The sequence below is a fragment of the Bufo bufo genome, chromosome 6, assembly GCF_905171765.1.
Source record: "Bufo bufo chromosome 6, aBufBuf1.1, whole genome shotgun sequence".
Lineage (NCBI taxonomy): Eukaryota > Metazoa > Chordata > Amphibia > Anura > Bufonidae > Bufo > Bufo bufo.
This window is the reverse complement of record NC_053394.1, coordinates 431,795,148-431,856,111: the sequence shown is the minus strand read 5'-3', so window position 1 is coordinate 431,856,111 and position 60,964 is coordinate 431,795,148. Positions and strand designations below refer to the sequence as shown.

At 48.6% G+C, this 60,964-nt stretch overlaps 4 protein-coding genes across 5 annotated transcripts in view; 3 read left to right on the top strand and 1 right to left on the bottom strand.

The window, feature by feature from the left end:
* The first annotated feature begins 7,269 nt into the window (after positions 1-7,269).
* On the top strand, positions 7,270-37,768 carry MAP2K4 (mitogen-activated protein kinase kinase 4). Of its 2 annotated transcripts, XM_040437177.1 has the most exons (13): positions 7,270-7,435; positions 12,474-12,506; positions 17,386-17,479; positions 17,992-18,105; positions 19,082-19,256; positions 21,206-21,325; positions 21,645-21,764; positions 21,850-21,901; positions 26,459-26,586; positions 30,107-30,184; positions 34,668-34,816; positions 36,801-36,846; positions 36,988-37,768. In XM_040437177.1, exons 1-13 carry the CDS (start codon positions 7,330-7,332, stop codon positions 37,099-37,101), a joined length of 1,329 nt encoding a protein of 442 aa, XP_040293111.1. In that variant the 5' UTR covers positions 7,270-7,329; the 3' UTR covers positions 37,102-37,768. The 2 variants fall into 2 exon arrangements, with proteins under 2 accessions (XP_040293111.1, XP_040293112.1); XM_040437178.1 differs by lacking the exon at positions 12,474-12,506 and having other exon boundaries at positions 36,988-37,767.
* Positions 37,769-39,390: 1,622 nt separating this feature from the next.
* Positions 39,391-41,414, top strand: LOC121005238 (E3 ubiquitin/ISG15 ligase TRIM25-like). Its single transcript, XM_040437855.1, is given in 2 exon segments — positions 39,391-40,932; positions 40,934-41,414. Coding segments are annotated over 2 exon segments (1,569 nt in total). The 5' UTR covers positions 39,391-39,582; the 3' UTR covers positions 41,153-41,414.
* Positions 41,415-50,968: 9,554 nt separating this feature from the next.
* Positions 50,969-53,002, top strand: LOC121004044 (E3 ubiquitin/ISG15 ligase TRIM25-like). The gene is given in 5 exon segments (XM_040436083.1): positions 50,969-51,461; positions 51,463-51,564; positions 51,566-52,043; positions 52,046-52,066; positions 52,069-53,002. Coding segments are annotated over 5 exon segments (1,563 nt in total). The 5' UTR covers positions 50,969-50,981; the 3' UTR covers positions 52,551-53,002.
* A 5,199-nt stretch (positions 53,003-58,201) lies between these two features.
* The window catches only part of LOC121005818 (E3 ubiquitin/ISG15 ligase TRIM25-like), a 2,920-nt gene continuing 157 nt past the window's right edge, over positions 58,202-60,964 (bottom strand). Inside the window, exon 2 of the mRNA XM_040438579.1 lies at positions 58,202-60,959. Within this exon, the coding sequence (XP_040294513.1) occupies positions 59,354-60,959 (1,606 nt within the window). The 3' untranslated portion in view covers positions 58,202-59,353. The remainder of the gene's footprint in view (positions 60,960-60,964) is intronic.

Genomic DNA, 60,964 nt, shown 5'->3' with positions numbered 1-60,964 from the left:
TCTTGTACATATGGTTTCCCATTGGAGAGAAGTAGACGGATACGCCTTTACATTATCTTCCAGGTGATGTGACTTGCAGAACAGTTTTTCTATCACTGATGTGTCATCGTCACCGTATCTTGATGACTTTCTCCCAGCAGATGTACACTGGATGTATAGTGCGGTTGTCACTCAGTTCCCATGGCTGCTTTGTAACTAAGGATGACTGTTCCTTCCACATGAATCTGTCAGAATGGAGGCAGAGAGATTTCAAGGTCACATTCATTGATTGGGGACAATATCTAGATGATAATCAGAGTGAGATCTCGGGTCTGTGCTGAGTATAGGTATTCAGGGTGACTGCAGCGATCCCCGGCGGCTCTCATGTCAGGCTGCGGACAGATGGACACCGCTCCTTCTCAATTCCTTTCCTTTCTTCTTCTATACAGATGACCTATAGAAATAAAGCCGAAGAATGGAATGGTGGGGATGACCTTATCATAGGTGGAGCTGTCAGTGGCCCCATTCTGAGTTGTGCTATGGGGCCCTATGATTTATTTGCATGCCCCTGGTTTTCTGTACAGTAATCATACATACAGATGTCCAGCAGGGGGAGACGAGCATTTTCTATATAGTATACAGTAGATTCATGGATTTGCAGTTGACTTGCAGATTTCTTTCCTACCAGTAGAGGGCAGGAGACGCTGCTGTCAGACAGACTGAGCATGACAACCTCCGCCACACTGGATCCCAGCGCTTCACCCCATTTACCTTTACAATGGACTCCCCAAGTTTTACAAGATATGGACTATACCCCGTGACACCTCAAAAGAACCTCTCCTGAAATCCTCTGTGCTGCTGGGAGGACCAAGCTCCTTCTTCTATGTAACCCTCAGTCTGTAACCTCCACAAGATCAGCACACTGCTCTCCTGAAATCCTCTGTGCTGCTGGGAGGACCCTGGTCCTTCCACTAAGTAATTTTCAGCCTGTGACCTCCACAAGATCAGCACACTCCTCTCCTGAAATCCTCTGTGCTGCTGGGAGGACCCTGCTCCTTCCTCTATGTAACTCTCATCCTGTGACCTCCACAAGATCAGCACACTCCTCTCCTGAAATCCTCTGTGCTGCTGGGAGGACCCTGCTCCTTCCACTATGTAACTCTCAGCCTGTGACCTGCGCAAGATCAGCACACTCCTCTCCTGAAATCCTCTGTGCTGCTGGGAGAACCCTGCTCCTTCCACTATGTATCTCTCATTCTGTGACCTGCGCAAGATCAGCACACTCCTCTCCTGAAATCCTCTGTGCTGCTGGGAGGACCCTGCTCCTTCCACTATGTAACTCTCAGCCTGTGACCTCCACAAGATCAGCACACTCCTCTCCTGAAATCCTCTGTGCTGCTGGGAGGACCCTGCTCCTTCCACTATGTAACTCTCATCCTGTGACCTCCACAAGATCAGCGCACTCCTGTCCTGAAATCCTCTGTGCTGCTGGGAGGACCCTGCTCCTTCCACTATGTAACTCTCATCCTGTGACCTCCACAAGATCAGCGCACTCCTGTCCTGAAATCCTCTGTGCTGCTGGGAGGACCCTGCTCCTTCCTCTATGTAACTCTCAGCCTGTGACCTCCACAAGATCAGCGCACTCCTCTCCTGAAATCCTCTGTGCTGCTGGGAGGACCCTGCTCCTTCCACTATGTAACTCATCCTGTGACCTCCACAAGATCAGCACACTCCTCTCCTGAAATCATCTGTGCTGCTGGGAGGACCCTGCTCCTTCCACTATGTAACTCATCCTGTGACCTCCACAAGATCAGCACACTCCTCTCCTGACATCCTCTGTGCTGCTGGGAGGACCCTGCTCCTTCCACTATGTAACTCTCAGTCTGTGACCTCCACAAGATCAGCACACTCCTCTCCTGAAATCCTCTGTGCTGCTGGGAGGACCCTGCTCCTTCCACTATGTAACTCTCAGCCTGTGACCTCCACAAGATCAGCGCACTCCTCCTGAAATCCTCTGTGCTGCTGGGAGGACCCTGCTCCTTCCACTATGTAACTCATCCTGTGACCTCCACAAGATCAGCACACTCCTCTCCTGAAATCATCTGTGCTGCTGGGAGGACCCTGCTCCTTCCACTATGTAACTCATCCTGTGACCTCCACAAGATCAGCACACTCCTCTCCTGACATCCTCTGTGCTGCTGGGAGGACCCTGCTCCTTCCACTATGTAACTCATCCTGTGACCTCCACAAGATCAGCACACTCCTCTCCTGACATCCTCTGTGCTGCTGGGAGGACCCTGCTCCTTCCACTATGTAACTCTCAGTCTGTGACCTCCACAAGATCAGCACACTCCTCTCCTGAAATCCTCTGTGCTGCTGGGAGGACCCTGCTCCTTCCACTATGTAACTCATCCTGTGACCTCCACAAGATCAGCACACTCCTCTCCTGACATCCTCTGTGCTGCTGGGAGGACCCTGCTCCTTCCACTATGTAACTCTCAGTCTGTGACCTCCACAAGATCAGCGCACTCCTCCTGAAATCCTCTGTGCTGCTGGGAGGACCCTGCTCCTTCCACTATGTAACTCATCCTGTGACCTCCACAAGATCAGCACACTCCTCTCCTGACATCCTCTGTGCTGCTGGGAGGACCCTGCTCCTTCCACTATGTAACTCTCAGTCTGTGACGTCCACAAGATCAGCACACTCCTCTCCTGAAATCCTCTGTGCTGCTGGGGGGGACCTTGCTCCTTCCACTATGTAACTCTCATCCTGTGACCTCCACAAGATCAGCACACTCCTCTCCTGAAATCCTCTGTGCTGCTGGGAGGACCCTGCTCCTTCCACTGTGTAACTCTCATCCTGTGACCTCCACAAGATCAGCACACTCCTCTCCTGAAATCCTCTGTGCTGCTGGGAGGACCCTGATCCTTCCTCTATGTAACTCTCATCCTGTGACCTCCACAAGATCAGCACACTCCTCTCCTGAAATCCTCTGTGCTGCTGGGAGGACCCTGCTCCTTCCACTATGTAACTCTCATCCTGTGACCTCCACAAGATCAGCACACTCCTCTCCTGATATCCTCTGTGCTGCTGGGAAGACCCTGATCCTTCCTCTATGTAACTCTCATCCTGTGACCTCCACAAGATCAGCACACTCCTCTCCTGAAATCCTCTGTGCTGCTGGGAGGACCCTGCTCCTTCCACTATGTAACTCATCCTGTGACCTCCACAAGATCAGCACACTCCTCTCCTGAAATCCTCTGTGCTGCTGGGAGGACCCTGCTCCTTCCACTATATAACTCTCATCCTGTGACCTCCACAAGATCAGCACACTCCTCTCCTGACATCCTCTGTGCTGCTGGGAGGACCCTGCTCCTTCCACTATGTAACTCTCAGCCTGTGACCTCCACAAGATCAGCACACTCCTCTCCTGAAATCCTCTGTGCTGCTGGGGGGACCCTGCTCCTTCACTATGTAGCTCTCATCCTGTGACCTCCACAAGATCAGCACACTGCTCTCCTGAAATCCTCTGTGCTGCTGGGAGGACCCTGCTCCTTCCACTATGTAACTCTCATCTTAAATATATATACACTGCTCAAAAAAATAAAGGGAACACAAAAATAACACATCCTAGATCTGAATTAATTAAATATTCTTCTGAAATACTTTGTTCTTTACATAGTTGAATGTGCTGACAACAAAATCACACAAAAATAAAAAAAATGGAAATCAAATTTTTCAACCCATGGAGGTCTGGATTTGGAGTCACCCTCAAAATTAAAGTGGAAAAACACACTACAGGCTGATCCAACTTTGATGTAATGTCCTTAAAACAAGTCAAAATGAGGCTCAGTAGTGTGTGTGGCCTCCACGTGCCTGTATGACCTCCCTACAACGCCTGTGCATGCTCCTGATGAGGTGGCGGATGGTCTCCTGAGGGATCTCCTCCCAGACCTGGACTAAAGCATCTGCCAACTCCTGGACAGTCAGTGGTGCAACGTGACGTTAGTGGATAGAGCGAGACATGATGTCCCAGATGTGCTCAATTGGATTCAGGTCTGGGGAACGGGCGGGCCAGTCCATAGCATCAATGCCTTCGTCTTGCAGGAACTGCTGACACACTCCAGCCACATGAGGTCTAGCATTGTCTTGCATTAGGAGGAACCCAGGGCCAACCGCACCAGCATATGGTCTCACAAGGGGTCTGAGGATCTCATCTCAGTACCTAATGGCAGTCAGGCTACCTCTGGCGAGCACATGGAGGGCTGTGCGGCCCTCCAAAGAAATGCCACCCCACACCATTACTGACCCAATGCCAAACCGGTCATGCTGGAGGATGTTGCAGGCAGCAGAACGTTCTCCACGGTGTCACCAGACTCTGTCACGTCTGTCACATGTGCTCAGTGTGAACCTGCTTTCATCTGTGAAGAGCACAGGGCGCCAGTGGCGAATTTGCCAATCTTGGTGTTCTCTGGCAAATGCCAAACGTCCTGCACGGTGTTGGGCTGTAAGCACAACCCCCACCTGTGGACGTCGGGCCCTCATATCACCCTCATGGAGTCTGTTTCTGACCGTTTGAGCAGACACATGCACATTTGTGGCCTGCTGGAGGTCATTTTGCAGGGCTCTGGCAGTGCTCCTCCTGTTCCTCCTTGCACAAAGGCGGAGGTAGCGGTCCTGCTGCTGGGTTGTTGCCCTCCTACGGCCTCCTCCACGTCTCCTGATGTACTGGCCTGTCTCCTGGTAGCGCCTCCATGCTCTGGACACTACGCTGACAGACACAGCAAACCTTCTTGCCACAGCTCGCATTGATGTGCCATCCTGGATAAGCTGCACTACCTGAGCCACTTGTGTGGGTTGTAGACTCCGTCTCATGCTACCACTAGAGTGAAAGCACCGCCAGCATTCAAAAGTGACCAAAACATCAGCCAGGAAGCATAGGAACTGAGAAGTGGTCTGTGGTCACCACCTGCAGAACCACTCCTTTATTGGGGGTGTCTTGCTAATTGCCTATAATTTCCACCTGTTGTCTATCCCATTTGCACAACACCATGTGAAATTGATTGTCACTCAGTGTTGCTTCCTAAGTGGACAGTTTGATTTCACAGAAGTGTGATTGACTTGGAGTTACATTGTGTTGTTTAAGTGTTCACTTTATTTTTTTGAGCAGTGTATAAGAGGTTCTGCAGCAGCTCCGATATGACAGCCGTATATAAGAGGTTCTGCAGCGGCTCCGATATGACAGCCGTATATAAGAGGTTCTGCAGCGGCTCCGATATGACAGCCGTATATAAGAGGTTCTGCAGCGGCTCCGGATATGACAGCCGTATATAAGAGGTTCTGCAGCGGCTCCGATATGACAGCCGTATATAAGAGGTTCTGCAGCAGCTCTGGATATTACAGCCGTATATAAGAGGTTCTGCAGCAGCTCCGATATGACAGCCGTATATAAGAGGTTCTGCAGCGGCTCCGATATGACAGCCGTATATAAGAGGTTCTGCAGCGGCTCCGATATGACAGCCGTATATAAGAGGTTCTGCAGCGGCTCCGATATGACAGCCGTATATAAGAGGTTCTGCAGCAGCTCTGGATATGACAGCCGTATATAAGAGGTTCTGCAGCGGCTCCGGATATGACAGCTGTATATAAGAGGTTCTGCAGCGGCTCCGGATATGACAGCCGTATATAAGAGGTTCTGCAGCAGCTCCGATATGACAGCCGTATATAAGAGGTTCTGCAGCGGCTTCGGATATGACAGCCGTATATAAGAGGTTCTGCAGCAGGCTCCGGATATGACAGCCGTATATAAGAGGTTCTGCAGCAGCTCCGGATATGACAGCCGTATATAAGAGGTTCTGCAGCAGCTCCAGATATGACAGCCGTATATAAGAGGTTCTGCAGCGGCTCCGATATGACAGCCGTATATAAGAGGTTCTGCAGCGGCTCCGATATGACAGCTGTATATAAGAGGTTCTGCAGCGGCTCCGGATATGACAGCCGTATATAAGAGGTTCTGCAGCGGCTCCGATATGACAGCCGTATATAAGAGGTTCTGCAGCAGCTCCGATATTACAGCCGTATATAAGAGGTTCTGCAGCAGCTCCGATATGACAGCCGTATATAAGAGGTTCTGCAGCAGCTCCGATATGACAGCCGTATATAAGAGGTTCTGCAGCGGCTCCGATATGACAGCCGTATATAAGAGGTTCTGCAGCGGCTCCGATATGACAGCCGTATATAAGAGGTTCTGCAGCGGCTCCGATATGACAGCCGTATATAAGAGGTTCTGCAGCAGCTCCGGATATGACAGCCGTATATAAGAGGTTCTGCAGCGGCTCCGATATGACAGCCGTATATAAGAGGTTCTGCAGCGGCTCCGATATGACAGCCGTATATAAGAGGTTCTGCAGCGGCTCCGATATGACAGCCGTATATAAGAGGTTCTGCAGCAGCTCCGGATATGACAGCCGTATATAAGAGGTTCTGAAGCAGCTCCGGATATGACAGCCGTATATAAGAGGTTCTGCAGCAGCTCCGATATTACAGCCGTATATAAGAGGTTCTGCAGCAGCTCCGGATATGACAGCCGTATATAAGAGGTTCTGCAGCAGCTCCGATATGACAGCCGTATATAAGAGGTTCTGCAGCAGCTCTGGATATGACAGCCGTATATAAGAGGTTCTGAAGCAGCTCCGGATATGACAGCCGTATATAAGAGGTTCTGCAGCAGCTCCGATATTACAGCCGTATATAAGAGGTTCTGCAGCAGCTCCGATATGACAGCCGTATATAAGAGGTTCTGCAGCGGCTCCGATATGACAGCCGTATATAAGAGGTTCTGCAGCAGCTCTGGATATGACAGCCGTATATAAGAGGTTCTGCAGCGGCTCCGATATGACAGCCGTATATAAGAGGTTCTGCAGCGGCTCCGATATGACAGCCGTATATAAGAGGTTCTGCAGCAGCTCCGGATATGACAGCCGTATATAAGAGGTTCTGCAGCAGCTCCGATATGACAGCCGTATATAAGAGGTTCTGCAGCGGCTCCGGAAATGACAGCCGTATATAAGAGGTTCTGCAGCAGCTCCGATATTACAGCCGTATATAAGAGGTTCTGCAGCAGCTCCGATATGACAGCCGTATATAAGAGGTTCTGCAGCGGCTCCGGCCCCGGAGACACCCCTCGTCACATTTCCTCCTCAGCTCCTGACGTGGGCGGGGCCTTCTGTAGATGGATGACGTCTGGCCGGGGGCGGGCCCGTGACGTCAGAGTGAGGGATTCTGGGAGGGGGCAGGCTCAGTGGGGGTTGCTGCATTGCAGCCTTCATTTGGAATCTAATATATTAACAATGGCGACTTCCAATCCCAGTAACAGTGGAGGCAGCGGCGGCGGAGCGGGCCCCGGGCTCCCAGGACAGCTCCCCCAGCATCAGGGCACGGTCAGCAGCATGCAGGGTAAGAGCCGCGCCTGTACCGCACCGAGCCGCTGTGTGTGCCCTGCGCCCTGACAGAGGCTTCTCCCGAGCACCAGGTCCTGCTCCATCACCTGTGCCCCTAATCCTGAGCCCCTGACAGAGCCCCCACTACAGAGGGCCCCCCCAGTCCTGCTCCATCACCTGTGCCCCTAATCCTGAGCCCCTGACAGAGCCCCCACTACAGAGGGCCCCCCAGTCCTGCTCCATCACCTGTGCCCCTAATCCTGCACCCCCTGACAGAGCCCCCACTACAGAGGGCCCCCCAGTCCTGCTCCATCACCTGTGCCCCTAATCCTGCACCCCCTGACAGAGCCCCCACTACAGAGGGCCCCCCCCAGTCCTGCTCCATCACCTGTGCCCCTAATCCTGACCCCCTGACAGAGCCCCCAGTACAGAGGGTCCCCCAGTCCTGCTCCATCACCTGTGCCCCTAATCCTGATCCCCAAAACATCTCCTGCACCCCCTGAAAGAGCCCCCACTACAGAGGGCCCCCCAGTCCTGCTCCATCACCTGTGCCCCTAATCCTGACCCCCCTGACAGAGCCCCCACTACAGAGGGCCCCCCAGTCCTGCTCCATCACCTGTGCCCCTAATCCTGAGCCCCTGACAGAGCCCCCACTACAGAGGGCCCCCCAGTCCTGCTCCATCACCTGTGCCCCTAATCCTGACCCCCCTGACAGAGCCCCCACTACAGAGGGCCCCCCAGTCCTGCTCCATCACCTGTGCCCCTAATCCTGAGCCCCTGACAGAGCCCCCACTACAGAGGGTCCCCCAGTCCTGCTCCATCACCTGTGCCCCTAATCCTGAGCCCCTGACAGAGCCCCCACTACAGAGGGCCCCCCAGTCCTGCTCCATCACCTGTGCCCCTAATCCTGAGCCCCTGACAGACCCCCACTACAGAGGTTCCCCCCAGTCCTGCTCCATCACCTGTGCCCCTAATCCTGACCCCACTGACAGAGCCCCCACTACAGAGGGCCCCCCAGTCCTGCTCCATCACTTGTGCCCCTAATCCTGACCCCCTGACAGAGCCCCCACTACAGAGGGCCCCCCCAGTCCTGCTCCATCACCTGTGCCCCTAATCCTGACCCCCTGACAGAGCCCCCACTACAGAGGGCCCCCCCAGTCCTGCTCCATCACCTGTGCCCCTAATCCTGACTCCCCTGACAGAGCCCCCACTACAGAGGGCCCCCCCCCCCAGTCCTGCTCCATCACCTGTGCCCCTTATCCTGACCCCCAAAACATCTCCTGCACCCCCTGACAGAGCCCCCACTACAGAGGGCCCCCCCCAGTCCTGCTCCATCACCTGTGCCCCTTATCCTGACCCCCAAAACATCTCCTGCACCCCCTGACAGAGCCCCCACTACAGAGGGCCCCCCAGTCATGCTCCATCACTTGTGCCCCTAATCCTGACCCCCTGACAGAGCCCCCACTACGGAGGGTCCCCCCCCCGTCCTGCTCCATCACCTGTGCCCCTAATCCTGACCCCCTGACAGAGCCCCCACTACAGAGGGCCCCCCCCGTCCTGCTCCATCACCTGTGCCCCTAATCCTGACCCCCTGACAGAGCCCCCACTACAGAGGGTCCCCCCAGTCCTGCTCCATCACCTGTGCCCCTAATCCTGACCCCCTGACAGAGCCCCCACTACGGAGGGTCCCCCCCCAGTCCTGCTCCATCACCTGTGCCCCTAATCCTGAGCCCCTGACAGAGCCCCCACTACAGAGGGTCCCCCCAGTCCTGCTCCATCACCTGTGCCCTTAATCCTGACCCCCTGACAGAGCCCCCACTACAGAGGGCCCCCCAGTCCTGCTCCATCACCTGTGCCCCTAATCCAGCACCCCCTGACAGAGCCCCCACTACAGAGGCCCCCCCCCAGTCCTGCTCCATCACCTGTGCCCCTTATCCTGACCCCCTGACAGAGCCCCCAGTACAGAGGGCCCTCCAGTCCTGCTCCATCACCTGTGCCTCTAATCCTGACCCCCTGACAGAGCCCCCACTACAGAGGGCCCCCCCAGTCCCAGAGGGCCCGTCCCCCTACTGTGCCATTTCTCCCAGTGCCAATCAGTTCTGACCCCTCCACCCACCCTTGTCCGGCCTCTCGCCCCGTTTCCTGTGCCTCGCTTATCCTTTGTACCCCCTATTCTTTTCTGCCCCTTCCCAATATTCATCGGGTGCCTCCTCTGGTGTTGACCTCCATAGTCTGTTTTTCGGGGTGCCCCCCTGATCCGGTGCCCTCCTACCCTCCACAGCCGGTGGATTACTTCCCTACCGTCTACAGACCCCGCCCCCCCCTCTACGTGTCCCCATCCCCCCTCCTGCTGCCATTAACAATGTCACCCACCCAGCAGAATGTCGTACCCCCCATGACCGGGGCTGTCACCTGCAGATCACATCCTCCCTTCCCCCCCATCATCAGTGCCAGGGATTATAGGGTTACTGATGACTACTTTTGCTGTAACCTGCATGGGGTCAACGAGGGCTCCTGACCAGGCCTCAGAGCAACATGTGATGGGCAGAGCTGACCCCGTGACCGGACCCTGACCCCTGTGTAACACTGACCCTAAAATAGTGCAGGGACGGAGCAGCATATACCCTGATGCCTCATTATGCCATCCTACAGTGCCCCCTATGCCCCGAGGCCTGGTTGTGCCATCCTGTAGTGCCCCCGCTATGCCCCAAGGCCTGGTTGTGCCATCCTGTAGTGCCCCCCTATGTCCCGAGGCCTGGTTGTGCCATCCTGTAGTGCCCCCCTATGTCCCGAGGCCTGGTTGTGCCATCCTGTAGTGCCCCCCGCTATGCCCCAAGGCCTGGTTGTGCCATCCTGTAGTGCCCCCCTATGTCCTGAGGCCTGGTTGTGCCATCCTGTAGTGCCCCCCTATGTCCCGAGGCCTGGTTGTGCCATCCTGTAGTGCCCCCCTATGTCCCGAGGCCTGGTTGTGCCATCCTGTAGTGCCCCCCTATGTCCCGAGGCCTGGTTGTGCCATCCTGTAGTGCCCCCCTATGTCCTGAGGCCTGGTTGTGCCATCCTATAGTGCCCCCCCTATGTCCCGAGGCCTGGTTGTGCCGTCCTATAGTGCCCCCCTATGTCCCGAGGCCTGGTTGTGCCGTCCTATAGTGCCCCCCTATGTCCCGAGGCCTGGTTGTGCCGTCCTATAGTGCCCCCCTATGTCCCGAGGCCTGGTTGTGCCGTCCTATAGTGCCCCCCTATATCCCGAGGCCTGGTTGTGCCGTCCTATAGTGCCCCCCTATGTCCCGAGGCCTGGTTGTGCCGTCCTATAGTGCCCCCCTATGTCCCGAGGCCTGGTTGTGCCGTCCTATAGTGCCCCCCTATGTCCCGAGGCCTGGTTGTGCCGTCCTATAGTGCCCCCCTATGTCCCGAGGCCTGGTTGTGCCGTCCTATAGTGCCCCCCTATGTCCCGAGGCCTGGTTGTGCCGTCCTATAGTGCCCCCCTATGTCCCGAGGCCTGGTTGTGCCGTCCTATAGTGCCCCCCTATGTCCCGAGGCCTGGTTGTGCCGTCCTATAGTGCCCCCCTATGTCCCGCGGCCTGGGTACGCCGTCCTATAGTGCCCCCCTATGTCCCGAGGCCTGGATACGCCATCCTATAGTGCCACCCATTACCTACCTGTCAATATCCCTCCCTCGCTCCCATTAAACCCTACCTGATGTTTGGTCCAGGGGTAAGGTAACCCTGCACTGTTTACGGTGGGGGCCCTCTGTCGGCCTGTCGGGGCCCCTCTGCTGGTTCTCCTGCTTCCTGTTTTGAGCATTGATAGGTCTTCATGTGGTGACCTGGTTGTAGGTGGCTCTACACATCCTAGGGGCCACCTCTCTGTACATACCTGCAGGTTTCCTGTTTCTGTCCATCTTGGAGTGGTCCTGGCGGTATTGCTCTGACTGGGTGATTAACGCCAATGTACGTCCTTCCTTTGGAAGCTTCGTTCTTGGCGCCACACCCTCCTGTCAGCAATGGCTGCCGTCCGGTGATGATGGATTTTATGTCCTGGTGGCCATTTGGAAAGTGCCGCGTGTATTCGTACGTCCTACGATGTGGTTCTCGCTTTCTGACTGCTCCTTCTGCTGAAATGGAGGAGAAGCCAAATGGGGTGGTTGGTGTAAGGGCTCGTTCTCAGGGTCCATAGGCCGTGGGTGACCACATTGAGCTCTCATGTCTTCAAAATGTCTTCTAAAGGCCTAGAAAAATGGACCAAACCAAACTGCTACTAAGATGGGGTCATGGGATGTCGACAGTAGATCTACGTGATGTCTTCTACTGCTGAAGGTCCCACGTGTCTCATTATCTTGCTCAAAGCTTCCACCATGTGAAAACAAAAAAAAATAGTTCACTGTATTGTTAGAATTTGGACCCTGTGGAACTTCTTGGAGCTGGACCATTTGGGTGGTCTTCCTTTGAAAAGGTCCTATCTTAGTCTCTGGTCACCCAACATTTCTTCTACAAAGTGCCATCCATGCAGATCCCTGACCAGACTTGGCTGCTGGTCCTCAGGTGTTGGCCCCTGGAAGGTGTTACACGGGAAGGTTCCTGCCCGTAACGAGCACCAATCGACCTGGTTTGTGGACCTTTACACATGGACAGATAATTGCCCAAACGAACGGACACATGAGTGATCGATCACCTCTTACCTTCACGTGAAAGGGTCTGCATCCATGAGGCCTTAATGTGTTTGTTTGTTTTATCTGGGTACAATTAATGGGGTATTCTGGTGTGGACACCTCTGCATCACTTTCCGAAAAGGCGAATGGACGTGAGGGTCCCAGACGAGGCTGATTACCACGTACTGTGCTCCGGGAAGGAGCCTGGGGCCTCCACCGTCCCTCCGTCTTCTTCCAGTTTCATACAGCTTCTGTAGAAATGGTCATGCTCCACTGGATATATGCTATAATACCGCCACATGGTGTCCAGTACTTCTGTATGTCTGTGTGTTGTTTACGTCGCCTCCTGCTGTGTATGTGATGTTTGTTAATGCAGCTAATGAACAAGAATTTGTGTTTTCTACTTTAGGCCTTCAGATAAACTTCTGTGACAATGCGCAAAGTAAGATGTGATTTTTCTTTTTCTGGCATCGTGGTACCTGTCACCCTCCATCTTGGTGCTGGGGATGTATCCACTGTCGCTCCAACTAACTGCTGTCCAAAGTGAACCCGTCCACCTCGTGTGACATGAGGGACCCCCCCCCCCCCGTAATATTTTTATCTTTTTGTTTTTTTATATTTTATTGTTGCATTTTAGTTTTTTATTATTTTCTTATGTTTTTATCCATTAGTTTAGTTTTAAGCAGTTTTTTTTTTTGTTATGATTTTCGTATCTGCTTAACTTTTTCATAATCTTTTTAGCATTTTTTTTTTCTTGTATATTTGATTTTTATCTCGTATCTTTTAATATTTTTAGTTATGTTTTCATTGAATATATACAGTTTTTTTTTTTAAGTGTAATGTAAAACCATTTTTATAATTTCTTATACTTTAAAATTTTCTTTTATTTTGAAGATTCAGAAAAGATTATATCGTGTATCAGATCATAATTAAATTTTTTTAGGTAATAATCCCCGGCATGTCTGCACCCCCCTCGGTGTGAGAAGAGTCAATCCTTATGGAAATAAAAAAAAATTAAAAAAATCCACAGGCGATAGTTCAGACCGCGATGGTGACGGGTTCACTTTCCAGCGGCTCGCCATAAAGCATTCGGCACAGATATATGTTAAACTGGTCCCTTTCTTGCCGATCCCGCGTTCTCTATCCTCTGCTGACAATTTGTACTTTCTCTGATTGCTTCATATGAATGAAATATCAAATAATCCTGGCGATCCAGTTGAGCCATCCTGTTATGCAGTGAAGCCAATGCATTGTAACTGTTGAACTACAACTACCAGCATGCTCAGATTCAACAGCTGGAAGACATTGGGGTGTCTCCTGACGAAAGGGACCATATTTGACATTTGTTTTTTATGGCGAGTGTTCCTGCCATTTCACGAGAAGCAGCAATCCTATATACTTCTCTGTGCAAGACGTAAATGTAATACAGTGATTGTTTTATTCATTATCTCTCATGGTTTTTATTTTATTTTTTGGAGGGGGGGGGGGCGTTTAAATGGGTTCTCCAGAGCTATATTAAGATTATCTGCCTAGCGTACCCGAAACCCTGCACATTTCTCCCCCATATCCCTGTTTTTCATGTCAGGGCTTTCCGCCCCCTGTTCTCGGCATCAGTGCATCCTGGCAGGATGTCTACATTCAGAACTTCCTGTTTTCACCAGCTTCACGTTAGGCTTGCCAACCAGTCCCAGCATGCCTTGCTCTGTCCCCTCCATGGCAGATACGCAGAAGAAGCCCTGTGAAACAATACAGAGCAAAACCTGATGGGGCTGGTTGGCAAACCTAACGTGAAGCTGATGACAACAGGAAGTTCTGCATGTAGACATCCTGCCAGGATGCACTGATGCCGAGGACAGGGGCAAGAAAGTGGGGCAAAAATAATTATGAAACCGGAGAATCCTTTTAAAGCATAGCTTTGCTATTCATCCTGGTAAGGGGGTTGTGCCATGAAAAACAAAAAAAACTATCTAAATTTTTCAAACCTGGATCTGAAAAAACTTAAATAAAGTACCCCCTGAGGCTGAGCTATTCAATAAAATATATCTATAGCGCCACCTGCTGTTATATTTTCTTGTTCACCACACTGAAGCGGTCGCACACGCTCAGTTTAAATCTTTAACGGTCACCAGCCATAAAGAGCTGCAGTGAAACGGACATGCCCCCCAGAGAACGGACATGCCCCCCAGAGAACGGACATGCCCCCCAGAGAACGGACATGCCCCCCAGAGAACGGACATGCCCCCTTAGCTACCAGCTGGAAATAAATCTAGCGGAGCAATGAGTAGGGGGGGGGGGGGTCTCTGGATCCATGTGAGGTGCCGGGCTGGTTCTAGGATTGTCATGTTCTAGACGATGTATGATTTTCATTTTGTACAGCAGTCATGGCATAACCCCTTTAAGTGCCCTTATGCACTAGTCCCATCTAGAGCTGCCTTCAGAATTGCATTGTGTTTTGGGCTTTTTTTTTTTTGTACACACAGCTGTATAGTGCCTGCCGTAACCACTACATCTCCCACCGTACCTCATGACATAAGAGGCCATGTGAATGCAGCTTTGGATGTGACAGGAGTGTCACCTCCAGATTGGTACATGAGACCAGTCTAACATAATGCGGTGCCTTCAGTCATTATTTCTCTCGTCTTACTTTGGGGTAACTCTTTACTGCTTTTATTTTATTTTTATTTATATATTTTTTTTGCTCATTGTGATCATCAGATGAATTTCATTGCATGGGAGGAGGTGCAGATTCCAGTTTTATCGTCGCCTTATATTGTCCTTTTATTATTTACGGGGTATCTTAAGGATGAGGACGTACCGGAGACGGCACCGCAGTAAGGAGAGCTTCATAAAGCAGCAGGCTTAGATACAGCGGCTGAGATATATGTGTGATAAAGACACCAGTCACATCCAGTGGCATCTTCTATGATCAGAGTCAATCCCTTTCCCTTTATTATTATTTTTTTTTCTCTTTCCCGGCCCTGACCACAATGACCACCAGCCATCACCATACCGTTAGTGCCCTATATTGTGCCTTCCGCTAAGTAGTAAAACCTAATACCTAACCCCCGTTCCCACAATGAACAGCAGGAAAGCCCCAGTCACATGTTCATAAGACCCCATTGAGGTGAAATGGATTCATGCCAGGAACCCTGGCGGTCCTGGTCTGTGGCCTAGGGCAGGGTTCTCTGGACCCCTGGTGGGCTAGGGCAGTGGAATGGGTTCTCTGGACCCCTGGTGGCGTAGAATGGATTGATGTTGGGGTCCCTGGTGGCCTAGAGCAGTGGAATGGGTTGATGTTGGGATCCCTGGTGGCCTAGGGCAGTGGAATGGGTTGATGTTGGGATCCCTGGTGGCCTAGAGCAGTGGAATGGGTTGATGTTGGGATCCCTGGTGGCCTAGGGCAGTGGAATGGGTTGATGTTGGGATCCCTGGTGGCCTAGGGCAGTGGAATGATGTTGGGATCCCTGGTGGCCTAGGGCAGTGGAATGATGTTGGGATCCCTGGTGGCCTAGGGCAGTGGAATGGATTGATGTTGGGATCCCTGGTGGCCTAGGGCAGTGGAATGGGTTGATGTTGGGGTCCCTGGTGGCCTAGAGCAGTGGAATGGGTTGATGTTGGGATCCCTGGTGGCCTAGGGCAGTGGAATGGTTTGATGTTGGGATCCCTGGTGGCCTAGGGCAGTGGAACGGGTTGATGTTGGGATCCCTGGTGGCCTAGGGCAGTGGAATGATGTTGGGATCCCTGGTGGCCTAGGGCAGTGGAATGGATTGATGTTGGGATCCCTGCTGGCCTAGGGCGGTGGAATGGATTGATGTTGGGGTCCCTGCTGGCCTAGGGCGGTGGAATGGATTGATGTTGGGGTCCCTGGTGGCCTAGGGCGGTGGAATGATGTTGGGATCCCTGGTGGCCTAGAGCAGTGGAATGGATTGATGTTGGGGTCCCTGCTGGCCTAGGGCAGTGGAATGGGTTGATGTTGGGATCCCTGGTGGCCTAGAGCAGTGGAATGGGTTGATGTTGGGATCCCTGGTGGCCTAGGGCAGTGGAATGGGTTGATGTTGGGATCCCTGGTGGCCTAGGGCGGTGTTACTCTTTCATACCAAGGGTCCAGCAGATGCCATCACTATCAGATGAGTAGGGTCCAGCACTCCACACCCCTGCTGATCAGATGGTTCGGCTTGACTCCGATGCTGGAAATGCCCAGCTCCACCCACTGAGTATAGGACGGAGATGGTTACTGCAGCGCTGCTCCTGCTGAAGTGAATGCTGCCGTTACAAGCTCCGTCCTCTGCAGAACAGATCGGGGGAGGGGGGGGGGGTGGGGGGCAGACCCCCGCCGATCAGATAGCAATAGGCCATCAGTTCCTACTTGTCGGATGTGCTCACGGCTTAGAGGCTTTTTTGCTGGTTTTCTTAGTTTATTAAATCGTATTAGTCAAGATCTCTAAGTTCCATGGCTGATACTCGGAGCGCGCAGGAGGTCTCACAGTGCGAGTATTACCACTATGCGGGAAGCCGGGCGTCTCCGAGCTCATAAAGCGGCCATTGCCTAATCCTGGCTGGAAGGTGTCACCGGTGACGGAGCACGGTGTGTGAGGACCTTATCGCGCCCCTGTCACCCCCTCTCAAAGAGATTCTCCGGCTGGAAATGGTGTAAAAGAGAAAATGATCCTGAATAGCGCTTAGGTCCCCCGTGCGCTGGCGGCTCCCATCAATCGCTTAGCGGTGACAGCCCACCAGAGAGGCCGGCGATTGGCTGCAGTGGTTAAACCGATTTTTGCCTTATTTTATTTTAACAAATGCAGTGTGAATATTACTGCGCCATCTTTCTGGCTGTTGAGTGTCCTCGTCTTACTGCAGCCTCTGCGTAGTCCACCTGCTCCTGATCGGCGCAGACCTCCCCCGCCTGACCTTACTCACCCATCTGTGGCCGTCATTGCCAGGAAGCCAATTGTCTGAGCCCTGACCGTGACGGCCGCTGCGCCGAAAACCTGACCATTATCCGATCCCTGGCCTCAAGCACAACTTCAACGTATTTTTCCTTATCTATAGTTATTTACGTTGTTTGTGACTTATTTGTTTTTTATTTTTTGGTTATTTGTCGTTTTTATTTTTATAAACTTTTTTACATATTTTTATTTTATATATATTTATGGATTTACTTCTTTTTATATTTATTTGATTTTATTTTCTGTATAAAAGAATGAAATCTCCGGCGTTTCTTCTGCTGTAGGATTGGCCGCCAGTAACGTGGCAGCGCCCGCCTGCGGATGTCGGGGCGTCTCGTGGTCTGTGATTTAATACTTTTGTTTATCGCCCTCCAGGTAAACGCAAAGCACTGAAGTTAAATTTTGCCAATCCGGCCTTCAAATCGACGGCAAAGTTCACGCTGAACCCCACAAGTCAGCCTGCCCACCTGTGAGTATCTGACGGCCCGGGGAACCGAACCCACAGCCGCAGACCATCGAAATTTGACAAATTAGTTATTTTTGAAGCCTTCTATAAACCATATATAGATATTAGGACAGTCATTACTCCGCAGCGGTGCTGCGTACCTTACCCGTGTCCCCTGGGCGTCACCAGATCGTCCTGGTAAGTGACGGACGGCACTTCCTACGAGGTCCGTAGTTCTTCCGCGGAGTTCCGATTCGTGTCTCCAGGTTTGCAGATCCATTCAAGTGATACGCGGTGCCCCGTGCGTTGCGGACCCGGCGTGTGCATGAGCCCTTATGGTTTGAGTTTTGGTTAAAGGGGTAATTTGTGTCACCCCCATTTTGTCAGTGGGCGGGTTTTTTCTCCGTCCGCTATATGTAAATTATTCCGGATTTTTATTTTTTTTTCTCACCCCCTCCGTTATTGATAACTGACCTCTTGAGGGTCCCGGGCCCCTGTGTAACCCCCTTTACTTGTGTCTCCTCTCGCCTACTAAGGTTGCAGAAAACAGACGTGATGAGGAACTTCGAGACCACCTTCCAAAAACCGGAAGTGCGCCTGGCGGGCGGGAAGCAGTACAGCTCCAATGAGCAGGCTACGAAAAACCGACTGTAAGTCTCTTGGGGTTTATTTTATTTTGTATTTTTTATTTTATGGGCAGACATATTGGCGCGGCTCACGGACCCCCTGCCGCTATTTTGCATGGGCCTATTGCCATCATCCTATAAATGACTAAGGCACTTCTCAAAATGGCTGCCTACGCTGTGTGGTAGTGACGGACACTTACCGTATTGACTCCCTCCACTTCCCTCCCTCCATGGCTTTTGTTAAAGGAGCCGGACCCTTGCTCTAGTTGGGGGGGGCCGGACCCTTGCTCTAGTTGGGGGGGGCCGGACCCTTGCTCTAGTTGGGGGGGGCCGGACCCTTGCTCTAGTTGGGGGGGGGCCGGACCCTTGCTCTAGTTGGGGGGGGCCGGACCCTTGCTCTAGTTGGGGGGGGGGGGCAGGACCCTTGCTCTAGTTGGGGGGGGGGGGCCGGACCCTTGCTCTAGTTGGGGGGGGGGGGCCGGACCCTTGCTCTAGTTGGGGGGGGGGGCCGGACCCTTGCTCTAGTTGGGGGGGGGGGGCAGGACCCTTGCTCTAGTTGGGGGGGGGGGGCAGGACCCTTGCTCTAGTTGGGGGGGGGGGGCCGGACCCTTGCTCTAGTTGGGGGGGGGGGGCCGGACCCTTGCTCTAGTTGGGGGGGGGGGGGGGGGCCGGACCCTTGCTCTAGTTGGGGGGGGGGGGGCAGGACCCTTGCTCTAGTTGGGGGGGGGGGGGCAGGACCCTTGCTCTAGTTGGGGGGGGGGGGGGCCGGACCCTTGCTCTAGTTGGGGGGGGGGGGGCCGGACCCTTGCTCTAGTTGGGGGGGGGGGGGGCCGGACCCTTGCTCTAGTTGGGGGGGGGGGGGGGGGGGCCGGACCCTTGCTCTAGTAATACTTCTATTATATAAGTATTTTTCTTACTCTATTTGCGAGTCTAGTCTAGTTTTTGTTGTTACTTTGATGGGTGTGATAACGAAGTGCTGCTCCGTGTTTCCTCCGCGCAGAGAGCGATTACGAACACACAGCATCGAGTCTTCAGGAAAGTTGAAGCTTTCGCCGGAGCAGCATTGGGACTTCACAGCGGAGGACCTGAAGGATCTGGGCGAGATCGGCAGAGGCGCGTACGGCTCCGTAAATAAAATGATTCACAATCCGAGCGGACAGATTATGGCCGTCAAGGTGAGAGAGGGCGTGGACTTTCTGCTCATGTCCTTTTCTAGTATTTTTACCCTTGTAGTAATCTGTCCTTATATCTGTTATGCCATCCGTTTTTTATTCCTGCTAGAAGTTCTGAATGAATTACTAGCAGTTTGCATAATGGTCCAGATGGGTGTTACCAGTTGGCGGTGTGTCCCTGCACAGTCTGACACCGACGGCATTGGAAAGTCCAAAAACAATATCTTCTAGCGCGCGCGATAAAATTTACGTTTATTCCAGCTGCAAGACGCTAAAAGTAAAAACGGGTTCTTGGTCGTCACGAAGTCTCCGACATGTGATCACTTCCTGCTCCAGGTGCGAGCGTGCAATTAACCCTAGAGGAGCCAGGAAGGTGCGCTGCATTAGACAGGAGTGAAAATACAAAACCCACGATGATTCCTCCTGCCTCAGGGGAATCTGCGTCTAAGGTGCGGGGGCTCAGAAGGCTCCGTAAGACGCACCTTCCCTCCCCTTTTAGGACACGCCCTTTCTCTAGACCCAAAAGCTGCGACGTGTAGTACAGAAGACTCACTTAAAGGGAACCTGTCACAGCCAAAATGGCCTCTAAACCGCCGGCAGTCCCTCTGGCATCTAGTGATGCGCCCTTTTCCTGCCTGTTCATGTTGATCTTGAGTTCTGCACCTGCGCAGTGAGCCCCTCTGCAGTGTACTTGGCTTGTGCCCATGAGCTGGCACCTGTGCAGTTAGCCCTGCTGTAGTATACTTGCTTCGTGCCCATGAGTTGCCACCTGTGCAGTGAGCCCCGCTGTAGTCTACTTGTCTCGCGCCCATGAGTCAGCGCCTGCGCAGTGAGCCCCGCTGTAGTCTACTTGGCTTGTGCCCATGAGTCAGCGCCTGCGCAGTGAGCCCCGCTGTAGTCTACTTGTCTCGTGCCCATGAGTCAGCGCCTGCGCAGTGAGCCCCGCTGTAGTCTACTTGGCTCGCGCCCATGAGTCAGCGCCTGCGCAGTGAGCCCCGCTGTAGTCTACTTGGCTCGTGCCCATGAGTTGCCATCTGCGCAGTGAGCCCCGCTGTAGTCTACTTGTCTCGCGCCCATGAGTCAGCGCCTGCGCAGTGAGCCCCGCTGTAGTCTACTTGGCTTGTGCCCATGAGTCAGCGCCTGCGCAGTGAGCCCCGCTGTAGTCTACTTGTCTCGTGCCCATGAGTCAGCGCCTGCGCAGTGAGCCCTGCTGTAATCTACTTGTCTCGTGCCCATGAGTCAGCGCCTGCGCAGTGATCCCCGCTGTAGTCTACTTGTCTCGTGCCCATGAGTTGCCGCCTGCGCAGTGAGCCTCGCTGTAGTCTACTTGGCTTGTGCCCATGAGTCAGCGCCTGCGCAGTGAGCCCCGCTGTAGTCTACTTGTCTCGTGCCCATGAGTCAGCGCCTGCGCAGTGAGCCCTGCTGTAATCTACTTGTCTCGTGCCCATGAGTCAGCGCCTGCGCAGTGATCCCCGCTGTAGTCTACTTGTCTCGTGCCCATGAGTTGCCGCCTGCGCAGTGAGCCCCGCTGTAGTCTACTTGTCTCGTGCCCATGAGTCAGCGCCTGCGCAGTGAGCCCCGCTGTAGTCTACTTGGCTCGTGCCCATAATTCTGCGCCTGCGCAATGAGCCTCTAAAGCCAAGTAGACTACAGCGGTGCTCACTGCGCAGGCGCAGATGTGGCAATCACCTGGGGAGAAGCAGAAGAAGCCAAAAAAAGGCCATCAATCAAACGTGAGTGGACAGGAAGGGGGCGTGGCAAGCTTGACTTGAAGTGTTTGTCTTCAAGCTCCTCATTTGCATACAACGAGCGGCGGAGTAAGTTGTTCTCCCGCGATCCGGCCCATCGGACTAATTGCCAAGGACATCGTTAGAGACCAGATGACTTCAGCTGCGCAGATGCCCTTAAACTCTTTTTTTTCTCATTTTTTTTTTTTTTTTTTTCCCCTCCAGCGGATACGATCCACGGTGGACGAGAAGGAGCAGAAGCAGCTTCTGATGGACCTCGACGTGGTGATGAGGAGCAGCGACTGTCCGTACATAGTTCAGTTTTATGGGGCCCTGTTCAGAGAGGTGGGTGCAAGGACGGGGGAGGGGCTGTGACAACCTGTGTGTGAAGGAAGAGTTCTCCAGGCTACAGAGATCCATAACCCATCCTCGGGATAGATGAGATTGATGGGGGTCCGCCCGCCCCCACCGATCACTGTCCGCTGAGGATCGGTAGCCTGGAGTGCCCCTTTAAGTCTTTATAACAATGTTAATCTACATCATTAAAAACCGAATTTTTTGTATATAATATATTTATAATTATATAACTTATTTTCTAATATTTAATTTACTATTTTTATTTTTAAAATTTTAGGTTTAACGGTATTTTCCCCTCCTCCCGCAGGGCGACTGCTGGATCTGCATGGAGCTCATGGCTACCTCGTTCGACAAGTTTTACAAATATGTATATAGCTCATTAGATGACGTTATTCCCGAGGAGATTTTAGGAAAAATAACTTTAGCGGTGAGTAGATGACTCTTCTGGTGATGGCCGCGGGCCGGGCTCGGTTCCTGCCCCCACCGCTGACACTCTCCTCCTTCTCTTCCAGACTGTGAAGGCTTTGAACCACTTAAAGGAAAACTTGAAAATCATTCACAGAGGTGAGAAGACTCCAGGAGTCTGAGGGGAGGGCGACCGTCTGCCAGAACGTCACGCTAAGTTTCTTTTAGGTTTTATTCCTTGTTTTGGGAGGGGGGGGGGGGGGGGGGGTCTCAGGGCCACTGGTCTCAGTGGTGGACTATCCTTCTCTGCACTGAGGCCACAACAAGGACTCGCTTCACAGGAGAACTCAACCTGTGGAGACTTCACCATCTCTAGTGGTCCATAATAACGTGCATACATTGTCTGTTACCACACATGCCCAAAATTACAACACATCCTGTATTATACTCCAGAGCTGCACTCACTATTCTGCTGGTGCAGTCACTGTGTACATACATTACTTATCCTGTTCTGATCCTGAGTTACATCCTGTATTATACTCCAGAGCTGCACTCACTATTCTGCTGGTGCAGTCACTGTGTACATACATTACTTATCCTGTACTGATCCTGAGTTACATCCTGTATTATACTCCTGAGCTGCACTCACTATTCTGCTGGTGCAGTCACTGTGTACATACATTACTTATCCTGTTCTGATCCTGAGTTACATCCTGTATTATACTCCAGAGCTGCACTCACTATTCTGCTGGTGCAGTCACTGTGTACATACATTACTTATCCTGTACTGATCCTGAGTTACATCCTGTATTATACTCCAGAGCTGCACTCACTATTCTGCTGGTGCAGTCACTGTGTACATACATTACTTATCCTGTACTGATCCTGAGTTACATCCTGTATTATACTCCAGAGCTGCACTCACTATTCTGCTGGTGCACTCACTGTGTACATACATTACTTATCCTGTACTGATCCTGAGTTACATCCTGTATTATACTCCAGAGCTGCACTCACTATTCTGCTGGTGCACTCACTGTGTACATACATTACTTATCCTGTACTGATCCTGAGTTACATCCTGTATTATACTCCAGAGCTGCACTCACTATTCTGCTGGTGCAGTCACTGTGTACATACATTACATTACTTATCCTGTACTGATCCTGAGTTACATCCTGTATTATACTCCAGAGCTGCACTCACTATTCTGCTGGTGCAGTCACTGTGTACATACATTACATTACTTATCCTGTACTGATCCTGAGTTACATCCTGTATTATACTCCAGAGCTGCACTCACTATTCTGCTGGTGCAGTCACTGTGTACATACATTACATTACTTATCCTGTACTGATCCTGAGTTACATCCTGTATTATACTCCAGAGCTGCACTCACTATTCTGCTGGTGCAGTCACTGTGTACATACATTACATTACTTATCCTGTACTGATCCTGAGTTACATCCTGTGTTATACTCCAGAGCTGCACTCACTATTCTGCTGGTGGAGTCACTGTGTACATACATTACATTACTTATCCTGTACTGATCCTGAGTTACATCCTGTATTATACTCCAGAGCTGCACTCACTATTCTGCTGGTGGAGTCACTGTGTACATACATTACTTATCCTGTACTGATCCTGAGTTACATCCTGTATTATACTCCAGAGCTGCACTCACTATTCTGCTGGTGCAGTCACTGTGTACATACATTACTTATCCTGTACTGATCCTGAGTTACATCCTGTGTTATACTCCAGAGCTGCACTCACTATTCTGCTGGTGCAGTCACTGTGTACATACATTACATTACTTATCCTGTACTGATCCTGAGTTACATCCTGTATTATACTCCAGAGCTGCACTCACTATTCTGCTGGTGGAGTCACTGTGTACATACATTACTTATCCTGTACTGATCCTGAGTTACATCCTGTATTATACTCCAGAGCTGCACTCACTATTCTGCTGGTGCAGTCACTGTGTACATACATTACTTATCCTGTACTGATCCTGAGTTACATCCTGTATTATACTCCAGAGCTGCACTCACTATTCTGCTGGTGCAGTCACTGTGTACATACATTACTTATCCTGTACTGATCCTGAGTTACATCCTGTATTATACTCCAGAGCTGCACTCACTATTCTGCTGGTGCAGTCACTGTGTACATACATTACATTACTTATCCTGTACTGATCCTGAGTTACATCCTGTGTTATACTCCAGAGCTGCACTCACTATTCTGCTGGTGCAGTCACTGTGTACATACATTACATTACTTATCCTGTACTGATCCTGAGTTACATCCTGTATTATACTCCAGAGCTGCACTCACTATTCTGCTGGTGGAGTCACTGTGTACATACATTACTTATCCTGTACTGATCCTGAGTTACATCCTGTATTATACTCCAGAGCTGCACTCACTATTCTGCTGGTGCAGTCACTGTGTACATACATTACTTATCCTGTACTGATCCTGAGTTACATCCTGTATTATACTCCAGAGCTGCACTCACTATTCTGCTGGTGCAGTCACTGTGCACATACATTACTTATCCTGTACTGATCCTGAGTTACATCCTGTATTATACTCCAGAGCTGCACTCACTATTCTGCTGGTGCAGTCACTGTGTACATACATTACATTACTTATCCTGTACTGATCCTGAGTTACATCCTGTATTATACTCCAGAGCTGCACTCACTATTCTGCTGGTGCAGTCACTGTGTACATACATTACTTATCCTGTACTGATCCTGAATTACATCCTGTATTATACTCCAGAGCTGCACTCACTATTCTGCTGGTGCAGTCAACTGTGTACATACATTACATTACTTATCCTGTACTGATCCTCAGTTACATCCTGTATTATACTCCAGAGCTGCACTCACTATTCTGCTGGTGCAGTCACTGTGTACATACATTACTTATCCTGTACTGATCCTGAGTTACATCCTGTATTATACTCCAGAGCTGCACTCACTATTCTGCTGGTGCAGTCACTGTGTACATACATTACATTACTTATCCTGTACTGATCCTCAGTTACATCCTGTATTATACTCCAGAGCTGCACTCACTATTCTGCTGGTGCAGTCACTGTGTACATACATTACTTATCCTGTACTGATCCTGAGTTACATCCTGTATTATACTTCAGAGCTGCACTCACTATTCTGCTGTTGCAGTCACTCTGTAAATACATTACTTATCCTGTACTGATCCTGAGTTACATCCTGTATTATACTCCAGAGCTGCACTCACTATTCTGCTGGTGCACTCACTGTGTACATACATTACTTATCCTGTACTGCTCCTCAGTTACATCCTGTATTATACTCCAGAGCTGCACTCACTATTCTGCTGGTGCAGTCAACTGTGTACATACATTACATTACTTATCCTGTACTGATCCTGAGTTACATCCTGTATTATACTCCAGAGCTGCACTCACTATTCTGCTGGTGCAGTCACTGTGTACATACATTACATTACTTATCCTGTACTGATCCTGAGTTACATCCTGTATTATACTCCAGAGCTGCACTCACTATTCTGCTGGTGCAGTCACTGTGTACATACATTACATTACTTATCCTGTACTGATCCTGAGTTACATCCTGTATTATACTCCAGAGCTGCACTCACTATTCTGCTGGTGCAGTCACTGTGTACATACATTACTTATCCTGTACTGATCCTGAGTTACATCCTGTATTATACCCCAGAGCTGCACTCACTATTCTGCTGGTGCAGTCACTGTGTACACACATTACTTATCCTGTACTGATCCTCAGTTACATCCTGTATTATACTCCAGAGCTGCATTCACTATTCTGCTGGTGGAGTCACTGTGTACATACATTACTTATCCTGTACTGATCCTGAGTTACATCCTGTATTATACTCCAGAGCTGCACTCACTATTCTGCTGGTGCAGTCACTGTGTACATACATTACTTATCCTGTACTGATCCTGAGTTACATCCTGTATAATACTCCAGAGCTGCACTCACTATTCTGCTGGTGCAGTCACTGTGTACATACATTACTTATCCTGTACTGATCCTGAGTTACATCCTGTATTATACTCCAGAGCTGCACTCACTATTCTGCTGGTGCAGTCACTGTGTACATACATTACTTATCCTGTACTGATCCTGAGTTACATCCTGTATAATACTCCAGAGCTGCACTCACTATTCTGCTGGTGCAGTCACTGTGTACATACATTACTTATCCTGTACTGATCCTGAGTTACATCCTGTCTTATACTCCAGAGCTGCACTCCCTATTCTGCTGGTGCAGTCACTGTGTACATACATTACTTATCCTGTACTGATCCTGAGTTACATCCTGTATAATACTCCAGAGCTGCACTCACTATTCTGCTGGTGCAGTCACTGTGTACATACATTACTTATCCTGTACTGATCCTGAGTTACATCCTGTATTATACTCCAGAGCTGCACTCACTATTCTGCTGGTGCAGTCACTGTGTACATACATTACTTATCCTGTACTGATCCTGGGTTACATCCTGTATTATACTCCAGAGCTGCACTCACTATTCTGCAGGTTGCTTTTGGAAACAGTTAGCATACTTGTCATCAGGCTTCTGTAGTATTTATTACCCTGCATTCCTCCTTTTCTCCGCTAATAATGGCGCCCCTCCCCTCCCCCGCTCTCTACATTACAGATATCAAACCTTCAAATATTCTTCTGGACAGAAACGGGAATATTAAGCTTTGTGACTTTGGTATCAGTGGACAGCTCGTGGACTCCATCGCCAAGACCAGAGACGCCGGCTGCAGGCCATACATGGCGGTAAGTGGGGTTCATGTCATTTCTGCTCTCTTCAGCTGATGTTTCAGTGTTTTGTGTTTTTATTTTTAGATTTTTTCTTTACTGTTTTTACTGTTTTCAATTTTTTGTTTTTTATTTTAGATTTTTCTTTAGTTTTTTAGCTTTAGGGCTGCCTTTGTTATAATCTCTTTGTGGCAGTTTATGTCCCGGTGATGCGCCATATAATGAGGTTGCGGGCGGCGTGCTCCTCGCGGGGTTTAGATGCTCTTAGGGTTATTTAAGTGTAGACATGAGCTAAGCCTGGGAACACGGGCAGCGGCCCAAGTGATGTCATCTCCTATTTATAGGCCGCACCGTATTCTGACCCCCCCCCCTCCTCCTGCTGCTTCCGAATGAGTAAGCCGAGGTATTTTCTCCTCCGAAACCACTGAAGAATCCGGGTGACGACGCGGATCGGCATGCCTGTGATGGAGAAGGCGCTTAGTCAGAGCCTTGGAGTTCGTGCATTATTGTGGAAGGAGCTGATGTCACAGGCGGGGGGGGGGGGATCCTGCAGATCTGGAATCTCCTTACAAGTGGTGATTTCAGAAGATGTTGGAAGAGGAACCTTATAAGATTATGGAGAGGCTGTGGTCGGTTACTGGTGCTTCATGACCTCATTTACCAGGGCGAGCTCACCATGCATGGTCCAAGACTTGGCCAGAATATTCCACCATTCTGGTCTTCATAGCTTCCTGATATTCAGCTTTCCCTGTGAGAGATTAAATATTGTGCCTGGTGGCCCTCCGGCTGATTCCCCCCGCGCCGCCCCTTTGCCCTCCGGCTGATTCCCCCCGCGCCGCCCCTTTGCCCTCCGGCTGATTCCCCCCGCGCCGCCCCTTTGCCCTCCGGCTGATTCCCCCCGCGCCGCCCCTTTGCCCTCCGGCTGATTCCCCCCCACGCCTTTGCCCGCCGGCTGATTTCCCCCGACCCCCCCCAACACCGCGCCTTTGCCCGCCGGCTGATTTCCCCCCCCCCCCCCCCACACCGCGCCTTTGCCCGCCGGCTGATTAGACCCCCTCCCCCACACCGCGCCTTTGCCCGCCGGCTGATTCCCCCCCCCCCACACCGCGCCTTTGCCCGCCGGCTGATTCCCCCCCCCCCCACACCGCGCCTTTGCCCGCCGGCTGATTCCCCCCCCACACCGCGCCTTTGCCCGCCGGCTGATTCCCCCCCCCACACCGCCCCTTTTGCCCTACGGCTGATTCCCCCCCCCACACCGCCCCTTTTGCCCTACGGCTGATTCCCCCCGCGCGGCCCCTTTTGCCCTCCGGCTGATTCCCCCCACGCCTACACCTACTGGCTGATTCCCCCAGCGCCGCGCCTACACCTACTGGCTGAGTCTCCCCCCACCGCCGCGCCTACACCTACTGGCTGAGTCTCCCCCCACCACCACCACCGCGCCTTTTGCCCTCCGGCTGATTCCCCCAGCGCCGCGCCTTTTGCCCTCCGGCTGATTCCCCCCGCGCCCTTGCCCGCCCTGCCTACACCTACTGGCTGAGTCTCCCCCCACCACCACCACCGCGCCTTTTGCCCTCCGGCTGATTCCCCCAGCGCCGCGCCTTTTGCCCTCCGGCTGATTCCCCCCGCGCCCTTGCCCGCCCTGCCTACACCTACTGGCTGAGTCTCCCCCCACCACCACCACCGCGCCTGCAGTCGAGTATTTGTGTTGTGTGGGCATAAGGTCTCATGCACACGACTGTAAATTGTATCCACGTCCAGTCCGCGCTTTTTGCAGGTTGTTCAGACCCGTTCACTTCTAACGGACCGCAAACGGCATCTGTGTGCTGTCCGCCTTCGTGTGTCCGTTCCGCAGATTATATAACCTGTCCTGTTCTTGCCTGCAAATTCGGATCCTGGACCTCCCGAGGTCAGTGGGTCCTCCAAATGCGTATTTTGCGGATCCGGTCGTGTGAATGTCCCCTGATTTGCTGAGGTTTTATAATATAAAGCGTCCATTGGTTTGTGTGAACATGAGCATTCATTTCTCCATCCACCTCCAGAGCTGCATTCCCAGTTCTGCCTCTTTGTCTCCTGCTCCTTCCCTCTGGCTGCAGCTCTGGTTGTGACTGGAGTAGAGCGTGCACGTGTAGATCCTTGTGCTGTAATTGTTAAGTAACTGGAGTTTGACCCAGTTAGCGGTTGAGCGGTGCCGCCCCCGTGCGCATAGCTGAGCCGTGTCCTCACACATACTTCCAGCGTGGTTCTTCCTCTCAGAAAGTAAATAGACGAAAGCCGGGAGGAATCCTGCGTCCTGGAGCGCGGCCAAGAGGCGCTGATGTCGCTACTACCGTCCCTTCCCCGCACTTCATTCACACAACTTCTCCTTTTTAGGAGCTGGTGTGTGGCGGGCGGCCATGCTGAGGCTTGTAGTCCTACCTCTCCGCATATGCTAGAACACAGGCTATGGCGCTGCGCCAGTCTTCTGCCAATGAAGGGCACAATTTTTCAGCGCATTTTTATTTTAGTTTTTAAATAAAAAGTGGGTGTGGTTTAAGGAAGGGGCGGAGCCACAGTGACCCGACGAATAAATCCATAAATTACAGCTTTTGTTCCTTACAATTGCCAAGATCTCCGCTTGCTGTCAGTGAACGGGAACATTCTTAATCATCGAGAGGCTGATACCTGGTTACCGACCTGATCATGATCACAGCTGAGGGTTTGTTACAATTGTATCCAGTCTGTACAATACTCTGTGAGCTACTGCAGACTGTTACAGTGTATCAGCGCAGGAGAAATGTGTCCGCCTGAAGTCTGGGCTGTTACAATGTATCAGCGCAGGAGAAACGTGTCCTCCTGAAGTCTGGGCTGTTACAATGTATCAGCGCAGGAGAAACGTGTCCGCTTGAAGTCTCTGCTGTTACAGTGTATCAGCGCAGGAGAAACGTGTCCGCCTGAAGTCTGGCCTGTTACAGTGTATCAGCGCAGGAGAAATGTGTCCGCCTGAAGTCTGGCCTGTTACAGTGTATCAGCGCAGGAGAAATGTGTCCGCCTGAAGTCTGGGCTGTTACAGTGTATCAGCGCAGGAGAAATGTGTCCGCCTGAAGTCTGGGCTGTTACAGTGTATCAGCGCAGGAGAAATGTGTCCGCCTGAAGTCTGGGCTGTTACAGTGTATCAGCGCAGGAGAAACGTGTCCGCCTGAAGTCTGGGCTGTTACAGTGTATCAGCGCAGGAGAAATGTGTCCGCCTGAAGTCTCTGCTGTTACAGTGTATCAGCGCAGGAGAAACGTGTCCGCCTGAAGTCTGGGCTGTTACAGTGTATCAGCGCAGGAGAAACGTGTCCGCCTGAAGTCTGGGCTGTTACAGTGTATCAGCGCAGGAGAAACGTGTCCGCAGACTGATTGGCCGCCCCATCGTCAGATGTTTTCGGGGAAGGAAGGCTTTTAGTTTCTCGATTCAAACAAATGTTTCTATTCACTGACAAGCGGCGATTCTGATGATTGTGGGGGATTTCTTTTGGTCTCTTTATCTCCATAATGTGAATCTCTTTTATTTTTGTAGCCGGAAAGGATAGACCCCAGTGCGTCCAGACAAGGATACGACGTGCGCTCGGACGTGTGGAGCCTGGGCATCACGCTGGTGAGTGCTGACCGCTCATGTCTACATCTCTGTATAGAACCACAGACGGGCGCCCTGGTTAAAGCTTTGAATGGACACTAGATATAACAGGTGCCGCACGGATGTCCCTAAGACCAGCCTCGGGGTAGGGGCAGGGATGTCCATTCCAGCCACATAACCGCTTGGTCTCACAGCTCTTGGAATTTACCCTGACGAGGAATTATTTCCTCTTTGGGGGCGTCTTCTACCGCCAGCTCGGGGGCACCGCCATGGTGTTCTGCGACCCTCAGCCCCCACATGTCATGACGACGTGTTTGTGATCTGGAGAAATGATGATAAAGGCTTCCGAGAACTGGTCGCCATGTAGGACTGAGGTTCACATGTGAGAGTGATTGCGCTAGGCTAGCCTTCCTTCACATCACAAGGGGCTCTGGGGGGGGGCCAGCGTTTTCCGTAAACCCTCGGCCACTAATTCCCTGTTAAGGTGGGACATCATCATCCCTATCATCATCATCATCCCTATCCCCGGTCTATCTCCTGCGACGGGGCACCCCTGTTGGCCGGTACCTCCGTGTCCAGAGAAACTGTTCCTCTGACCTTGACTTCTGCAGATCTGCGGCAGAGATTTGAGGAAAGAGGGTATCCTGATCGTATCCGAAGGGCGGCCTATCAGAGGGCCATGGGCAGCGGTCGGACCCAGATATTACATCCCCAGGAGTACGAGAAATGCATACGAGTAATGGGCACCATTGACTCGGCAGTAAAACACTGGGCGCGCTGAGATGTGACATACTGCAGAGGACGGATCGCCTTGTCCGTAGTCACCAGTGCCGGGCGGCTATAAGGGATGTGTAGCTCGTCCCTTCGTCAGTCATACACCATTAGACACTGGGGTCCCCCCCACCTCTACTGACTAAGCTGGGCCCTCACTAGGCTGCAGAGGGGAATTGGTAGGGATACCCAGGTAGGTGAGTTTGATGTATCCACTGACAGGTACAAGCCCGGGTCAAGTAGGGTGCGATAAGGGTCAGAGACCCCAGTGGTGGCACCACTTTGAGAGACGCTGGTACTGTAGGCACATCCGGGCAGCACCTAGTCTATATCCAGTGTTGATTGAACCCATGTGGGTCTATATTCTGTTCAGACGGGCGCCCGACGTGTATTACTTTTGACCCAGTAAGATGGGGTTGGTTTTCATCTCCGTCTGAGCTCTTCAGTCTGGGGGGTGCAGCTAAAGGCTCATGGGGGCCCCCCCTCGTGAGCAGGGATGCTGCCCCTAGCCCTTTGATGGCTAACCTCTGGCACAACTACAACTCTCATGATGGACACTTCCTTGGCCTTATGATGGAGCACGCTGGGAGTCGTAGTTTCACCACAGCTGGAGTGCCGGAGGTCGGCCATCACTGCAGGATAGTTTCTACGTCTCCTCATCTTCTCCATTCAGACCAGACCGCCATGATGACTTCTTTCAGCCATGTCTGATCTCTGCAGTTTGACAAACAGACATCTTAGTTTCCTACTTTTCCATCATCCTGCCACCCCTAAAACTGTGCCCGCTGTGCTCCCCAATACTATCCTGCAGAAACTTCCGTTCTTTTGTACCTGGATCGATCCGATACCAGGATTTGCTATTTTTCGATACTAGGCTGCACTACTGCAGAGCGTAGTATCTATGGTAGGCGCCTCCGTTGGCGCGCACAGTGCAGTCCCTCCCTACCCACTGTGACGGGGCCACCGCTGCCACTAATGAAGAGGTAGTACTGAGGGGGGGCTCTGGCCACTGCGCCCCCAATGCATATAATTAACCTCTTAATCAAATGTACGCGGTGAGTGCTGGTTATATCACACAGCCAGCACCCGCCCTCAATGGCAGGGCGCGGCGATCCCAAATAACCGCATCTATTAACCCCTCAGATGCAGCACCCTGTTAAGGGCGGAAGCCGGCACCTGCCATGTACGTTTTGTATTAAGAGGTTAATTTTAATTATATGCTCTGGGGGTGCCCCCCCCCCTCAGTATTTTCATTGGTGGCAGTGGCCACAGGGTCTCCCCCCTCCGGCCTCATTGGCTTCCGATCAGAGCCCCAGCAGTGAGATCGTAGGGATCCGATCGGTTACCATGGCAGCCAGGACGCTACTGAAGCCCTGGCTGCCATGGTAACCTCCCTGCTGCTGTGTGTAGTATACACAGGGACAGTGTAAAGTCCTAGTCACCCTAATAGCTCTATAGGACAAGGGTTCTAGCCCCCTAACGGGGCTAATGGTTATTAAATAAAAAGTAACAAAAAAAAATAAAAAATAAGTATAAATCACCCCCTTTTCTAATTTTAAATATAAAATATATAAACCATAAAAAAAAAATTACTTATCGCTACGTCCGAAAAAGTCAGAACTATTAAAATATTTAAAAATATATCTCCTATGTGTTGAACGCCGTAACAGAAAAAAGAGAGAACGCGCAATTTGCCTTTTTTTTTGTCACCTTGTCCGTCCCCCCCCAAAAATAGGATCGGGCTGTTCTATTATGGCCTGGACGTTCCATAATGCGGAATGCATGCGGCGTTTTTGACTTTTTGTAGCGCACAGATAGCGCCCCCTTTAATAATTATGTGCACACACTGCCCTGAAAAAAAATTACTGCGCCAATAAAATAGTGTAACCATAATGTTCCCCAAAAATAATTGTGCTAAGCTGATAATCTGTGGGGGGCACCCTGGCACAGTATCTGCCAGAGTGCATAGTGTTAACAGTGCCCCCAATAGTAATAACGCCCCATTGTGCCCATACCAGTAATCACGTTACTCATAGTCCCCCAGTAATAGTAATTCTCCTCATAATGTGTGCCAGTAAAAAAATGCCCCCTAATGTGACGATACAAAACTACCCCCTTATAATGTGCACCAGTACAAAACTACCCCCTTATAATGTGCACCAGTACAAAACTAACCCCTTATAATGTGCACCAGTACAAAACTACCCCCTTATAATGTGCACCAGTACAAAACTACCCCCTTATAATGTGCACCAGTACAAAACTACCCCCTTATAATGTGCACCAGTACAAGACTACCCCCTTATAATGTGCACCAGTACAAGACTACCCCCTTATAATGTGCACCAGTACAAGACTACCCCCTTATAATGTGCACCAGTACAAAACTAACCCCTTATAATGTGCACCAGTACAAAACTACCCCCTTATAATGTGCACCAGTACAAAACTACCCCCTTATAATGTGCACCAGTACAAGACTACCCCCTTATAATGTGCACCAGTACAAGACTACCCCCTTATAATGTGCACCAGTACAAGACTACCCCCTTATAATGTGCACCAGTACAAGACTACCCCCTTATAATGTGCACCAGTACAAGACTACCCCCTTATAATGTGCACCAGTACAAGACTACCCCCTTATAATGTGCACCAGTACAAGACTACCCCCTTATAATGTGCACCAGTACAAGACTACCCCCTTATAATGTGCACCAGTACAAGACTACCCCCTTATAATGTGCACCAGTACAAGACTACCCCCTTATAATGTGCACCAGTACAAGACTACCCCCTTATAATGTGCACCAGTACAAGACTACCCCCTTATAATGTGCACCAGTACAAGACTACCCCCTTATAATGTGCACCAGTACAAGACTACCCCCTTATAATGTGCACCAGTACAAGACTACCCCCTTATAATGTGCACCAGTACAAGACTACCCCCTTATAATGTGCACCAGTACAAGACTACCCCCTTATAATGTGCACCAGTACAAGACTACCCCCTTATAATGTGCACCAGTACAAGACTACCCCCTTATAATGTGCACCAGTACAAGACTACCCCCTTATAATGTGCACCAGTACAAGACTACCCCCTTATAATGTGCACCAGTACAAGACTACCCCCTTATAATGTGCACCAGTACAAGACTACCCCCTTATAATGTGCACCAGTACAAGACTACCCCCTTATAATGTGCACCAGTACAAGACTACCCCCTTATAATGTGCACCAGTACAAGACTACCCCCTTATAATGTGCACCAGTACAAGACTACCCCCTTATAATGTGCACCAGTACAAGACTACCCCCTTATAATGTGCACCAGTACAAGACTACCCCCTTATAATGTGCACCAGTACAAGACTACCCCCTTATAATGTGCACCAGTACAAGACTACCCCCTTATAATGTGCACCAGTACAAGACTACCCCCTTATAATGTGCACCAGTACAAAGACTACCCCCTTATAATGTGCACCAGTACAAAGACTACCCCCTTATAATGTGCACCAGTACAAAGACTACCCCCTTATAATGTGCACCAGTACAAAAAATACCCCATTACCTTTCAGATCAGACCCCCACACTCGATCCTCAGATCAGACCCCCATGAGACCTTCGTGTTGGCCGCCTATGGCTAGACCTTGCCGGTGACTGTTGCTTTTATGGCTACCCCCCTCCCCTGACTTCTCATCGGCTCCTTTTCCGCTTCTGCAGTACGAATTGGCGACCGGGCGGTTCCCGTACCCCAAGTGGAACAGCGTTTTTGACCAGCTGACGCAGGTGGTGAAGGGGGACCCTCCGCAGCTCTGCAACTCTGACGAGAGGGAGTTCTCCCCCAGTTTTATCAACTTTGTCAACCTGTGGTAAGTTACCGTAAAAGAATATAACCAGGATGTGCGTTTTTTTTTAAATATTATTATAGTTTTCCGTTTAGACATTGAGAGGGTTATAATGATCTCAGAGGGAGACCTCTGCGGCCAGGATCTTCTCTGTGGTTATATAATTTTCTTCGGTCTGGCTACTTTCACACTTGCGTTTTGGAGCGGATCTGTCTGATGTCTGCACAGCTGGATCCGCTCCTATAATGCAAACGATGGTATCAGTTCAGAACGGATCCGTCTGCATAACTGGTTTTTTTAGATCTGATTTTTTTTTTTTTAGATCTGATCCGACAGTATATTCTAACACAGAGGCGTTCCCATGGTGATGGGGACGCTTCAAGTTAGAATATACTATAAGAACTGTGTACATGACTGCCCCCTGACCCCCCCCCCCCCCTTCCCCTGTATTTAACTCATTGGTGGCCAGTGTGGTCCTCCCTCCCCAGTATTTAACTCATTGGTGGCCAGTGCGGCCGGCCCCCCCCCCCCCCCCCCCCCCCCCTAATTAAAATGACCCCCCCCCCCCCATCATTGGTGGCAGTGGAGAGTTCCGATCGGAGTCCCAGTTTAATCGCTGTGACTCTGATTGGTAACCATGGCAACCAGGATGCTACTGCAGTCCTGGCTGCCATGGTTACTTAGCAATTTTAGAAGCATTATACTTACCTGCGCTGCCGGGCGCTCCTCCTACTGGTAAGTGAAAGGTCTGTGCGGCGCATTGCTTATAGCACAGACCTGTCACTTACCAGTAGGAGGAGCGCCCGGCCGGTCACAGACATCGCAGGTAAGTATAATGCTTCTAAAAATGCTAAGTAACCATGGCAGCCAGGACTGCAGTAGCGTCCTGGTTGCCATGGTTATCGATCGGAGGCCCAGCGATTAAACTGGGACTCCGATCGGAACTCTCCCCTGCCACCAATGATGGGGGTCGGTCATTTTAATTAGAGGGGAGAGGGAGGGAGGGCCGGCTGCACTGGCCACCAGTGAGTTAAATACAAGGGAGGGAGGGGGGGCCGGCCGCACTGGCCACCAATGAGTTAAATACAAGGGAGGGAGGGGGGGCTGGCCACCAATGAGTTAAATACAAGGGAGGGAGGGGGGGCCGGCCGCACTGGCCACCAATGAGTTAAATATAGGGGGGGGCAGTCATGTACACAGTTCTCAGTATATTCTAACTTGAGGCGTCCCCATCACCATGGGAACGCCTCTGTGTTAGAATATACTGTCGGATCTGAGTTTCACGATGTAACTCAAATCCGATGGTATATTCTAACATAGAGGCGTTCCCATGGTGATGGGGACGCTTCAAGTTAAAATATACCATCGGATTGGAGAAAACTCCGATCCTATGGTATATTAACTCCTGACTTTACATTGAAAGTCAATGGGGGACGGATCCGTTTGCAATTGCACCATATTGTGTCATCTTCAAACGGATCCGTCCCCAACGACTTGCATTGTAAGTCAGGACGGATCCGTTTGGCTCCGCACGGCCAGGCGGACACCAAAACGCTGCAAGCTGCGTTCCGGTGTCCGCCTGCTGAGCGAAACGGAGGCCAAACGGTGCCAAACTGATGCATTCTGAGCGGATCCGCATCCACTCAGAATGCATTGGGGCAGTACGGATCCGTTCGGGGCCGCTTGTGAGAGCCTTCAAACGGAACTCACAAGCGGAACCCCAAACGCTAGTGTGAAAGTAGCCTTAGATAATTCCATGGTATGTGCATCCATTTACAGCTGCATGAAGAATTTTTACATGTGACCTTACTGCCACCTGCTGGCTACTTGAAGGTTTGCACACATAATAATTCTGACAGCTTTTGCTGCCACCTGCTGGGGAATGGCAGTAACTGGTTGTCGTGTTTTTTTTTTTTTTTCTCTCCAAATCCTGTGTTTGCTGTTGTGTAAAATTTTCTCGTTTTATTAAAAACAAAATATTAATTTTTCCCCCCTTTTTTTTTCACAGCCTTACAAAGGACGAGTCTAAGAGGCCAAAATACAGAGAGCTTCTGGTGAGTGAAGCTCATGGTAGAGCGAATGATTACTGTGGTTGTTGCAGTTTGGATGGGGGGTATGGAATCTATACAATGGATGTAGGTGGGGGGGGGGGCAGTATATTTTGGCTATTCGACCCCTTTTCTTCTGTCCCGCAGAAACATCCTTTCATCATGATGTATGAAGATCGATACGTGGACGTCGCCACTTACGTCATCAAAATCCTTGATCAGATGCCCACCACCCCCAGCTCCCCCATGTACGTCGATTGACCTCGCTGCCGCTTGAAACTCTAGCAAAAGGCAAGAAAAAAAATAACACAAAAAAAATTAAAGATCAAGGAAGGGCTGGGAGCAAAGCGCCCACCGATGGAGATGGCGCCGCCACGGCCGGTGTGACTCTTCCCTCTCTCGCTCCGGCACCACGTGCAATAAGATCCGTGTTTGTTTCCTCTCTTTCCATTGTGTCCGTACGCTAAAGTCACATGTACATTGCATCCCGTTCATCTGCTGGTCGCACAGAGGTCACGTCCGGGGACCGAAACGTTGGCGTCTATCTGCTCGGACCTGTTCAGTGGGACCCGGTGAGACTGGAACAAAAACCATCTTCACTGCTGCCCAAACTAAAGGAGGCGTTTGTGAGGGGCGCCCCCGAGGAGTAGATAGAAGACCTGGCGTCGTCATCCAACCTTCCCCCTCCCCACCCCACTCTCCCGGAGGCGGGGCAAGGCAAAGAATATGAATTATATATAAATATATATATATTTTTTATTATTTTTAAATAAAAAAGCAAAAAAATTTTTTTCACAAAGTGCAATAGGATAACTGATTCTCCGCCAGGTGGTCCTGTGACGGTGCAGGTCTGGACACACTTTTATTTTTGTTTTTTTTCCTTTTTTTTTTTTTTTTCGCCCCCTCTGGCAGAGAATGTTCTGCTATAATTATTTTGTTATTGTGAGTGTCAGTTGAATTTAATTTTTTTTTTTTCTTTTTTTTTTTCTCCTTTTACTTTATTATTTTTTTTTTTTTTAAGAATCATAAATTGTAAAAAAAAAAAGAAAAAAAAAACTCTACCAAAAACACAAAATGAAATGATGTTGCATTGACTAAATCTAACATTAAATATTAAGAGATGGATATTACGCTTGTTGTTCATGTGGCTTTTCCTGTGTAAAAGGTATTTTTATTCATTTTTCACCATCAAGTTTAAACTTTATATAACTGGAATTCCTTTAACTCTTGCACTGAGAATCGGTCCGAATCAGCAGGTAGGACTTTATATAAGAGTACTGAGCAGTATAGATGTGAATGAAGCACTTGGCCTCTGTAACATGAGTGAGTTCCATGCATTGGACTCGCAGCCTGTGTGAGAAAGAGCTCCTGACCGCCCAGCACTGCCGCTATATGGATTTATCATGTGACCCTGAGGCCCCGTTCACACGGGCGAGTATTCCGTGCGGATGCGATGCGTGAGTTGAACGCATTGCAACCGCACTGAATCCCGACCCATTCATTTCTATGGAGCTGTGCACAAGAGCGGTGACTTTCACACATCACTTGTGCGTTGCTTGAAAATCGCAGCATGCTCTATATTCTGCGTTTATCACGTAACGCAGACTCCATAGAAGTGAATGGGGTTGCGTGAAAATCGCAAGCAAGTGCGGATGTGGTGCGATTTTCACGCACAGTTGTTAGGAGGGGCTTAGATACACAGCTCAGTAGGCAGTATCTCATAGGATTAGATACACAGCAGACTGTATCACACAGGATTAGATACACAGGTCAGCAGACCGTATCACAGGATAGGATTAGATACACAGCTCAGCAGACAGTATCACATAGGATTAGATACACAGCTCAGCAGACAGTATCACACAGGTTAGGATTAGATACACAGCTCAGCAGACAGTATCACATAGGATTAGATACACAGCTCAGCAGACAGTATCACATAGGATTAGATACACAGCTCAGCAAACAGTATCACACATGATAGGATTAGATACACAGCTCAGCAGACAGTATCACACAGGATAGGATTAGATACACAGCTCAGCAGACAGTATCACACAGGATAGGATTAGATACACAGCTCAGCAGACTGTATCACACAGGATAGGATTAGATACACAGCTCAGCAGGCAGTATCACACAGGGTAGGATTAGATACACAGCTCAGCAGACAGTATCACACAGGATAGGATTAGATACACAGCTCAGCAGACTGTATCACACAGGATAGGATTAGATACACAGCTCAGCAGACAGTATCACACAGGATAGGATTAGATACACAGCTCAGCAGACAGTATCACACAGGACAGGCTTAGATACACAGCTCAGCAGATAGTATCACACAGGATAGGATTAGATACACAGCTCAGCAGACAGTATCACACAGGATAGGATTAGATACACAGCTCAGCAGACAGTATCACACAGGATAGGATTAGATACACAGCTCAGCAGACAGTATCACACAGGATAGGATTAGATACACAGCTCAGCAGACAGTATCACATAGGACAGGATTAGATACACAGCTCAGCAGACAGTATCACACAGGATAGGATTAGATACAGGAGACAATCTGATTAGATACAGTGTCACACATAACAGAGCAGCATTCTGTCCCTGAAACGCGTCATTCCCTCTTCTCGTCTTGTTGTTTCTGCATGAACTGAAAGGGTTAATCGCAGCGTCTTTGACTCCGTCACGTTGATTTTTTTAGAAGGCGTCTTCCTGCTGCCAACAATGGCGTCCGCCGATCTGAGAGACGAGCTGAACTGCTCCATCTGCCTGGACATCTATACAGACCCCGTCACCCTGAGGTGCGGACACAACTTCTGCCGGGGGTGCATTAAAGACGTGCTGGACACCCAGGAGGGCTCTGGAGTCTATACCTGTCCTGACTGCAGAGAGGACTTCCTCGAACGTCCGGCCTTGAGGAGAAACACAACTCTGAGTAACATTGCTCAGCACTTCCTCTGTACTCCACAACAGGAAGGGCCTGGGATCTTCTGCACCTTCTGTGATGTGCCAGTCCCGGCCGTTCGCTCCTGTGTGCAGTGTGAGACCTACATGTGCCACCATCACTTGATGAAGCATGATCGGTCAGTAGAACATACCTCAACTCCACTCAATCCCTCTCCAAAGAGTAGAAAATGTGTTGTCCACCACAAAGCCTTGGAATATTACTGCTACATGGATTCCGTCTGTGTCTGTGCACAATGTGTGTCTTCTAGGCATTGTGGACATAGAGTGGAACCAATGGAGGATGCTCTTCAGATGAGGAAAGAGAACATGAGGAATGTTCTGCAGAAACTCACAACAAACATTGAGAAGACTGAGAAAAGAGTCCAGAGTCTGCAGAAGAAAGAGCAAAATGTTCATGAAAAAGCAAATGATTTAACCGAGAGGGTCAGGGTCATGCTCGTAGATATAAGGAGACAACTAGAAGACCTTGAGAAGAAGGTCCTGAATGAGATCTCCAGGCAGAAGGAACAGGTGTCATTGTCAGTCTTGGACTTGATCCAACAAATGGAAATTAAAAAGAGTGAAATGACAAGGAAGATAACCTACATGACGGAGCTGTGTAACATGACTGACCCCATATCTGTTCTGGAGGACTCACCAGGAGATGACTTTTGGGATACTGCGGTGGTAGCAAATGAAGAGAAAGGTTTGGAAGATAAGCTTTATAGGGTAGGTGATCTGGATGAAGGTCTGATTTCAGAGATGTTTGAAGAAGTGCTATCTGACATCATGACCGGTGTAAAGACAAGGCTCAGAGGTCCAGGGTGGACAGGTCTACGGATGGATGTTAACACGGCTGGAAACCATGTCCACCTATCAGATGACTTGAAAACTGTGACCTGGTCCAACGGAACCCAACCCTATCCAGGAACCCCTGAGAGATTCCAGTACCCACAGATCCTCAGCACTAATAGCTTCCATACAGGCCAACATTACTGGGATGTGGAGACCAGTAAAACTGGAAGGTGGAGGGTAGGGATGTGTTATCCCAGCATGGACCGGACAGGAGATCAGTCATATATCGGGGACAATGAGAAGTCTTGGTGTCTGCGATGGCAAAAAAAATCTATACTCCGTCCTCCATGACAATGTGGAGACTGTGCTATCACTGGAGCCTTCATGTCATACATTGAGAATGCGCCTGGACTATGAGGCCGGGCAGCTGACATTTTATGAGCTCAGTGACCCCATCAGACACCTGCAAACCTTCACCACCACCTTCACCGAGCCCCTCCATGTTGGATTTCGGTTATATAAGTCGTGGGTGAAAATTATTGATCCTGAATGAGATGAAGATAACAAGGTCATCCATGATGAAAGTATGTGCTTTATGATAGATGTAAGGACATTGACTGTCCACCTACCACCTCGATGAGGGTCTCAAGTGTGGCACCAGTCCCACCAGAGGGCAGCATATCACTTTTATCCAGGGCTGACTGGAGATGGACAGACCCACCATGACTGGCTAGGTTCTGACTGGTGAGGATTTTGAGGTCTACCAGAAGAGCACATCTACTGACTTCTGAGACATAAAAGTAAGATGAGCCCCACAGTCCCTTCTCTCATGAGCCTGAGGGGCCCCAGTCAGGTAGTGGTATTGATGCCGCCCTTGGACCCTCTGCAGAGTGACTACTGATAGCATTACACTGCACTAATGATGGCGTCTCGTGAGTCCACCAACGTGTGAGCTCCTTCTGCGTTATCTGCAAGATGTGATGTATGAAATCTCTGAAAATAAAGAAAAATGGAAATTCATTTTCTTCATTGGTGCTAAATAAGGAGACAGTATCACATATGAGATACAGGCTTAGATACAGCGGCTTAGGAAAGATTATTACACACAACCGGATTAGATACTCAGCTCAGGAGGCAGTATCACACAGGAGAGGATTAGATACACGGCTCAGCAGACAGTATCACACAGGATAGGATTAGATACACAGCTCAGCAGGCAGTAACACACAGGATAGGATTAGATACACAGCTCAGCAGACTGTATCACACAGGAGGGGATTAGATACACAGCTCAGCAGACAGTATCACACATCATAGGATTAGATACACAGCTCAGCAGGCTGTATCACACAGGATAGGATTAGATACACAGCTCAGCAGACTGTATCACACAGGATAGGATTAGATACACAGCTCAGCAGACTGTATCACACAGGATAGGATTAGATACACAGCTCAGCAGACAGTATCAAACAGGATAGGATTAGATACACAGCTCTGCAGACATTATCACACAGGAGGGGATTAGATACACAGCTCAGCAGACAGTATCACACATCATAGGATTAGATACACAGCTCAGCAGGCAGTAACACACAGGATAGGATTAGATACACAGCTGAGCAGACTGTATCACACAGGATAGGATTAGATACATAGCTCAGCAGACAGTATCACACAGGATAGGATTAGATACACAGCTCAGCAGACTGTATCACACAGGATAGGATTAGATACACAGCTCAGCAGACTGTATCACACAGGATAGGATTAGATACACAGCTCAGCAGACAGTATCAAACAGGATAGGATTAGATACACAGCTCAGCAGACTGTATCACACAGGATAGGATTAGATACACAGCTCAGCAGACAGTATCACACATGATAGGATTAGATACACAGCTCAGCAGACAGTATCACACAGGATAGGATTAGATACACAGCTCAGCAGACAGTATAAAACAGGATAGGATTAGATACACAGCTCAGCAGACAGTATCACACAGGAGAGGATTAGATACACAGCTCAGCAGACAGTATCACACAGGATAGGATTAGATACACAGCTCAGCAGTCAGTATCACACAGGATAGGATTAGATACACAGCTCAGCAGACAGTATCACACAGGATAGGATTAGATACACAGCTCAGCAGACAGTATCACACAGGATAGGATTAGATACACATCTCAGCAGACAGTATCATATAGGATAGGATTAGATACACAGCTCAGCAGACAGTATCACACAGGATAGGATTAGATACACAGCTCAGCAGACAGTATCACACAGGATAGGATTAGATACACAGCTCAGCAGACAGTATCACACAGGATAGGATTAGATACACAGCTCAGCAAGCAGTAACACACAGGATAGGATTAGATACACAGCTCAGCAGACAGTATCACACAGGATAGGATTAGATACACAGCTCAGCAGACAGTATCACACAGAATAGGATTAGATACACAGCTCAGCAGACAGTATCACACAGGATAGGATTAGATACACAGCTCAGCAGACAGTATCACACAGGATAGGATTAGATACACAGCTCAGCAGACTGTATCACACAGGAGAGGATGAGATACACAGCTCAGCAGACTGTATCACACAGGATAGGATTAGATACACAGCTCAGCAGACAGTATCACACAGAATAGGATTAGATACACAGCTCAGCAGACTGTATCACACAGGATAGGATTAGATACACAGCTCAGCAGACAGAATCACACAGGATAGGATTAGATACACAGCTCAGCAGACAGTATCACACAGGATAGGATTAGATACACAGCTCAGCAGACAGTATCACACAGGATAGGATTAGATACACAGCTCAGCAAGCAGTAACACACAGGATAGGATTAGATACACAGCTCAGCAGACAGTATCACACAGGATAGGATTAGATACACAGCTCAGCAGACAGTATCACACAGAATAGGATTAGATACACAGCTCAGCAGACAGTATCACACAGGATAGGATTAGATACACAGCTCAGCAGACAGTATCACACAGGATAGGATTAGATACACAGCTCAGCAGACTGTATCACACAGGAGAGGATGAGATACACAGCTCAGCAGACTGTATCACACAGGATAGGATTAGATACACAGCTCAGCAGACAGTATCACATAGGATAGGATTAGATACACAGCTCAGCAGACAGTATCACACAGGATAGGATTAGATATACAGCTCAGCAGGCAGTATCACACAGGACAGGATTAGATACACAGCTCAGCAGACAGTATCACACAGGATAAGATTAGATACACAGCTCAGCAGACAGTATCACACAGGATAGGATTAGATACACAGCTGAGCAGACTGTATCACAGGATAGGATTATATACACAGCTCAGCAGACTGTATCACACAGGATAGGATTAGATACACAGCTCAGCAGACAGTATCACACAGGATAGGATTAGATACACAGCTCAGCAGACTGTATCACACAGGATAGGATTAGATACACAGCTCAGCAGACAGTATCACACAGGATAGGATTAGATACACAGCTCAGCAGACTGTATCACACAGGATAGGATTAGATACACAGCTCAGCAGACAGTATCACACAGGATAGGATTAGATACACAGCTCAGCAGACAGTATCACACATGATAGGATTAGATACACAGCTCAGCAGACGGTATCACACAGGATAGGATTAGATACACAGCTCAGCAGACAGTATCACACAGGACAGGATTAGATACACAGCTCAGCAGACAGTATCATATAGGATAGGATTAGATACACAGCTCAGCAGACAGTATCACACAGGATAGGATTAGATACACAGCTCAGCAGACAGTATCACACAGGATAGGATTAGATACACAGCTCAGCAGACAGTATCACACAGGATAGGATTAGATACACAGCTCAGCAGACAGTATCACACAGGATAGGATTAGATACACAGCTCAGCAGACAGTATCACACAGGATAGGATTAGATACACAGCTCAGCAGACAGTATCACACAGGATAGGATTAGATACACAGCTCAGCAGGCAGTATCACACAGGACAGGATTAGATACACAGCTCAGCAGACAGTATCACACAGGATAAGATTAGATATACAGCTCAGCAGACAGTATCACACAGGATAGGATTAGATACACAGCTGAGCAGACTGTATCACAGGATAGGATTAGATACACAGCTCAGCAGACAGTATCACACAGGACAGGATTAGATACACAGCTCAGCAGACTGTATCACACAGGATAGGATTAGATACACAGCTCAGCAGACAGTATCACACAGGATAGGATTAGATACACAGCTCAGCAGACTGTATCACACAGGATAGGATTAGATACACAGCTCAGCAGACAGTATCATACAGGATAGGATTAGATACACAGCTCAGCAGATTGTATCACACAGGATAGGATTAGATACACAGCTCAGCAGACTGTATCACACAGGATAGAATTAGATACACAGCTCAGCAGACAGTATCACACAGGATAGGATTAGATACACAGCTCAGCAGACAGTATCACACAGGATAGGATTAGATACACAGCTCAGCAGACAGTATCACACAGGACAGGATTAGATACACAGCTCAGCAGACAGTATCACACAGGATAGGATTAGATACACAGCTCAGCAGACAGTATCACACAGGATAGGATTAGATACACAGCTCAGCAGTCAGTATCACACATGATAGGATTAGATACACAGCTCAGCAGACAGTATCACACAGGATAAGATTAGATACACAGCTCAGCAGACAGTGTCACACAGGATAGGATTAGATACACAGCTCAGCAGACAGTATCACACATGATAGGATTAGATACACAGCTCAGCAGACAGTATCACACAGGATAGGATTAGATACACAGCTCAGCAGACAGTATCACACAGGTTAGGATTAGATACACAGCTGAGCATACAGTATCACACAGGATAGGATTATATACACAGCTCAGCAGACAGTATCACACAGGATAGGATTAGATACACAGCTCAGCAGACAGTATCACACAGGATAGGATTAGATACACAGCTCAGCAGACAGTATCACACAGGATAGGATTAGATACACAGCTCAGCAGACAGTATCACACAGGATAGGATTAGATACACAGCTCAGCAGACAGTATCACACAGGATAGGATTAGATACACAGCTCAGCAGACAGTATCACACAGGATAGGATTAGATACACAGCTGAGCATACAGTATCACACAGGATAGGATTAGATACACAGCTCAGCAGACAGTATCACACAGGATAGGATTAGATACACAGCTCAGCAGACAGTATCACACAGGATAGGATTAGATACACAGCTCAGCAGACAGTATCACACAGGATAGATTAGATACACAGCTCAGCAGACAGTATCACACAGGATAGGATTAGATACACAGCTCAGCAGACTGTATCACACAGGATAGGATTAGATACACAGCTCAGCAGACAGTATCATACAGGATAGGATTAGATACACAGCTCAGCAGACTGTATCACACAGGATAGGATTAGATACACAGCTCAGCAGACAGTATCACACAGGATAGGATTAGATACACAGCTCAGCAGACAGTATCACACATGATAGGATTAGATACACAGCTCAGCAGACGGTATCACACAGGATAGGATTAGATACACAGCTCAGCAGACAGTATCACACAGGACAGGATTAGATACACAGCTCAGCAGACAGTATCACACAGGACAGGATTAGATACACAGCTCAGCAGACAGTATCACACAGGATAGGATTAGATACACAGCTCAGCAGACAGTATCACACAGGATAGGATTAGATACACAGCTCAGCAAGCAGTAACACACAGGATAGGATTAGATACACAGCTCAGCAGACAGTATCACACAGGATAGGATTAGATACACAGCTCAGCAGACAGTATCACACAGGATAGGATTAGATACACAGCTCAGCAGACAGTATCACACAGGATAGGATTAGATACACAGCTCAGCAGACAGTATCACACAGGATAGGATTAGATACACGGCTCAGCAGACAGTATCACACAGGATAGGATTAGATACACAGCTCAGCAGGCAGTATCACACAGGACAGGATTAGATACACAGCTCAGCAGACAGTATCACACAGGATAAGATTAGATACACAGCTCAGCAGACAGTATCACACAGGATAGGATTAGATACACAGCTGAGCAGACTGTATCACAGGATAGGATTAGATACACAGCTCAGCAGACAGTATCACACAGGACAGGATTAGATACACAGCTCAGCAGACTGTATCACACAGGATAGGATTAGATACACAGCTCAGCAGACAGTATCACACAGGATAGGATTAGATACACAGCTCAGCAGACTGTATCACACAGGATAGGATTAGATACACAGCTCAGCAGACAGTATCATACAGGATAGGATTAGATACACAGCTCAGCAGACTGTATCACACAGGATAGGATTAGATACACAGCTCAGCAGACTGTATCACACAGGATAGAATTAGATACACAGCTCAGCAGACAGTATCACACAGGATAGGATTAGATACACAGCTCAGCAGACAGTATCACACAGGATAGGATTAGATACACAGCTCAGCAGACAGTATCACACAGGACAGGATTAGATACACAGCTCAGCAGACAGTATCACACAGGATAGGATTAGATACACAGCTCAGCAGACAGTATCACACAGGATAGGATTAGATACACAGCTCAGCAGACAGTATCACACAGGATAGGATTAGATACACAGCTCAGCAGACTGTATCACACAGGATAGAATTAGATACACAGCTCAGCAGACAGTATCACACAGGATAGGATAGATACACAGCTCAGCAGACAGTATCACACAGGATAGATTAGATACACAGCTCAGCAGACAGTATCACACAGGACAGGATTAGATACACAGCTCAGCAGACAGTATCACACAGGATAGGATTAGATACACAGCTCAGCAGACAGTATCACACAGGATAGGATTAGATACACAGCTCAGCAGTCAGTATCACACATGATAGGATTAGATACACAGCTCAGCAGACAGTATCACACAGGATAAGATTAGATACACAGCTCAGCAGACAGTATCACACAGGATAGGATTAGATACACAGCTCAGCAGACAGTATCACACATGATAGGATTAGATACACAGCTCAGCAGACAGTATCACACAGGATAGGATTAGATACACAGCTCAGCAGACAGTATCACACAGGTTAGGATTAGATACACAGCTGAGCATACAGTATCACACAGGATAGGATTAGATACACAGCTCAGCAGACAGTATCACACAGGTTAGGATTAGATACACAGCTGAGCATACAGTATCACACAGGATAGGATTAGATACACAGCTCAGCAGACAGTATCACACAGGATAGGATTAGATACACAGATCAGCAGACAGTATCACACAGGATAGGATTAGATACACAGCTCAGCAGTCAGTATCACACATGATAGGATTAGATACACAGCTCAGCAGACAGTATCACACAGGATAGGAATAGATACACAGCTCAGCAGACAGTATCACACAGGATAGGATTAGATACACAGCTCAGCAGACTGTATCACACAGGATAGGATTAGATACACAGCTCAGCAGACAGTATCATACAGGATAGGATTAGATACACAGCTCAGCAGACTGTATCACACAGGATAGGATTAGATACACAGCTCAGCAGACAGTATCACACAGGATAGGATTAGATACACAGCTCAGCAGACAGTATCACACATGATAGGATTAGATACACAGCTCAGCAGACGGTATCACACAGGATAGGATTAGATACACAGCTCAGCAGACAGTATCACACAGGACAGGATTAGATACACAGCTCAGCAGACAGTATCATATAGGATAGGATTAGATACACAGCTCAGCAGACAGTATCACACAGGATAGGATTAGATACACAGCTCAGCAGACAGTATCACACAGGATAGGATTAGATACACAGCTCAGCAAGCAGTAACACACAGGATAGGATTAGATACACAGCTCAGCAGACAGTATCACACAGGATAGGATTAGATACACAGCTCAGCAGACAGTATCACACAGGATAGGATTAGATACACAGCTCAGCAGACAGTATCACACAGGATAGGATTAGATACACAGCTCAGCAGACAGTATCACACAGGATAGGATTAGATACACAGCTCAGCAGACAGTATCACACAGATAGGATTAGATACACAGCTCAGCAGGCAGTATCACACAGGACAGGATTAGATACACAGCTCAGCAGACAGTATCACACAGGATAAGATTAGATACACAGCTCAGCAGACAGTATCACACAGGATAGGATTAGATACACAGCTGAGCAGACTGTATCACAGGATAGGATTAGATACACAGCTCAGCAGACAGTATCACACAGGACAGGATTAGATACACAGCTCAGCAGACTGAATCACACAGGATAGGATTAGATACACAGCTCAGCAGACAGTATCACACAGGATAGGATTAGATACACAGCTCAGCAGACTGTATCACACAGGATAGGATTAGATACACAGCTCAGCAGACAGTATCATACAGGATAGGATTAGATACACAGCTCAGCAGAATGTATCACACAGGATAGGATAGATACACAGCTCAGCAGACTGTATCACACAGGATAGAATTAGATACACAGCTCAGCAGACAGTATCACACAGGATAGGATTAGATACACAGCTCAGCAGACAGTATCACACAGGATAGGATTAGATACACAGCTCAGCAGACAGTATCACACAGGACAGGATTAGATACACAGCTCAGCAGACAGTATCACACAGGATAGGATTAGATACACAGCTCAGCAGACAGTATCACACAGGATAGGATTAGATACACAGCTCAGCAGGTCAGTATCACACATGATAGGGATTAGATACACAGCTCAGCAGACAGTATCACACAGGATAGATTAGATTACACAGCTCAGCAGACAGTATCACACATGATAGATTAGATACACAGCTCAGCAGACAGTATCACACAGGATAGGATTAGATACACAGCTCAGCAGACAGTATCACACAGGTTAGGATTAGATACACAGCTGAGCAGACAGTATCACACAGGATAGGATTAGATACACAGCTCAGCAGACAGTATCACAAAGGTTAGGATTAGATACACAGCGAGCATACAGTATCACACAGGATAGGATTAGATACACAGCTCAGCAGACAGTATCACACAGGATAGATTAGATACACAGCTCAGCAGACAGTATCACACATGATAGGATTAGATACACAGCTCAGCAGACAGTATCACACAGGATAGGATTAGATACACAGCTCAGCAGACAGTATCACACAGGATAGGATTAGATACACAGCTCAGTAGACAGCATCACACAGGATAGGATTAGATACACAGCTCAGCAGACAGTATCACACAGATAAGATTAGATACACAGCTCAGCAGTCAGTATCACACAGGATAGGATTAGATACACAGCTCAGCAGACAGTATCACACAGGATAGGATAGATACACAGCTCAGCAGACAGTATCACACATGATAGGATTAGATACACAGCTCAGCAGACAGTATCACACAGGATAAGATTAGATACACAGCTCAGCAGACAGTGTCACACAGGATAGGATTAGATACACAGCTCAGCAGACAGTATCACACATGATAGGATTAGATACACAGCTCAGCAGACAGTATCACACAGGATAGGATTAGATACACAGCTCAGCAGACAGTATCACACAGGTTAGGATTAGATACACAGCTGAGCATACAGTATCACACAGGATAGGATTAGATACACAGCTCAGCAGACAGTATCACACAGGATAGGATTAGATACACAGCTCAGCAGACAGTATCACACAGGATAGGATTAGATACACAGTTCAGCAGACAGTATCACACAGGATAGGATTAGATACACAGCTCAGCAGGCAGTATCACACAGGATAGGATTAGATACACAGCTCAGCAGACAGTAACACACAGGATAGGATTAGATACACAGCTCAGCAGACAGTATCACACAGGATAGGATTAGATACACAGCTCAGCAGACAGTATCACACAGGATAGGATTAGATACACAGCTCAGCAGTCAGTATCACACAGGATAGGATTAGATACACAGCTCAGCAGACAGTATCACACAGGATAGGATTAGATACAGGAGACAATCTGATTAGATACAGTGTCACACATAACAGAGCAGCATTCTGTCCCTGAAACGCGTCATTCCCTCTTCTCGTCTTGTTGTTTCTGCATGAACTGAAAGGGTTTAATCGCAGCGTCTTGACTCCGTCACGTTGATTTTTTTAGAAGGCGTCTTCCTGCTGCCAACAATGGCGTCCGCCGATCTGAGAGACGAGCTGAACTGCTCCATCTGCCTGGACATCTATACAGACCCCGTCACCCTGAGGTGCGGACACAACTTCTGCCGGGGGTGCATTAAAGACGTGCTGGACACCCAGGAGGGCTCTGGAGTTTATACCTGTCCTGACTGCAGAGAGGACTTCCTCGAACGTCCGGCCTTGAGGAGAAACACAACTCTGAGTAACATTGCTCAGCACTTCCTCTGTACTCCACAACAGGAAGGGCCTGGGATCTTCTGCACCTTCTGTGATGTGCCAGTCCCAGCCGTTCGCTCCTGTGTGCAGTGTGAGACCTACATGTGCCACCATCACTTGATGAAGCATGATCGGTCAGTAGAACATACCTCAACTCCACTCAATCCCTCTCCAAAGAGTAGAAAATGTGTTGTCCACCACAAAGCCTTGGAATATTACTGCTACATGGATTCCGTCTGTGTCTGTGCACAATGTGTGTCTTTCTAGGCATTGTGGACATAGAGTGGAACCAATGGAGGATGCTCTTCAGATGAGGAAAGAGAACATGAGGAATGTTCTGCAGAAACTCACAACAAAACATTGAGAAGACTGAGAAAAGAGTCCAGAGTCTGCAGAAGAAAGAGCAAAATGTTCATGAAAAAGCAAATGATTTAACCGAGAGGGTCAGGGTCATGCTCGTAGATATAAGGAGACAACTAGAAGACCTTGAGAAGAAGGTCCTGAATGATATCTCCAGGCAGAAGGAACAGGTGTCATTGTCAGTCTTGGACTTGATCCAACAAATGGAAATTAAAAAGAGTGAAATGACAAGGAAGATAACCTACATGACGGAGCTGTGTAACATGACTGACCCCATATCTGTTCTGGAGGACTCACCAGGAGATGACTTTTGGGATACTGCGGTGGTAGCAAATGAAGAGAAAGGTTTGGAAGATAAGCTTTATAGGGTAGGTGATCTGGATGAAGGTCTGATTTCAGAGATGTTTGAAGAAGTGCTATCTGACATCATGACCGGTGTAAAGACAAGGCTCAGAGGTCCAGGGTGGACAGGTCTACGATGGATGTTAACACGGCTGGAAACCAGTCCACCTATCAGATGACTTGAAAACTGTGACCTGGTCCAACGGAACCCAACCCTATCCAGGAACCCCTGAGAGATTCCAGTACCCACAGATCCTCAGCACTAATAGCTTCCATACAGGCCAACATTACTGGGATGTGGAGACCAGTAAAACTGGAAGGTGGAGGGTAGGGATGTGTTATCCCAGCATGGACCGGACAGGAGATCAGTCATATATCGGGGACAATGAGAAGTCTTGGTGTCTGCGATGGCAAAAAAATCTATACTCCGTCCTCCATGACAATGTGGAGACTGTGCTATCACTGGAGCCTTCATGTCATACATTGAGAATGCGCCTGGACTATGAGGCCGGGCAGCTGACATTTTATGAGCTCAGTGACCCCATCAGACACCTGCACACCTTCACCACCACCTTCACCGAGCCCCTCCATGTTGGATTTCGGTTATATAAGTCGTGGGTGAAAATTATTGATCCTGAATGAGATGAAGATAACAAGGTCATCCATGATGAAAGTATGTGCTTTATGATAGATGTCAGGACATTGACTGTCCACCTACCACCTCGATGAGGGTCTCAAGTGTGGCACCAGTCCCACCAGAGGGCAGCATATCACTTTTATCCAGGGCTGACTGGAGATGGACAGACCCACCATGACTGGCTAGGTTCTGACTGGTGAGGATTTTGAGGTCTACCAGAAGAGCACATCTACTGACTTCTGAGACATAAAAGTAAGATGAGCCCCACAGTCCCTTCTCTGATGAGCCTGAGGGGCCCCAGTCAGGTAGTGGTATTGATGCCGCCCTTGGACCCTCTGCAGAGTGACTACTGATAGCATTACACTGCACTAATGATGGCGTCTCGTGAGTCCACCAACGTGTGAGCTCCTTCTGCGTTATCTGCAAGATGTGATGTATGAAATCTCTGAAAATAAAGAAAAATGGAAATTCATTTTCTTCATTGGTGCTAAATAAGGAGACAGTATCACATATGAGATACAGGCTTAGATACAGCGGCTTAGGAAAGATTATTACACACAACCGGATTAGATACTCAGCTCAGGAGGCAGTATCACACAGGAGAGGATTAGATACACGGCTCAGCAGACAGTATCACACAGGATAGGATTAGATACACGGCTCAGCAGACAGTATCACACAGGATAGGATTAGATACACAGCTCTGCAGACATTATCACACAGGAGGGGATTAGATACACAGCTCAGCAGACAGTATCACACATCATAGGATTAGATACACAGCTCAGCAGGCAGTAACACACAGGATAGGATTAGATACACAGCTCAGCAGACTGTATCACACAGGGTAGGATTAGATACAGCAGCTCGGCAGACAGTATCACACAGGATAGGATTAGATACACAGCTCAGCAGACAGTATCACACAGGATAGGATTAGATACACAGCTCAGCAGACAGTATCACACAGGATAGGATTAGATACACAGCTCAGCAGACAGTATCACACAGGATAGGATTAGATACACATCTCAGCAGACAGTATCATATAGGATAGGATTAGATACACAGCTCAGCAGACAGTATCACACAGGATAGGATTAGATACACAGCTCAGCAGACAGTATCACACAGGAGGAGATTAGATACACAGCTCAGCAGACAGTATCACACAGGATAGGATTAGATACACAGCTCAGCAGACAGTATCACACAGGATAGGATTAGATACACAGAGCAGTAGACAGTATCACACAGAATAGGATTAGATACACAGCTCAGCAGACAGTATCACACAGGATAGGATTAGATACACAGCTCAGCAGACAGTATCACACAGGATAGGATTAGATACACAGCTCAGCAGACAGTATCACACAGATAGGATTAGATACACAGCTCAGCAGACAGTATCACACAGGATAGGGATTAGATACACAGCTCAGCAGACAGTATCACACATGATAGGATTAGATACACAGCTCAGCAGACAGTATCACACAGGATAGGATTAGATACACAGCTCAGCAGACAGTATCACACAGGATAGGATTAGATACACAGCTCAGCAGACAGTATCACACAGGAGAGGATTAGATACACAGCTCAGCAGACAGTATCACACAGGATAGGATTAGATACACAGTACAGCAGACAGTATCACACATGAGGGGCTTAGATACACAGCTCAGCAGGCTGTATCACACAGGATAGTATTAGATACACAGCTCAGCAGACAGTATCACACAGGAGAGGATTAGATACACAGCTCAGCAGTCAGTATCACACAGGAGAGGATTAGATACACAGCTCAGCAGACAGTATCACACAGGATAAGATTAGATACACAGCTCAGCAGACAGTATCACACAGGATAGGATTAGATACACAGCTCAGCAGTCAGTATCACACAGTATAGGATTAGATACACAGTTCAGCAGACAGTATCACACAGGAGAGGATAAGATACACAGCTCAGCAGACAGTATCACACAGGATAGGATTAGATACACATCTCAGCAGACAGTATCACACAGGATAGGATTAGATACACAGCTCAGCAGACTGTATCACACAGGATAGGATTAGATACACAGCTCAGCAGTCAGTATCACACAGGATAGGATTAGATACACAGCTCAGCAGACAGTATCACACAGGAGAGGATTAGATACACAGCTCAGCAGACAGTATCACACAGGATAGGATTAGATACACATCTCAGCAGACAGTATCACACAGGATAGGATTAGATACACAGCTCAGCAGACTGTATCACACAGATAGGATTAGATACACAGCTCAGCAGTCAGTATCACACAGGATAGGATTAGATACACAGCTCAGCAGACAGTATCACACAGGATAGGATTAGATACACAGCTCAGCAGACAGTATCACACAGGATAGGATTAGATACACAGCTCAGCAGACAGTATCACACAGGATAGGATTAGATACACAGCTCAGCAGTCAGTATCACACAGGAGGAGGATTAGATACACAGCTCAGCAGACAGTATCACACAGGATAGGATTAGATACACAGCTCAGCAGACAGTATCACACAGGATAGGATTAGATACACAGCTCAGCAGACAGTATCACACAGGATAGGATTAGATACACAGCTCAGCAGACAGTATCACACAGGATAGGATTAGATACACAGCTCAGCAGTCAGTATCACACAGGAGAGGATTAGATACACAGCTCAGCAGACAGTATCACACAGGATAGGATTAGATACACAGCTCAGCAGACAGTATCACACAGGACAGGATTAGATACACAGCTCAGCAGGCAGTATCACACAGGATAGGATTAGATACACAGCTCAGCAGACAGTATCACACAGGATAGGATTAGATACACAGCTCAGCAGGCAGTATCACACAGGATAGGATTAGATACACAGCTCAGCAGACAGTATCACATAGGATAGGATTAGATACACAGCTCAGCAGACTGTATCACACAGGATAGGATTAGATACACAGTTCAGCAGACAGTATCACACAGGATAGGATTAGATACACAGCTCAGCAGACAGTATCACACAGGATAGGATTAGATACACAGCTCAGCAGGCAGTATCACACAGGATAGGATTAGATACATAGCTCAGCAGACAGTATCACACAGGATAGGATTAGATACACAGCTCAGCATGCAGTATCACACAGGATAAGATTAGATACACAGCTCAGCAGACAGTATCACACAGGATAGGATTAGATACACAGCTCAGCAGACAGTATCACACAGGATAGGATTAGATACATAGCTCAGCAGACAGTATCACACAGGATAGGATTAGATACACAGCTCAGCAGACAGTATCACACAGGATAGGATTAGATACATAGCTCAGCAGACAGTATCACACAGGATAGGATTAGATACACAGCTCAGCAGACAGTATCACACATGATAGGATTAGATACACATCTCAGCAGACAGTATCATACAGGATAGGATTAGATACACAGGTCAGCAGACAGTATCACACAGGATAGGATTAGATACACAGCTCAGCAGACAGTATCACACAGGATAAGATTAGATACACAGCTCAGCAGACAGTATCACACAGGATAGGATTAGATACCAGCTCAGCAGACCGTATCACACAGGATAGGATTAGATACACAGCTCAGCAGACAGTATCACACAGGATAGGATTAGATACACAGCTCAGCAGACAGTATCACACAGGATAGGATTAGATACACAGCTCAGCAGTCAGTATCACACAGGAGAGGATTAGATACACAGCTCAGCAGACAGTATCACACAGGACAGGATTAGATACACAGCTCAGCAGGCAGTATCACACAGGATAGGATTAGATACACAGCTCAGCAGACAGTATCACACAGGATAGGATTAGATACACAGCTCAGCAGGCAGTATCACACAGGATAGGATTAGATACACAGCTCAGCAGACAGTATCACATAGGATAGGATTAGATACACAGCTCAGCAGACTGTATCACACAGGATAGGATTAGATACACAGTTCAGCAGACAGTATCACACAGGATAGGATTAGATACACAGCTCAGCAGACAGTATCACACAGGATAGGATTAGATACACAGCTCAGCAGGCAGTATCACACAGGATAGGATTAGATACATAGCTCAGCAGACAGTATCACACAGGATAGGATTAGATACACAGCTCAGCATGCAGTATCACACAGGATAAGATTAGATACACAGCTCAGCAGACAGTATCACACAGGATAGGATTAGATACACAGCTCAGCAGACAGTATCACACAGGATAGGATTAGATACATAGCTCAGCAGACAGTATCACACAGGATAGGATTAGATACACAGCTCAGCAGACAGTATCACACAGGATAGGATTAGATACACAGCTCAGCAGACAGTATCACACATGATAGGATTAGATACACAGCTCAGCAGACAGTATCACATCAGGATAGGATTAGATACACATTCACAGACAGTATCACACAGGATAGGATTAGATACACAGCTCAGCAGACAGTATCACACAGGATAGGATTAGATACAACAGCTCAGCAGACAGTATCACACAGAGAGGATTAGATACACAGCTCAGCAGACAGTAATCACAGCAGGATAGGATTAGATACACAGCTCAGCAGACAGTATCACTCAGGATAGGATTAGATACACATCTCAGCAGACAGTATCACACAGGATAGGATTAGATACACAGCTCAGCAGACAGTATCACACAGGATAGGATTAGATACACAGCTCAGCAGACAGTAACACACAGGATAAGATTAGATACACAGCTCAGCAGACAGTATCACACAGGATAGGATTAGATACACAGCTCAGCAGACAGTATCATACAGGATAGGATTAGATACACAGCTCAGCAGACCACGGCCTGAGGCTGCACTCCTTCCTCTGATCCCAACGTGAAAACACCGCCACTAGGGGGAGCTCAGAGAAAAGTAATGATTACAGCTTCCATTGCAGACAGCTGTAACTGTATAAATTCCTATGCACTGAGCTCCCTCTAGTGGTGGCTGCCGGCAGACAGAGTGAAGCAATTTTTCTGTCTATTTGTGGCAGCTGTCTGGTATTCACACGTCTCGATATATGAGGGGAGATTTATCAAAACTGGTGTAAAGGAAAACTGGCTAGTTGCCCATAGCACCCATTCATAATCCAGCTTTCATTTTTCAAAGGAAAAATGAAAGGTGAAATCTGATTGGCTGCTGACTGGCCAGTTTTGATAAATGCACCCCCTTTCCCCCCATATTTATGATGCACCGCTTCCACTTTTCCGACTCAGAAGTTGGATAAAGTGGGTGAGGTCGGGGCCAATTTTTTAAATTTATTATTCATTTAAAAAGATTGTAAATTCGTCAGGATTCGGGGGCGTGGCCCTTTGCGTTCTGCATTGCCTTGGAGTGTTTGAAGCCCACGTAATGGGAAATAGTTGGTGTATTGGGGCCCCAATACTAAGCTTTGCCAGGAGGTCCCATGAGATCTGTGTACGCCCCTGATGAGCTTAATGGATGAACGGGCCTTCATGTCCTATGCATCAGCCTAATGGCTTCCTTCAGCTACGTGGGGACACCACGGGCGGGCAACAGTTACCCCATGTTGAGGATGATAATGAACACGTCGAGTCCAGAAATCTCAAAAATTCAAACATTTTATTTTTCAAAAAAAAAAATATATATTTAAAGGGAATGTACAGAATTAGAGAATTAGAGAAACAGGGAAGCTTTTTTCCACGCCTGTCCATGGGTTGTCACGTCTGATCTGCACAACCACACACAACCTGCGGACAGGTCACTGGAAGAAAGCCTCCATGTTTTTCCACCTTTTTAATCTATGACAAAAGCAAAATCTGTCTGCAGGGAATATGACAGCCTGATCATGTGACCTGGTAAGAGGCAAATCGGGACTCGTTGACTATTCCACGCCCTCCGTTACTACATTGGCTTCAATGGGGCTTCCAGTTTTATATCAATATATACTTTATGTTTCAAGATCTCTGCTGATTGTGAATGAATGGAAATGGTCAATCACAGATTCATAGGCCATTACTGTGTATTCCTGGAAACCCCTTTTAAGGCCCCTTGAGACAATCAGTTATTGATTACAAATCATCACGATACATTTACATAAAACACAAGAAATAAGAGGAGCCGCTCAGGAACGTACTTGAACTTCTGGAGCTTGGCTGCCACCATCAGGGCGGTACCGCTGTCAGGAGCCCTGCCACAAAAGGGACCCACCCATCAAAGCCTTGGCTGCCCACCCCAGTGGTGCCCAAAAATATTAACTTTGATGTTCCCCCTTTCCCCCATCCTCAACGGAGGTCCTGTTAAGTTGTGATTCTATCCTGGCCCCTTGTCCACAGGGCACCTGCCTGGTTGTCACCTCCCTGGGACCTTCAATTACCCTCTTACCCCCACAGACACCTTCTAGCCAGTGTTTGCTCTCTTACAACCCCAGAGCCCCTGCCCCACGTTGTGTTATTGCCCCTACAAAGCCACTGCCAACATGTCTTACCCTTGTTGCCAGGACTCCATGACAGAGTGAAGCCTAAACATTCCTGATGGTGGCCACGAAAACAACGCAAGGAAATATCCATGTCTAATATCAAATGGTAAATCCTCCATCTGCCCTGACACATAAATCCATTTATATTTATTCAGGAGGATTGAACATGATTGGCATAACAATGTGCCTTGTCTTAGATTATGGTAAGTGTCCACCACCTCGAACAACCTTCTCCATGGTGTTACTTATTCATGAGCAGCTTTTCCAAATATCCTCAACTGGAGATCTTTATGCACCCGTCCTTCAGTACACAAAAGGCAGCGTGAAGAGGCTCAATGAAGGTGGTGGTGAAGGTGTGGAGGTGTCGGATGGAGTCATTGACCTCATAAAAGCATAACTGCCCCGCCTCGTAATCCAGGTAGACCCGGAACTTGTGAGAAGATAATTGCTGAGGTAACTGAATGACTTTGCTGTCGTGCATTACTGAATACAGGTTGCTGTTGTTGTAGTAGACCTTCCGTAAGCACCAGGACTTCTTATTATCCCCTATCCATGACTGGTGCCCGTTGCGGTCTATACTGGGGTAACACAATCCCACCCTCCAGTTACCTGTCTTACTAGTCTCCACCTCAAAATAATGCCGTCCGGTGGAGAAGCTCCTGGAGCTCAATACTTGAGGATCCTGAAATCTCCGTGTAGTTTCTGGACGGTTCAACTTAGTTTGGGACCAAGATGCCGTCTTCAGGTCATGCGATATTTTGACATTTTTACAAGCTGTGTTCACGTCCAGATGAATATCTGTAGGGACTTGGACATGGATCCCTTTCTTTGAATTTTTCAGTATTTGGGATAAGCCTTGTAATAATGTCTCCGAGATTAAGTCTTCATCCAGATTGTCTACAGTGTCCACTTTGTTAGCATTCCCCCGCTCATCCTCATACTCTCCCCTGAGGAAACCACAAAAATGGTCTCCATTTGACTCTTGTTCTTGCAAAATGGCCACTGCTTCGGTCATGTTACACAACTCCTTGACATACAGTATTTTACTATATATCTCATCTTTCTGTACTTCCAGCTGTTGGATCAGGTTGGAGGCTGTGGAGGTCACCACGTCTTGCTGTTTAGAGATATCATTCAAGACCTTCTTCTCGAGGTCCTCCAGCTGTCTCTTGATGTCTCTGAATATGACAGTGACTCTCTTTCTTATACCAGCTGCCTTCTCCTGTACTCTTCTTCTGCCTTCTTGGAGGTCTTGGAACTTTTTTTCTGTTTCTGCTTTTTTGGAGTTTAAGTTTCTCAGAAGAATGTTCATCTTGTCCTTCTTCTTCTTTGCAGCTTCTTCTAGAAGCTCCACCTGGTGGCCCTGATGCTCACTGGCCAGACAACAGGTAACACATATAAAAGTAGCATCTTCTAGGCAGTAATACTCCAGGGTCTTCTTGTGTATGGAGCATTTTTTATCTTCTATAGAAGCAGTAGGTTCAGCGAGTACATGTTCTCTGGATTTGCTATGGACTCTCAGGTGTCTCTCACATAAGGACACTTTACACGACAGACATGACTTTCTAGCAGGTGTTGGAGAGTGGTTACAGTAGGTACACAAGATCACACTCTCTGGTTGGACAGTCTGGAAATGTTCTGCTATGTTCCGTAGTGCAATACTTGTATACAGCAATGGACGCTCTTCAAACTCTTCTCGACATTCAGGACAGGTATAAATTCCAGACGCCTCCTGCGTATCCAGGGCCCGATCATACACCCCCGGCGAGAAGTTGTGTCCACATCTCAAGGTGACAGGGTCTGTATAGATGTTCAGGCAAATGGAGCAGCTCAGCTCATCTCTTACGTCGGCAGAGGCCAGACTGAAACAGAAAGTCTCACTTCG

Excerpts from the sequence above, each read along its gene's own strand:
- MAP2K4 (XM_040437177.1), top strand. The coding sequence starts at position 7,330 with ATGGCGACTTCCAATCCCAGTAACAGTGGAGGCAGCGGCGGCGGAGCG. Across the intron at positions 18,106-19,081 it reads CAGGCTACGAAAAACCGACT|AGAGCGATTACGAACACACA; the intron begins GTAAGTCTCTTG and ends TCCTCCGCGCAG. Across the intron at positions 19,257-21,205 it reads GACAGATTATGGCCGTCAAG|CGGATACGATCCACGGTGGA; the intron begins GTGAGAGAGGGC and ends TTTCCCCTCCAG.